The 72,089-nt window shown below is 37.2% G+C and overlaps 1 protein-coding gene and 1 long non-coding RNA gene across 6 annotated transcripts; both read left to right on the top strand.

The window, feature by feature from the left end:
* Window positions 1-17,629: 17,629 nt before the first annotated feature.
* LOC140862578 (tRNA wybutosine-synthesizing protein 2/3/4) lies at window positions 17,630-31,974 on the top strand. Of its 5 annotated transcripts, none has more exons than XR_012143781.1 (13): window positions 17,630-18,445; window positions 18,996-19,380; window positions 19,761-20,906; window positions 21,060-21,189; window positions 21,602-21,837; window positions 22,002-22,137; window positions 22,487-22,563; window positions 22,752-22,858; window positions 22,995-23,183; window positions 30,279-30,512; window positions 31,072-31,131; window positions 31,236-31,268; window positions 31,733-31,974. XR_012143781.1 is itself a non-coding variant. In XM_073265617.1 (9 exons), exons 1-9 carry the CDS (start codon window positions 17,677-17,679, stop codon window positions 23,090-23,092), a joined length of 3,084 nt encoding a protein of 1,027 aa, XP_073121718.1. In that variant the 5' UTR covers window positions 17,630-17,676; the 3' UTR covers window positions 23,093-23,288. The 5 variants fall into 5 exon arrangements, 1 of the variants encoding a protein (XP_073121718.1); XR_012143782.1 differs by having other exon boundaries at window positions 30,273-30,512; XR_012143783.1 differs by lacking the exons at window positions 30,279-30,512; window positions 31,733-31,974 and having other exon boundaries at window positions 31,236-31,711.
* A 38,201-nt stretch (window positions 31,975-70,175) lies between these two features.
* Window positions 70,176-71,106, top strand: LOC140876091 (uncharacterized). Its single transcript, XR_012148678.1, has 3 exons — window positions 70,176-70,354; window positions 70,459-70,491; window positions 70,936-71,106. It is a non-coding gene; the product is annotated as an uncharacterized lncRNA (long non-coding RNA).
* Window positions 71,107-72,089: the final 983 nt, after the last annotated feature.

The raw sequence follows: 72,089 nt of genomic DNA, 5'->3' as shown, positions 1-72,089 counted from the left end.
TCGCTATCTATCTTAGTCCAGAATTTTCTCGCTTTGATACCACCTGTTGTGACGACCCGAGTTCTAATCTCTCATTAATCAAAACATTACAAAGACTAGACAAAGAATCAATGTCTAAACAAAGTAAAAAAAAAAAAAAAAATTTAAGAATTGAGCACCTCGCTCGATCGGTGAAAAGCTACCGATCGAGCGAGCCTACACCTCAAACTCTCGGGTTGAACAAAATGTGGCCTCGCTCGATCCGTGATATTTCACCGATCGAGAGAGCCACAATCACCACAACTACTGATTCTGCAAAAGAAGGCCTCGCTCGATCCGTGACATTTCACCGATCGAGCGAGCACATTTCCAGAAAAACCAGCAGAAATCAAATTGCTGTCAACATGAGTTCATCCATGCATTTATCATCTACTATCAACTCATACAAAGCCTATTCCAAATCATAAGCTAACATGTATTCTAACATGATATAAGTTGATAGAATTGAATCATAACAAAGCCTTAAAATCAACTCAAGATAGGCTCACATATCAAACAAGACTCATTGTTTACAAACACCAAGTTAAGTCCTAAGAGGTAGCAACATTATCTCCAGTTTTGTACATAAGAGTAATACATCAAACTCATAACCAACAAGTATTAGTACATGTAACTACAACAAGATCATGATTTGGACTCAACTCTAGCATTGACAGCTCAATAAACCACCTAAACTCGGATCATCACGCTATTCTCTCATCTCTTTCATCCCTTGTTCTTCAAGATCGCTTTTGCCCTGTTCCACTCCCGCCTATTGCCATGACACATACAACACAACAATAGCCGGATAACTCCGGTGAGAAATATATTTCCCAGTAAAAGCAACTGAACATGTATAGCAAGCATATATCAAACTCATGATATAAAATAAAAACAATGCATGTTTTAAAACAAGGTTTTCTAACAAGTCTCTCATTTCTTCGGTTGGGATCCCGAGAAGAAGATATCATAACTAACCACCAACTCTCCCGATCGAGGTGGGGCTACTTATCTTCCTTCTCTAGACTTTGAAGCCACTACATATGCATTTCAGACGCTAGGCTACGTCAACCACCCAGGCCATACATATATAATCCCTCAAATCGTCTATTTGAACGTCTCTGTTCATTTCAAAATCAAAGAATAAGTCTTGCAAGATGAATGCAACATATATCATCATAAAAGCATCCATTAACAACAAAGACTCATTCAACAACTCATAGAAGAGCATATAAAAGCAATTAAGCAAATAAGTATGTGATTTAGGGAACTCGATACAAACCATCTCGAGTTATAATCCCATTCAAATAATAGTCCACTTTTACCTTTCAAATGTGAGGTTTAAGGTGTCTTCTAGCTTGTCAAAATCTGTACAAGTATCAACCATAAACCTATCTCAAAATCTGCTCAATTTTCAACCCAAACTTCAAGGCAAAACGCTACCAACCTTGTGCTTTCTTCTATCGGTTCGAAGTCGACGTTCTCAAGCTCGATGGCCCTTGTTTATAAGCTGAAACCACAACACAATTGCCAAAGAACATCATCTTAAGCTCATCTCAATAGCAGCTCAAGCATAAGATAGTAAAACACTTCAAATCATAAGTTCGACGGCATATCGGTATAAACTCGGCAATCCCGAACGCAACTATAACATTCTAACATTCATATCAACTGTATATCAGTCCAAACACAGCATATCAGCAGATATATAGATCGAATCATAGCTGGAAAATCATAAGAACATGATACAACAATCATTCCTCAACCCAACTTCAATAAAACAAGGTATAGAAACTCATCAACACCATTCCATACAAACTTCTGATCTCTGTCAATTTCAAATTCCCAAATCATGATGAACTAAGAGAAAACTTACATCAAATTGAAGGTCTCGTTGCAAGGATTCCATAACATCTTTCGGAATCGAAATCGGATATCCGGAACTCAAGATATGTGAATTGGAAGATGAAGAAAATTGTGAAGTTTTCCCCTGTTCTTTCTCTCGATTCTTTTGCTGAAGACATCTGATGCAATTTCATATATTACACGTGAATACTTATTCTTTCAACAAGTGTCCAACTCAAATTTAAGATTTTGCACTTTAGCCCCTCAAGACTTCAATAATTGCAATTCAGTCCTCAATTTCTCATTCCATTCAATTTCAATCCTAAATAATTTAAGAATATTAGAATTTAAATCAAAACTCCAAATATTCCCAAATTAAATATTCTCGGATCAAAATTAAATAATTTTGGGCGTTACAGTTCTCCCCCACTAAAACACAATTTCGTCCTCGAAATCTCAAGTACAAACAACACATAAGATATATCAGATAACAGAAAACTAAAGGAGACTCACATCATTGAAACATCTCAGGAAATCATTGCATCATATCTGATTCAGTCTCCCAAGTTGCTTCTTCAATACCATGACGACTCCACTGAACTTTCACAAGTGGAATAATCTTCGTTCGTAGTTTCTTCTCTTTTCGATCAAGAATCTGAATTGGTTTTTCGAAATAACTCAAAGTCTCGTCGAGTTCAGCCTCATCAGATTGAAGCACATGAGATTCATCAGCAAGATATTTTCGAAGCATTGATACATGAAAGACATCATGTATTCCAGATAAAGCCGGAGGAAGAGCTAATTGATAGGCAAGATTGCCTATTTTCTCCAGAATTTCATACGGACCAATGTAGCGTGGAGACAACTTCCCTCGCTTGTCAAATCGTACGGTGCCTCTGAACGGAGAAATCTTCAGAAATACACGATCCCCCTGTTCAAAAGACAAAGGTCGACGTCGAATATTGGCATACGTCGCTTGTCTGTCCTGAGTTGTCTTCATTCTTTTCTGAATAAGCTTCACTTGTTCAGTCATATCTCGAATCATATCAGGTCCAACATCAGGTACCTCTGAAATATCATCCCAGTAAAGAGGAGATCGACATTTTCTACCATACAGAGCTTCAAACGGAGCCATTTCAATACTCGATTGATAGCTGTTGTTGTATGAGAATTCACAAAGGGGTAGTGAATCTTGCCAATTAGTGCAAAAATCAAGCACTACAGCTCTCAACATGTCCTCCAAAGTCTGAATGGTACGCTCAGACTGTCCGTCTGTCTGTGGATGATATGCTGTGCTCAAATGTAGCTGAGTACCCAAAGCATTCTGTAAGCTGTACCAAAAGTAAGATGTAAATCGAGGATCATGATCTGATACAATAGACTTTAGCACTCCATGTAATCTGACAACTTCTCGGACATAAATCTCTACCATCTGGTCGTGTCTATACATCATGCGATAAGGAATGAAACACGCTGATTTAGTCAATCTATCGATAATCACCCAGATAGCATCGCAACCTCTAGAAGATCGAGGTAATCTCGTCACGAAGTCCATGGAAATATGATCCCATTTCCATTCAGGCACGGACAAACTCTATAACAAACCAGGCGGTTTCTTCCTCTCAGCTTTCACCTGTTGGAAATTCAGACATTGAGCTACAAAATTAGTGATATCTGTCTTTATTTGCTTCCACCAATAATGAGCTTTCAGATCATTGTACATCTTCCTACCACCAGGATGAATGTTATAACGGCTACAATGCGCCTCTTTCAGTAGTTGTTGTCGCACATCAGAAATATCAGGCACTACAAGGCGATTATGAACATAAAGAAGATCATCTCGAATTTGATATTCAGATACATGTCCTGATCGGACTTTCTCAATCGAATTCTGCACATTCTGATCAAGTTTCCGAGCTTCTTTAATTCTCAAAAGTAGCTCTGGTTCAACTTGAATTTGATAAAGTTGCAGAGGCTGATAATTCATATCAAATACTAATCCAGAACAACAACAGTCTTCAATCAAATGGGATACATCAATCGTCGATAGAGATAAAGAACATACCTTTCAACTCAATGCATCAGCTGCTGCATTCGATTTCCCCAAATAGTATCTAATCTCACAATCAAAATCTTTCAGCAAATCAAGCCATCTCCGTTGTCTCATATTCAGTTCTGACTGTGAAAACAAATATTTCAGACTCTTGTGATCAGAATAGATTTCAAACTGTTCCCCGTACAGATAATGTCGCCAAATCTTCAAAGCAAATACAATGGCGGCCAATTCAAGATCATGAATCGGATATCTAGTCTCGTGAGGCTTCAACTGTCATGAGGCATAAGCAATCACATGCCCTCGCTGCATCAATACACATCCCAAACCTCGATGAAATGCATCACAATAAACAGTGAAACCACCAGTACCTGAAGGAATCGTCAAGACTGGTGCACTGGTCAGTCGTTTCTTCAACTCAAGAAAACTGGATTCACAAGCTTCAGACCAGATAAATGGAGCATTTTTCTGAGTCAACTGAGTAATCGGCTTCGCAATACTGGAAAAATCTTTAATGAACCGACGATAATACCCAGCCAAACCCATGAAACTACGTATCTCAGGAACAGATGTTGGTCTCGACCAATTGATCACTGCCTCGACTTTACTTGGATCAACAACTATACCATTTCTGGATATGATATGTCCAATAAAAACAACCTGTTTCAGCCAAAACTCACATTTCGACAGTTTAGCATACAGTTTCTCAGCTCTTAAAGTCTTCAACACGGTTCTCAAATGCTCAGAATGATCAATCAAATTCTTCGAATATATCAGAATATCATCAATAAAAATGATAACGAAGTCATCCAGATATTTCTGAAACACACGGTTCATCAAAGCCATAAATACAGCTGGAGCATTTGTAAGACCAAACGGCATAACTATAAACTCATAGTGGCCATACCTGGTTTTGAAAGCAGTTTTCGGAATATCAGAATCTCTAACTCTCAGCTGATGGTACCCAGATCTCAGATCGATCTTGGAATACACAGAAGAACCCTGCAACTGATCAAATAAATCATCAATACGAGGCAAAGGGTATTTGTTCTTTACCGTTGCCTTGTTCAGTTGCCTGTAGTCGATACACAATCTCATTGAACCGTCTTTCTTTCTGACAAGCAGTACTGGAGCTCCCCAAGGAGAAACACTGGGTTGAATGTATCCCTTGGCCAGTAAATCTTCCAACTGATCTTTCAACTCCTTCAATTCAACTGGTGCCATTCGATAAGGTGCTTTAGAAATCGGTGCAGTACCTGGCATCAGTTCTATGTTGAAATCAATCTCACGGTACGGAGGTAGTCCTGGAATCTCATCAGGGAAAACGTCCGCAAATTCACTAACCACTGGCAAATCAGCCAGGTTCGGGCTAGTTTTTAAAATATCAACTGCATATACAAGAAATCCCTCCGCTCCTTTCTGCAAAAGTCGGGTCATAGATAATACAGAAATCAGAGGAATCTTAGCACGAGAACCCTTACCATAAAACTTCCATTCTCCAGCCATCTCAGGTCTGAACCTCACCACTTTCTGAAAACAGTCTACGGTAGCTCTGTACTTGGTTAGCATATCAATTCCGATAATGCAGTCAAAATCAGACAAACTAAGCACAATACAATCTATCTCTATTTCACTATCGTCATACTGTAATAAACAATTCTTAACTATCTGAATTGATATAAGACCTCTCCCCAAAGGAGAAGAGACAGATACAACAACAGGTAAAGATTCAGCAGGCAAAGCATGTAATGACACAAACCGTTCAGAGATAAATGTATGGGATGCACCTGTATCTATCAATACATAGGCAGGATAACCATAAAGAGAATAGTTACCTACAATAACATCATTCGGTGCTCCCTGTGCCTGTTCCTCTGTCAGTGAAAATACATGAGCCTGTTGTCTCGAAGGCTGGCTACCTGTCTGACTCCCTCCTGGCCTTGGTTGTTGCTGTGGGTGTGGTGGTTGGAAAGAATGGACAGATGAGGCTTGCCTCACAGGTTAAGCCACTGATCGCGATGACTCTGTACCTCGTGACTCTCCGGAACCCCTTTGAGGGCACACTCTCGCAAAATGTCCCAGCTGATGGCATATATGGCAACTCCCAAATACGCCTCGGCACTGATTAGTCGGATGACTTCCACCACAACTGTTACAAACCATGCCAGACTTCGGTTTTGATCCACTCGAACTCGAAGAACTGCTCCCAGACCTCTTAAACTGCTTTCCTCGAGCTTGCCAAAATTTCTTCTTGCCACTGCTACTGCCACCGCTTTCAAACCGAGGAGGTTGTTGTGAAATTGGAGCTGAAGATTGTGGCTGTCTCGGAAGTTGAACAGAATACAAAGCTTCTCGCTGTTGTATCAAACCAGCTTCTGCTCTTTTGGCACTGTTCAAGGCATCAGCAAATGTATTTGGTCGCCTTGTGTTCACCAAAGTAAATACCTCTGGATTCAGTCCATTAATGAACTGATCAGCCATAGCCTCATCACTGTCGGCAACGTGTGGAGCAAAACGTAGCAATGTAGAGAATTTTGCAACATAGTCTTCAATATTCAAATTTCCCTGCTTCAGATTAGCAAACTCTGCACCCTTATCTTTGCGGTAAGACACCGGAAAGAATCGTTAATAGAATTCAGTTTTGAAGACTGTCCAGGTGAGTACTGTTCCTCTACGCTCCAGAGCCTTTTTAGTCGTAAACCACCAGCTCTTCGCAACCTCATGCAGTTGGTGCCCAATCAGTCTGACTCTCCGCTCATCACCATAGTCAAGTAAATCAAACAATATCTCCATATCATCAAGCCATCCTTCACATTCGACTGCATTCTCAGTACCTTTTAAGGTTGGCGGCTTGTAAGATTGAAATCTTTTCAACAACATTTCCATTGGTGTAGCAGACATATCCGTCATATCTCGAGAGGTACTTCCCTATTCATTACTCGGAATTGCAGTAACTTGAGGCACTGTTAGAGGTACCACTGTTTGTTCAGGCAGAGGATGCACTGTCTGCTCTGGCCTAGGAGTAGGAACCTGTGGTCTGAGAGGAGGTCGGCCTGGTCGTCGAGACATATCTGATTATCAAAAGGGTTAGGATACCAGAATCATCAAATCTATTTCAGTCCTCCTCTGATCATCTTACCTCTGATCAAGACTCGGTTCTGATTCACTCGTAAATAAATAATCGAGATATTCAGATAGCACATGCTTCCAATCAACTCAGATAATCAGGTAGCATGTCGTAAACAACAGATCACATGCTTTTATCATGTCAGATAGTGCAATAAGCATGCGTCTTTAATCATCATAAATCATACTTTCAAATAAATAAATACAACATCCTGTAATAAAATACTTGAAAGTAAAACATGCTAGCATTTATAACATGTAAGTCAAGCATGTAATAAATCATAGCATAATAAATAAGTAAGCAAGGAAGAAGACTCGATCTACCCCACTCGCTATCTATCTTAGTCCAGAATTTTCTCGCTCTGATACCACCTGTTGTGACGACCTGAGTTCTAATCTCTCATTAATCAAAACATTACAAAGACTAGACAAAGAATCAATGTCTAAACAAAGTAAAAAAAAAAAAAAAAATTTAAGAATTGAGCACCTCGCTCGATCGGTGAAAAGCTACCGATCGAGCGAGCCTACAGCTCAAACTCTCGGGTTGAACAAAATGTGGCCTCGCTCGATCCGTGATATTTCACCGATCGAGCAAGCCACAATCACCACAACTACTGATTCTGCAAAAAAAAAAGGCATCGCTCGATCCGTGACATTTCACCGATCGAGCGAGCACATTTCCAAAAAAACCAGCAGAAATCAAATTGCTGTCAACATGAGTTCATCCATGCATTTATCATCTACTATCAACTCATACAAAGCCTATTCCAAATCATAAGCTAACATGCTTTCTAACATGATATAAGTTGATAGAATTGAATCATAACAAAGCCTTAAAATCAACTCAAGATAGGCTCACATATCAAACAAGACTCATTGTTTACAAACACCAAGTTAAGTCCTAAGAGGTAGCAACATTATCTCCAGTTTTGTACATAAGAGTAATACATCAAACTCATAACCAACAAGTCTTAGTACATGTAAGTACAACAAGATCATGATTTGGACTCAACTCTAGCATTGACAGCTCAATAAACCACCTAAACTCGGATCATCACGCTATTCTCTCATCTCTTTCATCCCTTGTTCTTCAAGATCGCTTTTGCCCTGTTCCACTCCCGCCTATTGCCATGACACATACAACACAACAATAGCCGGATAACTCCGGTGAGAAATATATTTCCCAGTAAAAGCAACTAAACATGCATAGCAAGCATATATCAAACTCATGATATAAAATAAAAACAATGCATGTTTTAAAACAAGGTTTTCTAACAAGTCTCTCATTTCTTCGGTTGGGATCCCAAGAAGAAGATATCATAACTAACCACCGACTCTCCCGATCGAGGTGGGGCTACTTATCTTCCTTCTCTAGACTTTGAAGCCACTACATATGCATTTCAGACGCTAGGCTACGTCAACCACCCAGGCCATACATATATAATCCCTCAAATCGTCTATTTGAACGTCTCTGTTCATTTCAAAATCAAGGAATAAGTCTTGCAAGATGAATGCAACATATATCATCATAAAAGCATCCATTAACAACAAAAACTCATTCAACAACTCATAGAAGAGCATATAAAAGCAATTAAGCAAATAAGTATATGATTTAGGGAACTCGATACAAACCATCTCGAGTTATAATCCCATTCAAATAATAGTCCACTTTTACCTTTCAAATGTGAGGTTTAAGGTGTCTTCTAGCTTGTCAAAATCTGTACAAGTATCAACCATAAACCTATCTCAAAATCTGCTCAATTTTCAACCCAAAATTCAAGGCAAAACGCTACCAACCTTGTGCTTTCTTCTATCGGTTCGAAGTCGACGTTCTCAAGCTCGATGGCCCTTGTTTATAAGCTGAAACCACAACACAATTGCCAAAGAACATCAGCTTAAGCTCATCTCAATAGCAGCTCAAGCATAAGATAGTAAAAGACTTCAAATTATAAGTTCGACGACATATCGGTATAAACTCGGCAATCCCGAACACAACTATAACATTCTAACATTCATATCAACTGTATATCAGTCCAAACTCAGCATATGAGCAGATATATAGATCGAATCATAGCTGGGAAATCATAAGAACATGATACAACAATCATTCCTCAACCCAACTTCAATAAAACAAGGTATAGAAACTCATCAACATCATTCCATACAAACTTCTGATCTCTGTCAATTTCAAATTACCAAATCATGATGAACTAAGAGAAAACTTACATCAAATCGAAGGTCTCATTGCAAGGATTCCAGAACATATTTCGGAATCGAAATCGGATATCCGGAACTCAAGATATGTGAATTGGAAGATGAAGAAAATTGTGAAGTTTTCCCCTGTTCTTTCTCTCGATTTTTTTGCTAAAGACATCTGATGCAATTTCATATATTACACGTGAATACTTATTCTTTCAACAAGTGTCCAGCTCAAATTTAAGATTTTGCACTTTAGCCCCTCAAGACTTCAATAATTGCAATTCAGTCCTCAATTTCTCATTCCATTCAATTTCAATCCTAAATAATTTAAGAATATTAGAATTTAAATCAAAACTCCAAATATTCCCAAATTAAATATTCTCGGATCAAAATTAAATAATTTCGGGCGTTACATGCATACTCCTAAATATTTATAGGAAGCAAAAGCTATACCTTCGTCCGTCGTTAGCCCTTTGATGTCGAGTGCCTCAAAACTAGGCCACAGCTCCGCTACGACGCCTGGATCGCTATGACACTTCCGGATTCCCTACGGAACGCCTAGAATTCCCTAGATCTGAGTTAGAAGGCTAAGGAATCGAGAAAGAAGAGGTGATTGGTGAACTTCAAAAATGAGCTCGGCACCCCCTATTTATAAACGGAGTTCGGGCCCTCCAAACTGACTTCGGAGCCTCCGAACACGTTCGGATCGTCCGAACTGGACTTCGGATCATCCGAACTCAATATTACGTCATTGCTTACGTCAGCATGATGACGTCATCCATGACGACTGTCGGCAGCACGTTCGGAGCGTCCGAACCACTCTTCGGATCGTCCGAACCCTGACTTCGGACCGTCCGAACTCACCAACGGAGCCTCCGAACCCGACGACCCTCGTAACATTTTCAAGTGTTCTGAATCCAATTCCGGACTCCATTAACCCATTAAGAGTTTCCCTTAATCAAGTTTTCTCTTAACTAGTAGGATTAATGAATTGATTAACACTTAATCACTGATTTCGGGTACGGGCTACTACATTTATAGTTTTCAAAATTATTGAGATTCAAGCTAAGTATGAATTAATATAAAAAAACACTTCTTGTTAGATTTCAAAATTCAACAAGGCCAGGAAAGTTTTATGGCTACTAATTCAGCAAAAAAAAGAACAAAGGCCTTCTGCTATAAATTTGTTGCACGAGTGCTCGATGGCTAGCTCGATCGGACTCGATAAAAAAAACCATATAATAGTAATGCAACTAATTAAAATAGATATCTTTATAAATATAACTCACAAGTATTTAGAAATTAGATACTAGATGTACAAAATTAAATCTAATGAAAAAAATGAAAGGAAAAAAACAAGGAAATTTGCTTTTTCAGATGATACGAATTGCTTAGGTTTGGCAACTTGTTAATCTAATTGGATTCTTGCTAAAAAAATAAATTGTTTTTTTAACAAGAGGACTCTATACACACAGAAGCCGCACGTTGAATCTATGTATGCTTTTGATCTACCATCATCAGAATTCATTTTTTGGAGGAAAAGTTCAATTAAGAATCAATCCAAAATTTTGATTTTTGACACGTTCTCCTCGAATTTTTCAGGCTTGTGCTAGAGTCATTCCGTGATAATTCATGTTCAAACATGAGATTTCAAAATATAAAATCAATATACGGGCTAATTACATTCACACCCCCTGTGAAAAGTCTAAAAGGCATAAAACCCCCTAAAAAATATTAATAGGCTAATGCATCCCTCAGTTTTTAAAATGTAGCACATTTCACCCCTATGTTATACAAACTCGGGCATATTTATACCCTCTCATAGGTATTTTTATGCTAATTTTTTTAAAACATAGGGTCTAACATACTATTAATTTTAAATGCAATTAGCCCTCAATATACAGCAATAATAATAACTGAAATTCTAAAATAATAATAATTGTTGAAAATTATTATTATTATTAATATTTTGTTGAATATTGAATGTTGAATGTTGAATATTGAGTTGTAAAATGTGGAAAATTAGTGTGTGATGATGTAGATGATGATGTATTTATTTTTGGACTAATCTCAAATATGGATCTATAAATAGGTCTTCATTTGTGATGAAAAATACAATTGAGTTGAGAGAAAAATATTATAAAGTGTAGAGTTTGATAAATTTTGAGTTTTGGAGCATTTAATTTTTACCGTAAATTTTTACTTTTTCACAACACGTTATCAGCACGATCACTCGAAGGCTCTCTATATTTTTCGACGCTCCAAAATACAAGAAGAAGTCAAAAATATTCAACAAGTAAGAATTTTTATTTTACTGTTTATATATTTTTATTGTGTATATATTAATATATAATATCATGTTATGAAAAAAAATAAGTTTTTTTTCAAAACTTGTTATAAATCCTGGAAGGATGTTAAGACGATATCCCACACTCCCGGTAAGGGATACGACAAGTATAAAACATCCCACACTCTCGGTAAGGGATACGACAAGTATAAAAGCTTCTAAGGTTTTTAAACAATAACATGATATATATTTATTATGTATATATATTAACTATATTAATATATAATTTCATGTTATTATATAAAAGGTTGTCTATGACACTGACCTTATAATAACGTGATATGATATATATTATTATGTATTTATATACTAACCATATTTGTATAATCTCATGTTATTATATAAAAGGTTGTCTACGACACTGGCCTTATAATAATGTGATATGATATACATAATTATTTAATTATGATTATCATTATATGCATTGCATCATTATCACGAATTTTTATTCAACACATAATCATTTTTTCTTACCCTCAACGGTCACAAACGGTAACAAACGGCTAAATTTTTTCCCTATAAATATGTTCACTCAAACTCATTTTCAATCACACCAAATTCACTCTTTCTCTCAAAATATTTTTTCCTCGGTTTTTTTTTTCGAAAAAGAAGAAGATGGAGTTTTTGACCTTTCTAAGGCTATTTTTCATAACGACTATGATCATCATGCTCACGAGTTTTGTACTCACCGGCGATTTTTCACCACAGATTTTTTATCTATTTATATACGCACTTGTAATTTTCGTCCTTCCATTATTTTGTATTATCATACTAATAGAAATTAACTAATAAAATGCATTGTTATTTTTCTAGTACCACCATGTCAAATTTGGCAAAGCTTGAATTCGTTGCACTCGATATTACTGGAAAAAATTATATGTCATGGACTCTTGATGTTGAGATGCATCTTGATTCATTGGGTCTAAGTGAAAGCATCAAAGAAAATAATATATCAACCTCATAAGATAAAGCAAAAACTATGATTTTCTTGCGCCGACATCTTGATGAAGGGTTGAAATGTGAATATCTCACAGAAAAAGACCCAATGACTTTATGGAAAGGGCTGAAAGAAAGATTTGAGCATATAAGGGAAGCGATACTTCCGACCGCCCGTGATGAATGGAATACGTTGAGATTCCAAGACTTTAAAAAAGTCAGTGATTATAATTCTGCGATGTATCAAATAGTCTCGCAATTAAAATTTTGTGGACTTGAAGTTACAGAGATGGAAATGCTTGAGAAAACATTTCCACTTTTCACACATCGAATATAACTCTACAACAACAGTATAGAGTGCGTAGATTTTCGAGATATTCCGAACTAATCGCATGTCTTCTTGTGGCAGAAAAGAACAACGAATTGTTAGTAAGAAATCATCAATCCCGACCCACTGGATCAACGGCATTTCCTGAAGCAAATGTCGTAATGAAAAATGAAAACCAAAATCAAAGGCAAAGACCAGATTTTGGTCGTGGACGAGGTCGAGGAAATGGGCGTGGACGTGGACGTGGACGTGGACGTGGACGTAAAAATTATCGCGGTCGTGGTCATGGTCGTAGCCGTGGATATGAAAATAATCGAGGTAGTTATTTCAATAACTCATCTCAAAAAAACGTCACGAATCACCCACCAAAAAGGCAGCATGAAAATACGAGTGAAAATGAAAATCACTCAAAAAGATCTGAGAGTGTTTGTTATAGATGTGGCACTCCAGAACATTGGTCACATATTTGTCGAACCCCTGAGCACCTATGTAAGCTCTATAAAGAATCAACAAAGGGGAAAGGAAAAGAGACAAATTTTGTTGAAGATAGTGACCGTTTAATTGGTTCAACTAGTTTCAATGCTGCAGATTTTTTGAATGATTTCGAAGACATTGATTAAAATATTGGTGGGACTACATTGTAACAAATTTGTATTTTTCATGCATTCTTGTATTATAAAGCATGTTATATTTTGCATTTGTATTGTACTTAATTTTTCTTTATTGCATTTTTTTGTAAAGTTTGATATGGAAAATGCTATGAGCAAACATGAAAATAATATCATGGAAATTTGCATACCAGATAGTGGTACAACACACACTATTCTGCGAGATGAAAGATATTTCTTGGAAATAAAACCAACAAAAACAATGGTGAATACCATATCAGGTCCTGTAGACTTGATTGAAGGTTGTGGAAAAGCACATTTTTTGTTACCTAATGGTACAAAATTTCTGATAAATGATGCTTTATATTCACCACAATCGAAAAGAAATTTGTTGAGTTTTAATGACATATACTCTCATGGGTATGATACTGAGACGATAACTGATGGAAATCAGAAATATATGTGTCTTACCACATATAAATCAGGAAAGAAATATGTGGTTGAAAAATTATCAATGTTCCCCACTGGATTGCATTATACACATATAAGGTCAATCGAATCAAATATGGTGGTTAATAGTTCTTCAATATTAACAAATTGGCATGATCGATTGGGACATCCTGGTTCAATAATGATGCGAAGAATTATTGAAAATACGCATGGTCATCCATTGAAAGACCAGAAGATCTTTCAGAATAATAAGTTTCAATGTAAAGCATGTTCTCTTGGAAAATTTATTATAAGACCATCGCCAGCTAAAATCCAAACTGAATCACCCATATTTCTTGAACGTATTCAGGGTGATATTTGTGGGCCAATTCATCCACCATGTGGACCATTTCGATACTTTATGGTATTGATCGATGCCTCTAGCAGATGGTCACATGTATGCTTATTGTCAACTCGGAATGTGGCATTTGCAAGATTGATGGCTCAAATAATAAAATTGCGAAATCAATTTCCCGATTATACAATCAAGAAAATAAGACTTGATAATGCTGGAGAATTTAATCCCAGACTTTCAATGATTATTGTATGTCAATGGGAATCACTGTTGAACATCCTGTAGCTCATGTTCATACGCAAAATGGATTAGTTGAATCATTGATTAAACGTCTACAACTGATTGCTAGACCATTGATTATGAAAACAAAACTCCCTATTTCTATATGGGGACATGCAATTTTACATGCTGCGGCATTAATTCGCATCAGACCAAGTGCATATCATAAATTCTCTCCATTGCAACTTGCATTTGGTAAAGAACCAAATATCTCTCATCTGAGAATTTTTGGATGTATGGTGTATGTGCCTATTGCACCATCTCAACGATCAAAAATGGGTCCACAAAGAAAAATCGGTATTTATATCGGTTATGATAGTCCATCAATCATTCGATATCTTGAGCCTCAGACAGGCGATGTGTTTACAGCACGCTTTGCTGATTGTCATTTTAATGAAGAAATCTTCCCAGTGTTAAGGGGAGAAAAGAAACACATCGAAAAAGAAATCACATGGTATGTATCATCATTGTTACATTTGGATCCAAAGACCAAACAATGTGAGAAAGATGTACAGCAAATTGTGCACATGCAAAGAATTGCAAATCAAATGCCAGATGCATTTGCAGACACAAAAGGGGTAACAAAATCATATATACATGTTGTAAATGCCCCTACTCGAATTGAAATTCCAAAGAAACAAATTGAAGACACTCATGATGTCATAAAACGCTTGAAGCGTGGAAGACCAATCGGTTCCAAGGATAAAAATCCTCGAAAAAAAAGGCATAGAGAAACACGACGATCATAAAATAGAAAATGGTGTTCCAGAAGAAACACCTGATGATGAAAATATTCTGTCAGAACCACAAACTGACGAGAATCGTGAAATCTCTATCAATTATATTAATACTGAAAAAATATGGAACCGAAAAGACATAGAAGATATTGATGAGATATTTTCTTATAATGTGGCTTGTGACATCGTAAATGAAAATGAGGATCATGAACCAAAATCTTTTGGTGAATGTAAAACTCGTCATGATTGGGTCAAATGGAAAGATGCCATCCAGGTTGAATTGGATTCGCTGAATAAACGCAATGTTTTTGGACCTATAGTCCTCACACCTGAAGGTGTAAAACCTGTTGGATACAAATAGGTTTTTATTCGAAAGCGAAATGAGAAAAATGAAATAGTCAGATATAAAGCTAGACTTGTTGCACAAGGTTTTTCTCAAAGGCCTGGAATTGATTATGAAGAAACGTATTCTCTTGTTATGGATGCAATTACGTTTCGATATTTGATTAGTTTGGCAGTGTCTGAAAATTTGGAAATGTGTCTTATGGATGTTGTTACAGCTTACTTATACGGATCACTTGATAGTGATATATACATGAAAATCCCTGAAGGATTTAAGATGCCTGAAGCACAAAGTTCAAAACCCAGAGAATTTTATTCTGTAAAATTGCAAAGATCATTATATAGGTTAAAGCAATCTGGCCGAATGTGGTATAATCGGCTAAGTGAGCACTTGATGAAAAAGAGATATGTAAATGATCTAATATGCCCTTGTGTTTTCATCAAGAAAACAACATCCGGATGTGTAATTATTGCTGTATATGTTGATGATTTAAACATCATTGGAACGAATAAAGAAATTCAAGAAGTTATGATGTACTTGAAGGAAGAATTCGAAATGAAGGATCTTGGAAAAACCAAGTATTGTCTGGGTTTGAAAATCGAACAAAAAGAATGTGGAATTTTTGTTCACCAGGCAAATTATACAGAAAAGATCCTTAAACGTTTTAATATGGATAAATCAAATCCATTAAGTACTCCAATGGTTGTAAGATCATTAAACATAGAAAAGGATCCATTCCGTCCATGTGGAGATGATGAAGTTATTCTTGGTCCAGAAGTACCATATCTAAGTGCCATTGGTGCCCTTATGTATCTTGAAAATTGCACTAGACCTGATATATCTTTTGCTGTAAATTTATTGGCAAGATTCAGTTCATATCCAACAAAGAGGCACTGGAACAGAATTAAACATATATTTCGTTATCTACGAGAAACAACAGATTTGGGACTTTTGTACTCAAAAGACACCAATCAAAGTATCATTGGTTATGCTGATGCTGGATATTTATCTGATCCACATAAGGCACGTTCTCAAACCGGATATGTATTTACTCGTGGAGGCACCGCAATTTATTGGCGTTCACAGAAACAAACACTCGTAACAACTTCATCAAATCACGCTGAGATTATTGCGCTACATGAAGCAAACCGTGAATGTGTTTGGCTAAAATCAATGACACAACATATCCAAACTTCTTGTGGATTATCAGTAGACAAGAAGCCTGTGACGTTGTATGAAGACAATGCTGCATGTATTGCTCAAATGAAAGAAGGATACATCAAAAGTGACAGAACAAAACATATACCCCCAAAGTTCTTTGCCTACACTCAAGAGCTTGAGAAGAATAAAGATATTGATATCTGTTATATTCAATCAAGTGAGAACTCATCAGATCTCTTCACAAAGGCACTTCCCACGACGATATTCAGAAAGCATATATACAACATTGGGATGCGCAATCTGCGGAATATGTGAAGAATCACTCATGTTAACATGAGGGGGAGTTTACGTGGCTGCACTCTTTTTCCCTTACTATGGTTTTTATCCCACTGGGTTTTTTCTAGTAAGATTTTTAACGAGGCAGTATAAAACACATAATGAAGACAGTCATCATATCACGATCATCATCACAAGGGGGAGTGTTGAAAAATATTATTATTATTAATATTATGTTGAATATTGAATGTTGAATGTTGAATATTGAGTTGTAAAATGTGAAAAATTAGTGTGTGATGATGTAGATGATGTTGTATTTATTTTTGGACTAATATCAAATGTGGATCTATAAATAAGTCTTCATTTGTGATGAAAAATACAATTGAGTTGAGAGAAAAATATTATAAAGTGTAGAGTTTGATAAATTTTGAGTTTTGAAGCATTTATTTTTTACCGTAAATTTTTACTTTTTCACAACAACAACAACAATAATAATAATAATAATAATAATAAAAGACAAATCTTAATACGAATTTGGAGGAGCTGGCTCACAAGTCACAAGTCAGATGGACGGATACATATTCTAAAACCCCGCGAACAGCTGACAGCACACATCGAATAGGGTTTACGCCAAGAATGGAGTTTGACAAGAGGAAAGCCGCTGCCATGGTGGCTATGAACTCTCCGGAGCCCGATAACTCCCCCAAAGGGACACTAGACTTTCCCATCATTCCTCTCCTCGACGCCATCAACTCACATCCCTCTTTCTTCACCACCAGCTCTTGCTCCGGCCGCATTTCCGTCTTCTCCCATCCCACCAACCACCCCTCCCTCAAGAAAAAGGCAAAGGGAGGCACCTGGATCTTCATCTCCCACGACCCAGTTCACCCCTCTTCCCTCCTTCCCCTCCTTTACCCTGCTTCATCGGCCGAGTCTGATCACCTGGAGTCTGCGAGCATAGTGTTCAGGTTTGAGCCTTTGATCATTGCGGTCGAGTGCAGAGACTTGGACGCGGCTCAGTGTTTGGTTTCTCTCGCTATTTCTTGTGGGTTCAGAGAGAGTGGCATTACCAGTGTTAGTAAGAGAGTTATCATCGCTATACGCTGCTCCATCCGGTTGGAGGTGCCGCTGGGGGATTCCGTCAAGCTTATTGTTTCCAAGGAGTATGTTGAGTACCTTGTTGGTGTTGCTAATGAAAAAATGGAAACTAACAGAAAAAGAACCGATTTTTTTTTGAGTACATTGATAAAGAATGGATTTTCCAGTAGTCCAATTCCAGTGAAAGGCGAAGTGAATGACTGTGGTTTTGAGAAATATAACGAGGTCAAAAAGATTGAAACTTTGGGGAATTCTGTAGGAAATGTTGCTGCTGGACATGAGGGGATGTTGAGTTCTGAAACCAATGGTAGTTATCACGCTGATTGGTAGTTATTGTCTGTTAATTGCCTTTTTAAATGATTGTCTGAACTTTGAACCTCTTTTTGTAAGAATACAATGGCATTTAATTCCAGTTTTGAAGCACGGGCTTCTACTTTCTAGATGTTAAGTGTTGTACCGTTTGCTGTTTCTCATGATTGTTTTATCATCTGCTTTACTCATAAGTCATAACACTGAATAAAGGTAAGCCATTAAGTGTTATTTGATGACATTCCATAATATGTTGGTCATTTTATTACTTGGTATCCATGGGCATCACTTAGTCACACCATATTCACTTGCAGTTGATAGAATAAACCTTATGTGTGGATTTTTCCATGCGCTTAAATGCCATCTGAAATAGATGCAATTTCAATAGATGTGCACTGTCTGTTGTTTTGCGCTTTTACTAACCTTTTTGATGAATTGTCACAACTGCCTGAAAAATTGTGTACTTGCACATACTAATATATATTTGATTGCAGGGCTTCTTTCAATTAATGTGCCCGGAAGTTTAAATATTTAAAAATCATTGACAGGATCATGTAAAGTTATTTCCTTCAATCTATCCACGGTTGAGATAGACGGTGAACCTGTTGAAAGACTTTTTTTGTGGGGTCATTCTGCATGTTCAGTTGACCAAAAGAAAATTCTCATTTTTGGTGGTTTTGGTGGGATTGGACGACATGAACGTAGAAATGACCTTGTGCTTCTGGATGTACAATCTGGAATGGTAGAGATAGTTGCTGCAATGGGAGCACCTTCTGCTCGATTAGGTCACACTTGTTCTGTTGTTGGGGATTTCATATATGTAATTGGAGGTAGGGCTGATCCTCTGAATATTCTGAATGATGTTTGGGTCTTTGACAAGGCAAAGAACGAATGGAAGTTTTTACAATGTTCTGGCAGTTTGTTTCCCCCAAGGTGTGTTTTTAATGTTTGCAACCTTCTATTTATTTTCAGTTTCTAAGAACCGTTGTACAACCATGTGAAACCCTTGCTTAAATATATAATCAAGTACTAAGCACATGTTTTTATCTAAGCTGCTTTTGCATATTCAAGTATGACAAGGATTAAATCCATGTCTTATGACAGCTCTCACGAGAAAGCATAATCGGTGTATTTTTTTATTGGTATTCTTTTTCATTTAGATAGTAACATTCCTTTATCCATGCAAGGGGTATAATTTCATCAATTCTCCTTAAAGAAAGACTCTTTGCTTGTCGTGCTTTCTGAATCTTGAACTAATTTAAACTCCTAAAGTTTGTCTTTTTGTCATGTTCTTTTGTATACTTTTTCTGCAGGCATCGACATGCAGCAGCCGTGGTTGGTTCTAAGATATATGTATTTGGTGGAATTTGTAATGATAAAATATTATCGTCGCTTTATATCCTCGACACACTGACTTCTGAATGGACAGAGATAGAATCTCGGGGAAATTCTCCTGGCCCCCTTCATTCACATTCCATGGAATCAAATGGTTCTAAGTTGTATATGTTTGGTGGATACAACGGGGAGAAAGCACTTGGGGATCTTTACAGTTTTGATGTTGAAACAAGCCTGTGGAATAAGATGAAGACATATGGGATTGCACCGAATGCTAGGTTTTCACACTCGATGTTCATTTATTCAAACTATATTGGTGTGTTGGGTGGATGTCCCGTCAGTGGACATCAAGATTTATCTTTACTGAATCTTCTGTCCTGCTCTTGGAAGACTACCAGGATGAAGTCCACTGAAGAAAGCCTTTTTGTTCGTAGCACAGTAAGTGTTATTGGGGATAATGTAGTGATAGTTGGTGGTGGGGCATCTTGTTATGCATTTGGGACTAAGTTCAGCCAGCCTATGAAGGTTGATTTACGTCATTTGATGTCGATATGTGACGTGTCAGAATTTATGGGTCAGACAGAGGGAAAGAATGATTCTTTCCTGTATTTACATAAAACTGAACGCAAGATGAATCAATCTACTCTCCAAGACTCTACAGTTGAAGAACTAAGGGGAAACAACGGAGGCTTGGTCACAACCAACCCTTGGGTTCTTCTGCTTGATAAACGGTGTGCAAAATTGGGAAAAGACATATTGAAAAAATTTGGTTGGTTGGATCTTGGAAGAAAGGTTTACACCCTGAAGGGTAAATTGCATATCTGTTTCCCTGTGACTGAAACATTTTGTGCTGTGTTTGATGATAAGTCAAAGGTTGAAAACAATGTTGAAGTTAATGATCACCATTCCTGGATGACACATTCTTTTGATGTGTTGTTGAAAGGTATCTCGTCTCCAGCGGCGTTGAGTCTTCTAAAAGCTTGTGGTGCAACTAAGATTGTTGATGAAGTTGTGAACATTAAAAAGACTCCTACTTCTCCTTTCAAAGTGATGAAGGAGGCTGTAGCACCTTTACTGAATCGTCACAGACTTCCATCAGAGCTTATAGAACAGCTGCCTTTGAGGTCCACATTTTCTAAACTACGTATGAATATAGTAATATTTTCTTTCCATCATTTAGACCTTTTTTAACTGATGTATGCATTTTTCAGCTTTTTGCTTCTTTTTTTTTTTTAATGATCATTATTCAGCTTGTTATGAATTATTATTTGCTGCAGATGGGAGCGGATAGGAGATATGATTGTTCTGCCCGTAACATCCTTCAAGGATCCAATGTGGGACTCGATTGAAAAGGAGCTTTGGCCGATAGTCGCAAAATCACTTGGAACTGGACGTCTCGCACGACAAGTATTTTAGAGCCATTGCCCTTCATCTAATAGGCCACTTCTCTATTATGCCTTTTTTTATATACATATTCTAGTTTATGGTTAAAATATTAGATTAACGGATTGTAGAATCTTTGCTCTGCATGTTCAGTGCTGAAGAGAACATGTGTACGTGTTAATTCAGTCACCTGATTTTAATGACTTGAGTTTCTCTAATTTGCAAAGTGTTTGCTTGGTTCATACTTGTATGATATTAAACTTTGGCCATATTAGCGTACATTTTTCCTGTCGACCATTTCTGCCCATAAACTATTCCTTGTTAGATAATAGATACATAAAAATCATGATATTTAATGTTATGATAAACGCATGGTTAAGTTTTTATTTGTAATATGAACGTTTCTTTGCTGATGGATTGTGTTGGTATTTTGTAGAATCGAATTGCACAAACTGGAACGAGGGACAGTAAGTTGGAGATTCTTGTTGGAGATGACGGTTGGGTTAATCACCGTGAAAATGGCATACTCTACTCTTTTGATACCACTAAGTGCATGTTCTCTTGGGGTAATCTTTCGGAGAAGCTTCGGATGGCCCAACTAGAATGCAAAGATCAAGTTGTTGTAGATTTATTCGCAGGCATCGGATACTTTACTCTTCCGTTTCTTCTGAGGTATATTCCTATTTATCTCTAGAAAATTTCAAATTATCTGAATTTTGGATGCTAACAAGTATGTGGAATGATGCTTGATAGTCCTACTTGTCATCCACACCTCTACATGAGTATATTTACCATTAACATTTTTATTTTACTTTTTATATGCGATGGTAAATCAGGGCCAATGCAAAAATGGTGTATGCTTGTGACTGGAATCCCCATGCCATTGAAGCACTCCATCGTAATCTCCATGCCAATTCTGTGGCTGACCGTTGTGTTGTTCTGGAAGGAGATAATAGAGTTACAGCTCCTAAAGTATGACATTGCCTCGCTGAATTTGCATGTTCACTTGTCTTTTATACGAAAGTCAAAAAATTAAATACTCTGGTGTGTCTACCACTTTACCCTGGTAAATAGTGGTTTCAAGTAAGTGATATCGTTTAGATAATAAAATGGTAATTTCAAAAGGAAATTTTATTTTAGGGAACAAGGTGTTATTTAGGTGCATCTGAAAAAAAAATGGAAAACAATTATAAACGACAGAGAACAATTTAATGAATCGAATTGCACATAAACATACATAGTAATGAGAATTGCAATATTGAGATATTCACACTTGTTCTGATTATTATTGAAAGTTTACATGGATTATCTTTTTATGCAGGGAGTTGCTGATCGAGTCTGCCTTGGCCTCCTTCCATCCAGCGAATGTAGTTGGGTTACCGCTGTTGAAGCACTAAGGTACATAACATCATTCCACGTATTTTAGCATGTCCGGAATTTAAAATATTTGTGCTTTATTCATAATCTTGTTGATTCTTGCTGGTCCATTCTTGGTTTTCTACTTTTCTAGGAGTTCTACTCTTACAAGTTACATGTAATGTTTACCGTTTCTTTTTCCAAGTTTCACGTGACTTGAAAATCTGCAGAGACGATGGTGGGATTATACATATCCACGGGAACGTGAAGGACACGGAGGAGAGTTCTTGGACAAACCATGTTGTGGACTCCATTTTTGACATAGCCAAATCCCAAGGCATGTCTATCTTTATCTTCGACTGATTACCAAATAGTGCTTCGATCAAGAGAAAACGATCTTGCAAAAGAAAACGTGATAATTGTCAGAAGTTAAATTTAGTGATAATCTGTGAGATAAAAATCTTTGCTTGCAGGCCGTTGCTGGGAGGTTTCGGTTGATCACGTGGAGAAAGTGAAGTGGTATGCTCCACATATCAGACATCTTGTTGTCGATGTGAGTTGCAGACTATGACAGAATTGAAAATCGACGCACACTCTTGAAGAATGGTGTCCCTTCGGAGTTCTTGAACTTTCAACATTTGGAGGCCCTCTACTGATTCAAGGTTTATGAAACGCCTACTACTAATAAATGCGAAATTGTTTTTTTTTTTTTTTAAATAATACTACTATACATACATGCCCATATATATATGTATATAAAAATAACATACTTTTTTTTAAATAACCTGAAAAATATTAAATAAATAAATCCTTAAAAATGTTTCATGCATCAATTTAAAATAATAAACAATGCTGCTGAAAAATCTCATATGCGAAAACAATAATAAAATAAAACATGTTTCAAAATTCAACATAATAAACTAAATAGCTGCGACGGTCACGGGGTTCACTGCTACGTGAGCTCATAAGTCTTTACCATCGGTAGAAGCTACATAAACGTCATCATGCTCACCTGCACCATATAAGCGTAGTCAGTCTAGGGGCTCAACATGTCTAATCCTTTATAACAAGGTTAAAAATAATGCATCACATAATTACTAATACATATACATGTACATGAGCATGCATGGAAATATTTTCATCACATAATAAAACTGCTGAATCATAAACTGAATCATAACCATAGTAATAAACATATTATTTTTTCATCATATATAACAATTGAGCAATGCTTTTGAAACCTGAAGATGATCTTATCTATAAGTGTGACGCTCATGTGTCGACTGATCAGTCTCCTGAACCAGCGTACGATGGCGGTGATAAATCACCTCCTATGGTAGTAAACTACCGAATCATATGGTGGATAGCAACCCCTATGGTAGTAAAACTACCGAATCATATGGTGGAAAACCACCCCTATGTCACACATACTTCAATTTCCACCAAAATATTTTATTGCTCATCATTTACATAATTATTTACATAAGAAATTTCATGAATGCATGCACTGAAAATATGTCCGTAATATATATTTAATTAATTTTTCATAATATACTTAAAATAGACTTCATGCATAAAAATAATTAAATATATATTCCGGACTTATTTATTTTTCATGGGTTGGTCCAGGCTGCTGGTCACTCATCTAGGCCCATTAAACTTAAATAAAACCCAATAATCATATTTTTAGCCCAAATAACTTAATTAAACTATTTAAGCCCTTTAACTTAATTAAATCCAATAAAACTCTAGACTGACCCAAAAATGCACTGACTGGCCCAAAAATTCTCATGGGCTCCCAAGCCCATAAAAATCATTGAGCTAACTTAAATAGATTATTTAAGGTCCAAATAAAATTATTTGGAGGCCCAGATAATTTTCTAACTAATTATTAAAGCCCAAAAACCAATTAAACTCTTAATTAATTAAAAATTAAAATACCTGAGCCCGGCCCACCTAACCCGAACCCGGACCCTACTGACCTGACCCATGACACCCCAGGCCCGACCCGGACCCCAAGACCCCGGCCCAAACCCAGCCCAGCCCAGCCCAAAAACCCGATCCCCCTTGCCCAGCTCACTTCGGCCGAGAGTAGCAGACCTTCTTGGCCTGCTGCCGGCCAGCTCCGGCCACCCCTGGCCGGAGCGCCGCCGCCCAGATGTAGCCCACATCTGGGCGGTCCTAACCCACCATGGCTCAGCCCGAGCCATGGCTCCTAGCCCTGGACCGATCCCCTCTTCCAAAAACCCTAGTCTGCGCGCCTCTAAGACCCCCAACTGAACCAGCTTCGAACTTAGCCCAAACCAGCCTGAACCAATTGACCTTGCTCGATCCTAAGACACCCTAGGACACCCCTTGACCGAGCCCTAGCCTCTGGACCGAGCCATGCAACAAGAAAACGTGAATCATGATTGAAACCATCAACAAACATGCATCAAATCATACATTCTTGCATAAAACGAAAAGTTCCTGATAAATTCTGAAATAAAAACCATCATGCATGATTAATAGCTTATATGGTGGCCAAGAGAAGGATTTAGACATGCCTTAGACGAAGATAAACGAAGAAACGAGAAAATAATCGCGTGTATGGCGCTCCGGGACGAACGGATCTTCTTGATTTCTTGAAAACCTAGAAGGCTTTGGCTATGGTGTGAAACTTTCTGATGAAACGCGAGGAAGATGATGAAAAAATATGGGGGAGGCGGCTAAAGATTTTTTAATCGGTATAGGGATTGATTTTTAGGTTCAATTTGAGTAGATATTGGTTTAAATAAATAATAATAATCAACATAAAGATAATATACCAACAAAACTTTATTTAAAACTCCTAATAATAATAATAATCTGTTACTAAAACTCAAATCCCGAAATTAAGACTTAAGGGATTTTTAAAAATTAATAAAAGTCAATAAAATGGCTTATTTTGGCTAAAAATCAACCCTTAAATAAGTATATAATTAAATACTAAAATTTTCTTGACAAAAATATCTTAAAATAATATTTTAAGGCTCATAAAACTGAAAATTTTGGTATCTCGTCTGTCCACGGTCCCGTCTACGCGATCAAAACCAATAATTCCTTAAAAATCTAAAAATTCTAAAATAGCGGGTTAAATGCTAAAATAAATTAAATCATGCATATAATTCACATAATAACACATAAATGTCATTTAACCCAAATATTAATTTTAAATAATTATTTTCCTTAATTATGCATGCAAATTTACGTATTAAAATTTTCGGGTGTTACAATTCTCCCCCCCTTAAATTAAATTTCGTCCTCGAAATTAAAGTCCTTACTCGAATAACTCCGGGTAGCGAGTCCTCATGTCTGCCTCGGTCTCCCAAGTGGCTTCCTTCTCGGAATGATTCTGCCACTGGACTTTGACCATCGGTATGACCCGCGTCCTCAATCTCCGCTCATCTCTGGCTAAGATACGAACAGGCCTCTCCTCAAATGCTAGATCTGGTGCTAACTGCAAAGGCTCGTAATCCAACACATGCGTCGGATTAGAGATGTATCTCCGAAGCATGGATACATGGAAAACGTTGTGCACTGCTGCAAGCCCTGACGGTAGTGCTAAACGGTATGCCAAAGTGCCAACTCTCTCCAAGATCTCAAATGACCCAATATATCTCGGATTCAATTTGCCTCTGCGACCAAATCTCATCACCCCTTTCATAGGTGATACTTTCAAAAACACATGATCACCTACTACAAATCCAAGATCTCGTCGTCGAGTATCAGCATAACTCTTCTGACGACTTTGAGCTGTCCTCATACGATCTCGTATCTGTGTCACAATATCGGCAGTCTGCTGTACAATCTCGGGACCAAGTAAAATCCTCTCGCCAACCTCATCCCAATGCACTGACGATCTACATCTCCTCCCGTAGAGAGCTGCATAAGGAGCCATACCTATAGACGACTGAAAACTGTTTTAATAGGTAAACTCCACTAATGGCAGTCTAGTCTCCCAAGAGCCCTGAAAATCAATGACACAAGCTCTCAGTAGATCCTCAAGAATCTGGATCACCCTCTCCGACTGACCATCTGTCTGGGGATGGAACGCTGTACTGAATAATAGCCGAGTCCCCAAAGCTGTGTGCAAACTCTTTCAGAATGCAGACGTAAATCTCGGATCTCTGTCCGATACTATCGACACTGGTATGCCATGCAGTCTAACAATCTCCTTGATGTAAAGCTCTGCATACTGCGTCAATGAGTAAGTAGTCCTCACGGGCAAGAAATGAGCTGACTTGGTGAGTTTATCCACGATCACCCAAATAGCTGTACATCCTCTAGTACTCCTCGGAAGGCCAACTACAAAGTCCATCGTGATGTTCTCCCACTTCCACTCCGGAATGGGTAGAGGCTTAAGTAACCCTGCAGGACGCTGATGCTCTGCCTTGACCTGCTGACAAGTCAAGCACTCTGATACAAATCAGCCAATATCTCTCTTCATGCCGGGCCACCAATACAATGACTGCAAATCTCTATACATCTTCGTACTTTCGAGGTGAATGAAATACGGAGATGTATGAGCCTCTGTCAAGATCTCAATCCTCAACTGATCAACGTTCGGTACCCATATACGACCACGGTACTGAATGATACCATCAACAACTGTATAGAGACGCCCGCCCTTGGCTTCATCTCTTTGCCTCAATCGTTGCAACTCCTCATCTGCAGGCTGTCCAACTCTGATACGATTCCGAAGATTCGGCTGTACCACTAACACTGCCAAACTCGGTGTCTGCCCGCTCGGTACAACTCCAGCTCGAATCTCTGAATCTCCTCGTAAAGTGGCAACTGAACTGTCACACAAGATACCACTGAAGTCTTCCGACTCAACGCATCAGCCACTACATTAGCCTTACCCGGATGGTAGCTAATGTCACAGTCATAATCCTTAACTAATTCCAACCATCGGCGCTGTCTCATGTTCAACTCCTTCTGTGTGAAGTACTTGAGACTCTTGTGGTTTGTGGAAATCTTGCACTTCTCACCATACAGATAGTGCCTCCAGATTTTCAAAGCAAAAACCACTGCTGCTAGCTCCAAGTCATGCGTCGGATAGTTCTGCTCATGAATCTTCAACTGTCTCGACGCATAGGCAATGACTCGGTCACTCTGCATCAATACGTCGCCCAACCCAAGCTTAGACGCGTCCGTGTAAACCACTAACTCCTCGTGTGGAACAGGCATCGCCAACACTGGCGCAGATGTGACTGCTTCTTTAAGTCGATTAAAGCTCCTCTGACAGTCTGAACTCCATATAAACTTCGCATTTTTCTTGGTCAAGGAAGTCAAGGGTACTGCAATAGAAGAAAAACCCTTGATGAACTTCCGGTAGTAGCCTGCTAAACCCAAGAAACTGCGAATCTCTGAAGCATTCTTCGGAATTCCCCAATCCTGCACTGCCTGCACTTTCGACTGATCCACCGCTATCCCATCTTTCGAAATTATATGGCCAAGAAATGCCACCTGCTCAAGCCAAAACTCGCACTTACTGAATTTCGCATACAGTCGATGCTCCCTCAAAGTCTGCAATGCTGTCTGCAAGTGCTGTCTATGCTCCTCAATGCTCCTCGAGTAGATCAAGATATCATCAATGAAGACTATGATAAACTGATCTAAGTACGGCTGAAATACGCGGTTCATGAGATCCATGAAGACCGCTGGAGCATTGGTCAATCCAAACGGCATTACTAAGAACTCGTAATGCCCATAGCGTGTCTGAAAAGCAGTCTTGGTCACATCTGCATCTCTGATCCTCAACTGATGATAGCCAGATCGCAGATCGATCTTAGAGAACACCGAAGTTCCCTGTAACTGATCAAACAAATCTTCAATCCTCGGCAGTGGATACTTGTTCTTCACAGTGACCCTGTTGAGCTCTCGGTAATCGATGCAAAGTCTCATGCCACCATCCCTTTTCTTCACAAACAACACTGGAGCTCCCCAAGGAGAAAAGCTAGGACGAATAAAGCCCTTCTCCAACAACTCTTGAATCTGCTCCTTCAACTCTTTCATCTCAGTAGGAGCAAGTCGATACGGTGCCTTAGAGATAGGCACAATACCTGGTATCAGATCAATACTGAACTCCACCTCTCTAGCTGGTGGGACTCCCGAAACGTCCTCCGGAAAGATATCTGAAAAGTCACAAACCACCTCTATATCTGACAATGATCTGCTAGGTGGTTCTGATGAAGTGACTACACTGGCGAGAAACCCCTGGCAACCACGTCTCAATAACTTCCTCGCACGTGTATAAAAGATAACAGGCGAGATCTCACTGCTCGGAGATGCATAGAAAACAAACTGGTCGCCTACCACTGGTTTCACTGCCACTGTCCTCTGCCGAAAATCAATCACTGCTCCGTTGACTGACAACCAATCCATACCCAAAATCAGATCGAATCCAGTCAACGGTAAAACCACAAAATCTGCGCTGATAGTATGTCCCTGTAACTCCATCTCCAAATCTCTGCAGACGCTAGTGGTAGTAAGAATCTGACCAGACGGCATAGTGACATCGTAACCTGTAACAGCAACCTCAGGCTTGATGCCTACCCGCCTGATAAACTCTAGGGAGATGAACGAATGTGTGGCTCCTGAATCTAGCAACGCAAACGTGGAATTTCCTCCCACTAAAATTCTCCCTGCACGCAGAAAATCCCAACAATCGCATACTAAACTTACTTTTCTCCCAATACAAGTTACAAAATATTTCTCTTAATTAAACACGAATAAAATGAGCATCCTACTCTAACCAAACAAACAGATAATTCATGCCATTTAAAATCATGAAGTAAATTCCCAAAAATTTCTTAAAAGAAGAAGTTTAGGAAATACCGGTGATTAAGGAGGTATCTAGGTCTGCCTCCTCAGCCTGCATGACGAACACCCGCCCAGTGGTGTTCTTCCTCTTCGGACAGTTATATGAAACATGCCCTGGCTCCTTGCAAACATAGCATACATTGGACCCCACTAGACACTTCCCGGTGTGCGGCTTCTGACACTGCGGGCAGATCGGAACTCCTCCAGTATTATGGGCCCCGCCCCTCTGCTGCTGCTGTGGCTGACGCCCCTGAGGCCTCTGCTGCTGTCCCTGCTGATTCGGGCCCTTAGACGGCCCAGTATACGGCTTCTTTGCAGGAGGCTGCGAAGTCGCCCTATGATACCCTGGCTGAAACTGCCTCTTACTCTGCTGCTCTCGCTGCATCTCTCGCCTCCCTTCCTCAGAACGTAATGCTCTGCTAACTTGTAAGGCTCGAAAATATTAAATTATTAATTATGGGATTTGAGAATTAAATTTCATATTATGGGCTAATATTGATTTGAGAAGCTAAGAAAATTATAGAATTAATTTCCGAGTCGAGAATATTTAATTTGAGAATTTATGGATTTTGAGAATTAAATTCCGAGAATCCTTAAATTAAAAGAATAAATATTCGAATTGAATATTTATGGAATTTGAAATTAAATTCCACGTTTCGAAAATTAATATGATTTATTTTGACGATGCAAATCGATCAGAGACTGAATTGGAATTATCGACGTTTTGAGGACTAAAGTGCAAACGGCCAGGATTATTGAATTTAATCCGAATTTATTTAATTTTAATATGAGTATATTTAATTTGAGAATATTTAGAGTTTCGATTTAAATTCTAATATTCTTAAATTATTTTGGATTGAAATTGAATTAAAAAGAGAACGAGGACTGAATTGCAATTTATGAAGTTTCAGGGACTAATTTGCAATTTTGGCTAAAGCTATCCAATTTTAATCGATTATCAGCAAAGCTACGTGGATTAACATGATCAAATTCAGAATTGAGAGCAGAGGTTCGAACAGGGAGCCGAGCTTCTTCCCTTTCCTTTTGATTTTGCGGTTTCAAATCACCGTAACTTTTGATCCGCTCGTCCGATTTCAATTCCGAAAGATGTTCTGGAATCCTTGCAACGAGGCCTTCGATTTGATGTAAGGTTTATGATGTCTTGAATAGGTTTTGAAATTCGAATATGGACAGAGATCAAAACGTGATTTTAGTTTTGATGTTCATACATGTTTATTCATCCGATATTGAAACCGACTTGATGATTTGATGTTGAATGAACTTAAGCATGAATTCCAGCATGTATATTACGAATTCTAGCTGCTGGTGTAATGAGTTGAGTGTTGTTTTTGAATTGAATAGCCGAATGCTTTGGATTAAAGTTATATTCGAATTAGATATTTTGTCGGTTACCGATTTTTAGTCGTTATGCCGTCGATTGATGTTTTGAAACCGTTTTTGATAGTCTACGAGTGAGCCAATGATCTGAAGATCATATACTGATTTTGTTAGATGATAATCTGTACATTTCAAACATGTTACGAGCTCAATCAACTCAAGAGGTCGGATTGTGAACCGAGGAAGTTTGCTTGCGGTTTGAATGAGTTGTTTGATAATATATTGATGTTTTGATAGCCGATAATTGAATCGAGATGTTCATTGAGATGTTGTTGATGTTGTAGCATCTTTATTCTTCAATTTCAGATTATTTTGAAGTCTATTGACTCGAGAACCTGGACTTCGTTGAAAGAAGAAAAGAAGAAGGTTTGAAATGATGTTTCTTGACGATTGATTGATGATTCTGAATCGAGTTTGAAAGGAATGAATAGAACGAAGTTTGATATGATTGTTTTGATGCTATGTTTCAGATTTGAAGCGTTCAAAACAGACGAAATACGAAGGTATAATGACGACATCGAGAGTCAGGAATTTTGAAACTCAAGAACGATTCTTCTTGAGTTGTTCCGCCAAAATCACATACGTATTTATTGCTTTGATTTGATTTTGATGTTGTCGATCCATCACAGGTAGTGGATCTTTGATTTTGAGTCGATATGAGTTTGATACGACGATGATATGAATTGATTCTATGCCAAGGTCGGAGGGTGACCTTATTTTTTAGCCCAGAATGGCTACGATAGATGGATATCCATGTCAAAATCGGATACGAATCTTGATGGCAACGATGTTTTTATGAATCAATTCTTAATTGACAGAAGTGTTAGTTACTCTATTTGTTGAGTCGAGTTGAAATAGAATCGATATGATTTATTTAACGCTTTATATATGTTGCTTATACTGAGATTGTTTTCTCACCGGAGTTTATCCGGCTGTTGTTTTGTTTTGTATGTGTGCATCACAACAGGTGGGGCAGGAGCTAGTCTGAGATGATATGGACAGCTCGGGAGTGAGACTTAGCAAGTGTGGACTCGGGTTTTAAGAGAAAGAATGGTAGTTTGATAGCCTTGATTTTGATATGAAACTTGAGATTTAGAAGCTCACATGTGAAGATTTAGTGTAGCTTATTGTTTCATGCCTCTATGCTATCTATTTGATGTAATAATCTTAAGATTTGATGCTGGAGCATGGCTATATGTATATATGCATGTTCTGAGATATTATAACATGCTTATGATCGATTTGTATTGAAGATTCTTGCCATTGTTTTAAGTTTTGACAGCAAAGTGTGTTCTGAACTTTTTTTGGAAATCATGCTCGCTCGATCGGCGATTTTTGTCGGATCGAGCGAGGCCTGTTGTTATGGGAAGAAACGAGAAAAATTCATGCTCGCTCGATCGGCGATTTTTGCCGGATCGAGCGAGGCTTTGGTGTGCAGACCCGAGAGTATTAATTCATAGCTCGCTCGATCGGCTAACTTTGCCGGATCGAGCGAGGCTCTGGAAAGTTTTTAAAAATTTTTTTTTTTTTTAGCTCTTGGTTTGTATTATTTTCTATTGTTGATTAATTGTTTTATTAATCATTAATTGCCCTAAGATGAGATTAGTAACCTGAGGTCCTCACAACAGGTGGTATCAGAGCGTAAGTTTCTAGGACTGAGATAGAAGCTGAGCGGGGTAGATTGAGTCACATGCATTTATTGTATTGCATGATTATGCATTACTGATTCGATGAAATTGCATGTGCGCATGATCTATTTTTTTGAAATGAAATTGCCTGATTTACTGATTCGTAAATTATTGAATTTCTTATTACTTGGTAAGTACAGTTTGGGAAGTCTTATCGAAGTTATTATAAGATTCTCCCTGGTGATGTAAGCACCCCGAATCGAAGAAAACAGTGTTCTTTGGGTGATGTAAGCACCCCAGACTGAATCAGAAGTGTCTTGCCGGACTGAACAGAATTGTTTGATCAAATAGAACAGCACTGTATTGCTCAGCTCAATGAAGTATTTTGATTGAACAGAACAGAATATCAGCAAATGATTCGATGTTATTGTAGGTAGAAGTTGGTCTGAAGAACTTGATCAGTTGTTCAGATACCTGACAGATATAGATGAATATCATATCAGATTGATTGTCTATCAATTTCAAGACTTAGCACCTAGCTGATAGATTTTGATGAATAAATTCTGACCGAATAGAGGTATATTTATTTGTTGGTAAGTGCTTGCCACAACAAATAAAGATGATGAGAAAAGAAGAATATACCAACTAGAGTATGCTTTGTTAGGTTCAAGCCTATTACAATTCTTTGAATTGTTGATGATGATGAAGCAGCTCAAGATTGAGTTGTTTAATTATAGCTTGAATTCGAAGATTATGTCTGAATAAATGTTGACGACTAAAACATTTTGTAAAAGACATAGACAGAGCAAAGAGAATCGAAACTGAATGAGAATTAGAAGGAAGGGAAATTGTATTAGACCATAGTGTGTGAGATATGCACAACTTTAATTACAATTTCTATTCAAAGACAGATATGAAGTGAACATTATGAAACTAGTCTCTATCTCTAGCGAACCAAGACCGATTGGTCTAGGTCTGAATGAAGAATATGTCCGAGATGACTACATTTATTGTTGAGAAAGATATCTGAACAATCAGTGCAAAGACATTTCAAGCCGAGGTGCTTATTTATGTTAGAAGCAAATCCGATTTAGAGATGATTTGAATGACGAATAGTTTCAGATGTATACAGAGAATCAGAATGAAATTGCACCTGAGAATGAAATTGCAAGTAACAGATTTATTTTGTTTTAATCTATTTAAGATTGGTGCAACAGATATATGATAGCTGAAAGCATATTATATTTTCATCTCTGTATCAGAAAAGAGAAATTGTGAATTGAACTGACGAATGGAACTACTGAATTGATGAAATGAGATTGCACATGATTTTGCTTCAAAGAAATGGAACTGAATATGATTGTGTTAGTTTTGAGATATCTATTTAGGTTGCATGATAGACGATGATACAATAACCTAATACAGATTATCAGAAGACTGATGAAAAGAAGCGGTTAAATTAGATCGGCAAGAACATAATGTGCATCTGAATATGATGTTAGGATAAGGGATCCACAATTTCAGATTCTTTGATTTTGGATTGATATATGATGTTGATTACAGAAATATTCCGAAATAAATATATTCGATGCACTAGATATGTTCAAGATCTAAATTAGCATTGATAGATATGCCGATGAATTAGATAGATCGAGGAATAGAGATAACAGGTATATTCCAGTAAGATTTCGACTTTAGTCTAAGTTGTGAACTGGAATTCTATAGTGAATGTAAGAATGGATGAATTTGTGAATTCCCGACTTGATGAGATTATGACATGGATGCTGAAGAGATGATGAATTGAATACTGCTTTTGAGGTTTATAAAATCGATGATGATAAAAAAATCATTTACAGTAGAGTTTTTTCTTTGATTATGCTGAATCGATTACATCAAATGGAAATATGATTCTTGAAATATTTGATATTGAGGATTCATGGCGCCTGAATTATTTTAATCATTCGGAGTTATGAGATGCAAGTCAGTTGTTTTCACTGTGCAGAGTTTGTTATCCAGAAGTTTTGATTTTTGGATGACCTTGATTGACGGATTTTCTCAATCTTGATTTATTTTTTTTTATTTTGAGAATTATTGATTCTTTGATGGTTATTTCAGCGTATTTCGAGATTTTTGACTCGTAACTGATAGACGAATTAGATTTTGATCCATGATTTTTGGATTAGATGATATGAATTATTGGTTTTTGGAGATAGAAATAAGGAATGAAATAGGCATTCGATGAATTGATTTCAGAATTCTGTGTGTTCTGATGTGAATATTCAGATAAATATGTCACCAATCAGAATGATTTTTCGATTGGATGTAAGTTAGAGATGTTCAGAAGATGAAGGAACCATAGAAAGAAAACCGAAGCGATGAAAATTCGGTGAAGAATGCCAGATTGAAGTATGAATTGAATCCTCAGATCAGAATATATGAATGCTTTTGTGACTAATATTATGATTGTGATTGATATTTTCGAAAAGAGATATCAGAATTTGAAGAATGGCGCAACGATGAATTTCATATTCGTCAATAATTGTTTCAGCAGAAGATAAAGCAAATAGATGTCACAAAAGTAGTATGTTTTCGAAGCTAAACGTAAGGAGAGTTTCTGATGAAATTGTAAATCATTGTCCAGATGAGTTCATTGATAGTTTAAAACTCAAGAATCTGAACGAGATTATGATTTGAAAGAATAGATTTCGAAACTACCAAGATGAAGCAGTGTAGATGATGTGAACATATGGTAGTTATGAGCTGATTGCTTGAAGTTCTTGAATAAGATGATCTGTCTGTACGAAGAAATCACTGAATTGTGATCAGAATTGTTGAGAGATGTTATAGTAAGCCAAGAAGTATGGTTTCAAATTGAGACATTAGGCTTACTAGTGTATGATAATACAGACAATCAGAAGGATCTGAGTACTTTTTGATGTGAAAGTACATAGGTTATCTTTGAATTGAAGAATGATCAGAGCAGATGAACGAATTTTGAGAATGAAGTATATCTGACATGATATCGATTATCAACAACTCTGAACAATTTGATGTCTGTGAATACAGCATATTATTTCTTGATGAAGAAATAGTCCATATAGATTAATCAGATTTCAGAATACGCTGCTTAAGTTATGATATAGAGAGCTGTTAGCTATTCTGACGATAATGATATGATGAAATAACAGAAATGAGTACAATCTCGTGTCATGAGAAAGACGTTAGATTAGTTGATCGAATTGTGGCATTGATTGATCGATGTTCTGAGTGTTTGGTTATATATGATTACATTATACCATTCTTTAATCGATAGATTATCCGAGTCGATTTTCTAGATTTTGAGAATATTCTCAGAACGTTAATACCTGATTCGGTATTAATTGAGTTGAAGTATTGCCACTGAATAACTATGATTCCTGTAACAGCTATCGAATCAATATTGAGATTAGATGATTTGATGATATGAGGAGAAAGAAATCAGATTTCTTTGTGTTGATATGACCTTACAGAAGTAATCGATATCAAATCAGATCAGATGTGTTTTGAAATACACAAAAAATATGAGTATGAATCTGTATGAAATGAGAACAGAGATGAAGAAACAGAGTTAATACTTGAATGATAGATATAACGTTGAACGTTGACACTGATGAGTTAAACGGAAAAGTTATTCTTGATATATGTTTTATGCAGAGCATGGATGCTATAGAAAAGAAACAAGTCGTCACTAATGCTGAATTTCACTGACTGAGATGTCAGACCGAATTGATGATTTGATTGACAGATTTATTCTTTTCAGATTATTATGATGGATATGATGTATTCCACATATTTAAGGAAAGGAAATATCAGTTAGATGTTTTTCTATGTACTGTAAGTAGATGAATTAGATATTGAAGAGATTCTGAGTTCAGTCGAATATTCGACATATCCTCGAGTTAGGATAAAACAACTCAGAGAGTATTCGTTTCAGTGCATTAAAGTACAAGAGAATAGAAGCAGATTCGAAGAACCAATCTGATTCAAGATGATAAGATGAGTTACGAAGATTAGAGTTGAATGATTGAAGTATAAATTACTTCAGATAATCATTCAGTCTATCAGATTGAATAGTTCGAATGACTACGATTTCGAGGACGAAATCATTCCTTAGAGGGGAGGAATTGTAAGGCCCGAAAATATTAAATTATTAATTATGAGATTTGAGAATTAAATTCCATATTATGGGCTAATATTGATTTGAGAAGCTAAGGAAATTATAGAATTAATTTTCGAGTCGAGAATATTTAATTTGAGAATTTATGGATTTTGAGAATTAAATTCCGAGAATTCTTAAATTAAAAGAATAAATATTCGAATTGAATATTTATGGAATTTGAAATTAAATTCCACGTTTCGGAAATTAATATGATTTATTTTGACGATGCAAATCGATCAGAGACTGAATTGGAATTATCGACGTTTTGAGGACTAAAGTGCAAACGGCCAGGATTATTGAATTTAATCCGAATTTATTTAATTTTAATACGAGTATATTTAATTTGGAAATATTTAGAGTTTCGATTTAAATTCTAATATTCTTAAATTATTTTGGATTGAAATTGAATTAAAAAGAGGACGAGGACTGAATTGCAATTTATGAAGTTTCAGGGACTAATTTGCAATTTTGGCTAAAGCTATCCAATTTTAATCGATTATCAGCAAAGCTACGTGGATTAACATGATCAAATTCAGAATTGAGAGCAGAGGTTCGAACAGGGAGCCGAGCTTCTTCCCTTTCCTTTTGATTTTGCGGTTTCAAATCGCCGTAACTTTTGATCCGCTCGTCCGATTTCAATTCCGAAAGATGTTCTGGAATCCTTGCAACGAGGCCTTCGATTTGATGTAAGGTTTATGATGTCTTGAATAGGTTTTGAAATTCGAATATGGACAGAGATCAAAACGTGATTTTAGTTTTGATGTTCATACATGTTTATTCATCCGATATTGAAACCGACTTGATGATTTGATGTTGAATGAACTTAAGCATGAATTTCAGCATGTATATTACGAATTCTAGCTGCTGGTGTAATGAGTTGAGTGTTGTTTTTGAATTGAATAGCCGAATGCTTTGGATTAAAGTTATATTCGAAGTCGATATTTTGTCGGTTACCGATTTTTAGTCGTTATGCCGTCGATTGATGTTTTGAAACCGTTTTTGATAGTCTACGAGTGAGCCAATGATCTGAAGATCATATACTGATTTTGTTAGATGATAATCTGTACATTTCAAACATGTTACGAGCTCAATCAACTCAAGAGGTCGGATTGTGAACCGAGGAAGTTTGCTTGCGGTTTGAATGAGTTGTTTGATAATAGATTGATGTTTTGATAGCCGATAATTGAACCAAGATGTTCATTGAGATGTTGTTGATGTTGTAGCATCTTTATTCTTCAATTTCAGATTATTTTGAAGTCTATTGACTCGAGAACCTGGACTTCGTTGAAAGAAGAAAAAAAGAAGGTTTGAAATGATGTTTCTTGACGATTGATTGATGATTCTGAATCGAGTTTGAAAGGAATGAATAGAACGAAGTTTGATATGATTGTTTTGATGCTATGTTTCAGATTTGAAGCGTTCAAAATAGACGAAATACGAAGGTATAATGACGACATCGAGAGTCAGGAATTTTGAAACTCAAGAACGATTCTTCTTGAGTTGTTCCGCCAAAATCACATACGTATTTATTGCTTTGATTTGATTTTGATGTTGTCGATCCATCACAGGTAGTGGATCTTTGATTTTGAGTCGATATGAGTTTGATACGACGATGAAATGAATTGATTCTATGCCAAGGTCGGAGGGTGACCTTATTTTCTAGCCCAGAATGGCTACGATAGATGGATATGCATGTCAAAATCGGATACGAATCTTGATGGCAACGATGTTTTTATGAATCAATTCTTAATTGACAGAAGTGTTAGTTACTCTATTTGTTGAGTCGAGTTGAAATAGAATCGATATGATTTATTTAACGCTTTATATATGTTGCTTATACTGAGATTGTTTTCTCACCGGAGTTTATCCGGCTGTTGTTTTGTTTTGTATGTGTGCATCACAACAGGTGGGGCAGGAGCTAGTCTGAGATGATATGGACAGCTCGGGAGTGAGACTTAGCAAGTGTGGACTCGGGTTTTAAGAGAAAGAATGGTAGTTTGATAGCCTTGATTTTGATATGAAACTTGAGATTTAGAAGCTCACATGTGAAGATTTAGTGTAGCTTATTGTTTCATGCCTCTATGCTATTTATTTGATGTAATAATCTTAAGATTTGATGCTGGAGCATGGCTATATGTATATATGCATGTTCTGAGATATTATAACATGCTTATGATCGATTTGTATTGAAGATTCTTGCCATTGTTTTAAGTTTTGACAGCAAAGTGTGTTCTGAACTTTTTCTGGAAATCATGCTCGCTCGATCGACGATTTTTGTCGGATCGAGCGAGGCCTGTTGTTATGGGCAGAAACGAGAAAAATTCATGCTCGCTCGATCGGCGATTTTTGCCGGATCGAGTGAGGCTTTGGTGTGCAGACCCGAGAGTATTAATTCATAGCTCGCTCGATCGGCTAACTTTGCCGGATCGAGCGAGGCTCTGGAAAGTTTTAAAAAAAAAAAAAATTTTTAGCTCTTGGTTTGTATTATTTTCTATTGTTGATTAATTATTTTATTAATCATTAATTGCCCTAAGAAGAGATTAGTAACCCGAGGTCCTCACATAACTGCCGCCTCATAAGTAGTGACATCCAACATGCGAACGTCATGCTTGATGTCAGCCCGCAAACCATCCACAAATTGCCTCAACTTATCCGGCGCAGCAATAAGAGACACGAAACGACACTCTCTCTCGAATTGGGTGATGTAATCCACCACAGACTTGTCTCCCTTGCGGAGACTCATAAACTCCCGGATCATGCGACTGCGCACATCATCAGTGAAATACTTGGCATAGAACATGCGTCTGAACTCTATCCAAGTCAATGTAGGTAGATTCACACCTCGAACCGCACTTTCCCACCAAGAGGCTGCATCACCTCTCATCATATACACTGCACACTTCACCCTGTCAGCATCAGTGATCCCCATGTAGTCAAATATGGACTCCAGTGATCGAATCCACCCCTCAGCAATGAGTGGATCAGTGGTGCCGACAAACTCCTTAGGTCCCTTCTTCTGGAACCGCTCGACAACATCCTCATCATGTGTGAGCCTAGGGCGTGCCGCTTGCTGCTCCAACAGAGCAGTAATCCCAGCCATCATGTTAGCATTGGCCTGCTCCAATGCTGAAAGCGGATTCTGCGGAGGTGGAGGTGGAGGTGGAGGTCCCCCGCGCCTGTTAACCTGTCTCGGAGGAATTCTGCACCACCACATATTTCTTTACGTAAATCGCAATGCATAACTTAAGGGTTCTAAAACTTTTTTAACATGAAAATCTTAAATCATTACATGTGCTCCTTATAATTCATAAGAAAACATTTAAAACTTACAGACCGGTAGTAGGATTTCTGAGCTTCACGTGGCAGTAGGACACCCTCCAAGGACCGGGCTCTGATACCAAATAAAACGCCTACTACTAATAAATGCGAATTTTTTTTTAAAATAATACTACTATACATACATGCCCATACATATATGTATATAAAAATAACATACTTTTTCTTAAATAACCTGAAAAATATTAAATAAATAAATCCTTAAAAATGTTTCATGTATCAATTTAAAATAATAAACAATGCTGCTGAAAAATCTCATATGCGGAAACAATAATAAAATAAAACATGTTTCAAAATTCAACATAATAAACTAAATAGCTGCGACGGTCACGGGGTCCACTGCTGCGTGAGCTCATAAGTCCTCACCACCGGTAGGAGCTACATAAACGTCATCATGCTCATCTGCACCATATAAGCGTAGTGAGCCTAGGGGCTCAATATGTCTAATCCTTTATAACAAGGTTAAAAATAATGCATCACATAATTACTAATACATATACATGTACATGAGCATGCATGAATATATTTTCATCACATAATAAAACTGTTGAATCATAAACTGAATCATAACCATAGTCATAAACATATTATTTCTTCATCATATATAACATAATTGAGCAATGCTTTTGAAACCTGAAGATGGTCATATCCATAAGTGTGACGCTCATGTGTCGACTGATCAGTCTCCTGAACCAACGTACGATGGCAGTGATAAATCACCTCCTATGGTAGTAAACTACCGAATCATATGGTGGATAACCACCCCTATGGTAGTAAAATTATCGAATCATATGGTGGAAAACCACCCCTATGTCACACATACTTCAATTTTCACCAAAATATTTTATTGCTCATCATTTACATAATTATTTACATAAGAAATTTCATGAATGCATGCACTGAAAATATGTCCGTAATATATATTTAATTAATTTTTTATAATATACTTAAAATAGACTTCATGCATAAAAATAATTAGATATATATACCGGACTTATTTATTTTTCATGGGTTGGTCCAGACTGTTGGTCACTCATCTAGGCCCATTAAACTTAAATAAAACCCAATAATCATATTTTTAGCCCAAATAACTCAATTAAACTTAACTGGGCCTAAATAAATTATTTAAGCTCTTTAACTTAATTAAATCCAATAAAACTCTAGACTGGCCCAAAAATGCACTGACTGACCCGAAAATTCTCATGGGCTCCCAAGCCCATAAAAATCATTGGGCTAACTTAAATAAATTATTTAAGGTCCAAATAAAATTATTTGGAGGCTCAGATAATTTTCTAACTAATTATTAAAGCCCAAAAACCAATTAAACTCTTAATTAATTAAAAATTAAAATACCCGAGCCCGGCCCACCTAACCCGGACCCGGACCCTACTGACCTGACCCATGACACCCCAGGCCCGACCCGGACCCCAAGACCCCGGCCCAAACCCAGCCCAGCCCAAAAACCCGATCCCCCTTGCCCAGCTCACTTCGGCCGAGAGTAGCAGGCCTTCTTGGCCTGCTGCCGGCCAGCTCCGGCCACCCCTGCCCGGAGCGCCGCCGTCTAGATGTATCCCACATCTGGGCGGTCTTAACCCACCATGGCTCAGCCTGAGCCATGGCTCCTAGCCCTGGACCGATCCCCTCTTCCAAAAACCCTAGTCTGCGCGCCTCTAAGACCCCCAACTGAACCAGCTTCGAACTTAGCCCGGGGTGGCCGGAGCGCCGCCGCCCTGATGTAGCCCACATCTGGGCGGTCCTAACCCACCATGGCTCAGCCCGAGCCATGGCTCCTAGCCCTAGACCGATCCCCTCTTCCAAAAACCCTAGTCTGCGCGCCTCTAAGACCCCCAACTGAACCAGCTTCGAACTTAGCCCAAACCAGCCTGAACCAATTGACCTTGCTCGATCCTAAGACACCCTAGGACACCCCTTGACCGAGCCCTAGCCTCTGGACCGAGCCATGCAACAAGAAAACGTGAATCATGATTGAAACCATCAACAAACATGCATCAAATCATACATTCTTGCATAAAACGAAAAGTTCCTGATAAATTTTGAAATAAAAACCATCATGCATGATTAATAGCTTATATGGTGGCCAAGAGAAGGATTTAGACATGCCTTAGACGAAGATAAACGAAGAAACGAGACAATAATCGCGTGTACGGCGCTCCGGGACGAACGGATCTTCTTGATTTCTTGAAAACCTAGAAGGCTTTGTCTATGGTGTGAAACTTTCTGATGAAACGTGAGGAAGATGATGAAAAAATATGGGGGAGGCGGCTAAAGATTTTTTAATCGGTATAGGGATTGATTTTTAGGTTTAATTTGAGTAGATATTGGTTTAAATAAATAATAATAATCAACATAAAGATAATATATCAACAAAACTTTATTTAAAACTCCTAATAATAATAATAATCTGATACTAAAACTCAAATCTCGAAATTAAGACTTAAGGGATTTTTAAAAATTAATAAAAGTCAATAAAATGACTTATTTTGGCTAAAAATCAACCCTTAAATAAGTATATAATTAAATACTAAAATTTTCTTGACAAAAATATCTTAAAATAATATTTTAAGGCTCATAAAACTCATAAAATATTTTTGGCTAAGAAAATTTTTGTATCTCGTCCGTCCACGATCCCGTCTACGCGATCAAAACCAATAATTCTTTAAAAATCTAAAAATTCTAAAATAGCGGGTTAAATGCTAAAATAAATTAAATCATGCATATAATTCACATAATAACACATAAATGTCATTTAACCCAAATATAAATTTTAAATAATTATTTTCCTTAATTATGCATGCAAATTTACGTATTAAAATTTTCGGGTGTTACAGTTTACACGTTTTCATAACCGGACCGGTGATCGAACCGGTCTACCTTAAAAAAATGGTTCAACCGGTCCGACCGTTTTAACCGGACGGTCGGACCGAAAAACAGTTTATATAATATAATATAATTAATTGTAACGCCCGGAATTATTTAATTTTAATCCGAGAATAGTTAATTTGGGAATATTTGGAGTTTTGATTTAAATTCTAATATTCTTAAATTGATTAGGATTGAATTTGAATGAATTGAGTAATTGAGGGCTGAATTGCCATTTTTGAACTCTTGAGGGGCTAAAGTGCAAATTGTATTTAACTTATCAGAATAGTGGAGGTTGCTCAGCATGCACGTGTACAATTTATATGACTTATCAGATTTCTCAAAGTTGAAGGAGGAAGAACCGAGAGCAGAATTTCCAAATTTGATCTTCATCTTCATTGTCACATATCTTGAGCTACGGTTGTCCGATTTCGATTCCGAAAGATGTTTTGGAATCCTCTTGACAAGACCTTCGATTTGATGTAAGTTTCTTCTTTGTTAATCAAGGTTTGATGGTTCGAAAATGACAGATATCAGCAGCTGGTATTGAATTGATGTTATGGATCTTCTATCTTTGATAATCTTGAGATTTGATTGAAGATTGAATTGTATATCTTGTTCTTATGATTTCTTAGCTGTGATTCACTCTATGCTGATATGTTGGTTTAGAGGTTGAACAATTGATATGAATGTTAGAAATGATATAGAGATTTGCGGGAATCGCCGAGTTATACCGAAATGCCGTCGAACTTTTGAATTGGAGTGATTTGCTATCATTCTTCAGCTTAGAAGTGGATGAGCTCTTAGCTGATGATTCTTTGCTTGTTATGTTGTTGTTTCAGTGCTTGAACAGGACATTTCAATTGATTAATCTCAACTTCGAAACCGATAGACGTTAGCACAAGGTTGGTAGAGTTTCCTTTGGCATTCTTGTTGAAGTTTGGGGTTGATCTTGAGCAGATTTTGAGTTATGCTTGGTGTGTGATCTTGTACAGATTTTGACAAGTTTGAAGACCTTCTAGACATCACATTTGAAAGGTAAAAGTGGACTACAATTTGATTGGGATTACAACTCGAGATGGTTTGTATCGAGTTCCCTCAATTCACATACTTGTTTGTTTAAGTGATCTTATGTGCTTTCTTTTGATTACTTGAATAAGTTCTTGATATAATGAATGCCCTGATTATGTTATATGTTGCATTCATCTTGAAGACTTATTCTTTGATTTTGAAATGAACGGAAACGTTCGAATAGACGATTTGAGGAATTGTATATGTATGGCCTGGGTGGTTGTTTTAGCCTAGCGTCTGATTTGCATATATGATTGCTTCAAAGTCTAGAGAAGAAAGATAAGTAACCCCACCTCGATCGGGAGAGTCGGTGGATTAGTTATGATATCCACTTCTCGGGATCCCAATTGACGAATAACGAAATGAACCTTGTTTTGAAAACATGGATTGTACTTACTTTTATATCACGATCTTGATATATGTTGTTATGCATGTTTAGTTGCTTTTACTGGGAAATCTATTTCTCACCGGAGTTATCCGGCTATTGTCTTGTTGTATGTGTCATCGCAATAGGAGGGAGTGGAACCGGGCAAAGGCGTACATGAAGAACAAGGAATGAGATGAACATAGCGTGATGATTCGAGTTTAGATGATTATGAGCTGTCTTGTAGTGAAATGGAGTCTTAAACATGATTATGGTTTAGATATTTGTACCAAGACTTGATTATGATGATGTTGTAGTCTTGTTTGTTGTAGTTGGGATTGAATAGATATATAAATCCTTAAATCAATATGATGTATCTTGAACTTGAATTGTATATAGCTTCTTGTGTATCTTGATGCATCTTGGTTATGTTTTAAGGCCTTGGAGTGATCTAATTGTATTCCTTGTATAGCATGATAGATGTTGCTATTGATTATACCATGTCTATACCTTGGTAGGAGATGATCTTGAATCAAAGGGATGCATGAACTCAATTTTTGAACAGCAGCAGAGTGCAGCCAAATTTCTGGCCGATTGGCCTGCGCACGGGCGAGCTACTGCTCGCGCGCGCGCGGGCCAAGCCAGGGGGCCTCGGTCCCATTGGCTTGCGCGCGCGCGAGGGGTGATGCCCGCGCGTGCGCAGGGCAATTTATTCGAATTTTTTTTTTTTTTATTCTTTTATTTAGACTTTGATTATTGTCTAACATGGTTTAATAATGATTAATGAGATTAATGAGAGATTAGAACTCGGGTCATCACAACAGGTGGTATCAGAGCAAGAACATTCTGGACTTAGATAGACAGTGAGTGGGGTAGATCGAGTCTTCTGCCTTACTTATTTATGTTTTTTTTATCATGCTATGATTTAATTACGTGATTGAATTACATGGTTTAAATTCTAGCATGATTTACTTTCAAGTATTTTATTACAAGATGTTGTATTTATTTTATTTGAAAGTATGATTACGATGATTAAAGATGCATGCTTATTGGAATATCTGAACTGATAGAGGCATGTATCCTGATGAATTATGACATGCTACCTGATTATCTGAATTGATTGGAAGCATGTTTTATTTGAAGAGTATGATTATTTATTTAAGATTGAATCAGAACCGAGTCTTGATCAGAGGTAAGATGATCAGAGGATGACTGAGATAATTTGATGATTTGGTATCCTAACCATTTTGATAATCAGATATGTCTCGAAGACCAGGCCGACCTCCTCTGAGACCCCATGTTCCTATTTCTCTACCAGAACAGACAGTTCATACTCCACCGACAGTTGTCACACCGATAGTGCCTCGAGCTACTGCAGTGCCGAGTAATGAACAGGGAAGTACGTCAAGAGATATGACTGATATGACAGCAACTCCTATGGAAACACTTCTGAAACGTTTCCAATCCTACAAGCCGCCTACTTTGAAAGGTACAGAAAATGCTGTTGAATGCGAGGGATGGCTTGATGATATGGAGATGCTATTTGATTCACTTGACTACGGGGATGAACGGAGAGTTAGATTGATTGGGCACCAGTTGCATGAAGTTGCGAAGAGCTGGTGGTTTACTACAAAAAGAGCTTTGGAGCGTAGAGGAACTGTACTGACTTGGAATGTCTTCAAAAATGAGTTCTACCAACGCTTCTTTCCTGTGTCTTACCGCAAGGATAAAGGGGCTGAGTTTGCAAATCTGAAACAGGGGAATTTGAATATCGAAGACTACGTTGCAAAATTCTCTACATTGCTACGTTTTGCTCCACATGTTGCTGATAGTGACGAGGCTATGGCTGATCAGTTTATCAATGGCCTGAGTCCGGATGTTTTTACACTGGTGAATACAAGGCGACCGAATACCTTTGCTGATGCCTTGAACAGTGCCAAGGGAGCGGAAGCTGGTTTGATACAGCAGCGAGGAGCTTCGTATACCGCACAACCTCCGAGACAGTCACAACCTGCAGCTCCAACTCCGCAACAGCAACCTTTTCGATTTGAAGGTGGTAGTAGCAGTGGAAAGAAAGGGTTCTTGCAAGCAAGAGGAAAACAGTTTAAGAAGTCTGGGAGCAGTTCTTCGAGTTCCAGTGGTACGAAGCAGAAGTCAGGAGTATTCTGCAACAGTTGTGGTGGAAATCATCCAACCGATCAGTGCCGAGGTGTATCTGGGAGGTGCCATATATGCCAACAGACGGGTCATTTTGCAAGGGTGTGTCCTCAGAGAAATACTGGACAGGCAAGAGGTGCAGAGTCATCACGATCAGTGGCTCAACCTGGAAGACAGGCCTCTTCTGTTCATTCTTTCCAGCCAGCACATCCACAGCAGCAGACTCGACTAGGTGGAAGTCAGGCAGGCAATCAGCCTCAGAGACAGCAGGCTCATGTCTTTGCTTTGACTGAGGAGCAGGCACAGGGAGCACCTGATGACGTGATTGCAGGTAACTGTTCTATTTCTGGTTATTCTGCTTATGTGTTGTTTGATACCGGTGCATCCCATACGTTTCTATCTGCCAAATTTGTTGCATTGCATTCTTTGCCTGTTGAGTCATTACCAGTTGTAGTATCTGTTTCTTCTCCTTTGGGGAGGGGTCTTATCTCGATTCAGATAGTAAAGAATTGTGTACTACAGTATGAGGGTAATGAGATTGAGATCGATTGTTTTGTACTTGGTATGTCTGATTTTGATTGTATTATTGGGATTGATATGTTGAATAAGTACAGAGCTACCGTCGATTGCTTTCAGAAGGTAGTGAGATTCAGACCTGAGATGGCTGGAGAATGGAAGTTCTATGGTAAGGGTTCACGTGCTAAGATTCCTCTTATTTCTGTATTATCTATGACCCGACTTTTGCAAAAAAGAGCGGAGGGATTTCTTGTTTATGCAGTGGATTTGTTGAAACCTAGCCTGAACCTGGCTGACTTGCCAGTGGTTAGTGAATTTGCGGACGTCTTTCCGGATGAGATTCCAGGATTACCTCCGTATCGTGAGATTGACTTCAACATTGAACTGATGCCTGGAACTGCACCGATTTCGAAAGCACCATATCGAATGGCAACAGTGGAATTAAAAGAGTTGAAAGAACAGTTAGAAGATTTATTGGCCAAGGGATACATTCGACCCAGTGTTTCTCCTTGGGGTGCTCCAGTTCTGTTTGTCAGAAAGAAAGACGGTTCAATGAGATTGTGTATTGATTACCGGCAACTGAACAAGGCTACGGTAAAGAACAAATACCCTTTGCCTCGTATTGATGATTTGTTTGATCAGTTGCAGGGTTCTTCTGTGTATTCCAAGATCGATCTGAGATCTGGATACCATCAGCTGAGAGTTAGGGATTCTGATATTCCTAAGACTGCGTTCAGAACCAGGTATGGCCATTATGAGTTTATAGTTATGCCGTTTGGTTTGACGAATGCTCCAGCTAAATTCATGGCTTTGATGAACCGTGTGTTTCAGAAGTATCTCGATGATTTTGTGATTATCTTTATTGATGATATTCTGATCTATTCCAAGAATCTGATTGATCATGCTGAACATCTGAGAACAGTTTTGAAAACCTTACGAGCCGAGAAATTGTATGCTAAACTTTCGAAATGTGAGTTTTGGCTGAAACAGGTTGTCTTTCTTGGACATATTATATCTGAAAATGGTATTTCTGTGGATCCAAGTAAAGTCGAAGCAGTGATCAATTGGGTTAGACCGACATCTGTTCCTGAGATCCGGAGTTTTATGGGATTGGCTGGGTATTATCGTCGATTTATCAAAGATTTTTCCAGTATTGCGAAGCCAATTACTCAGTTAACTCAGAAAAATGCTCCTTTTATCTGGTCTGAAACTTGTGAATCCAGTTTTCTGGAGTTGAAGAAACGACTGACCAGTGCACCAGTCTTGACGATTCCTTCAGGTACTGGTGGTTTCACTGTTTACTGTGATGCATCTCATCGAGGATTAGGGTGTGTTTTGATGCAGCGAGGACATGTGATTGCTTATGCCTCAAGACAGTTGAAGCCTCACGAAACCAGATATCCGATTCATGATCTTGAATTGGCCGCCATTGTATTTGCTTTGAAGATTTGGCGACATTATCTGTACGGGGAGCAGTTTGAGATTTATTCTGATCACAAGAGTCTGAAGTATCTATTTTCACAGTCAGAATTGAATATGAGACAGCGGAGGTGGCTTGATTTGCTTAAAGACTTTGATTGTGAGATTAAGTACTACCCAGGGAAATCGAATGCGGCAGCAGATGCACTCAGTCGAAAGGTATGTTCTTTGTTCTTATCGACGATTGGTGTATCGAATTTGATTGAAGACTGTTGTCTGTCTGGGTTAGTATTTGATACGAATTATCAACCTCTTCGACTCTATCAAATGCAAGCTGAACCAGCTTTATTGGTAAGAATTCGAGATGCTCAGAAACTTGATCAGAATATACAAAATTCGATTGAGAAAGTCAGATCAGGGCATGTATCTGAATACCGGGTTCGAGATGATCTTCTTTATGTTCACAATCGCCTTGTAGTGCCTGATATTTCTGACGTGCGACAACAACTACTGACAGAGGCGCATTGTAGTCGTTATAGTATTCATCCTGGAGGTAGGAAGATGTATAATGATCTGAAGACTCGATACTGGTGGAAGCCAATGAAGTCTGATATCACTGAGTTTGTGTCTCGATGTTTGAACTGCCAATAGGTGAAGGCTGAAAGGAAGAAACCGCCTGGTTTACTTAAGAGTTTATCCGTGCCAGAATGGAAATGGGATCATATTTCCATGGATTTCGTGACGAGATTACCTCGATCTTCTAGAGGTTATGATGCTATCTGGGTGATTATCGATAGATTGACGAAGTCTGCGTGTTTTATACCTTATCGTATGACGTACAGACATGATCAGATGGCAGAAATTTATGTCCGTGAAGTTGTCAGATTACATGGTGTGCCGAAGTCTATTGTATCAGATCGTGATCCTCGATTTACATCTCACTTCTGGCATAGCTTACAGAGTGCTTTGGGTACTCAGCTTCGTTTGAGCACAGCTTATCATCCACAAACAGACGGGCAGTCTGAGCGTACCATTCAGACATTAGAGGACATGTTGAGAGCTGTAGTGCTTGATTTTGGCACGAGTTGGCAAGATTCATTACCTCTTTGTGAATTCTCGTACAACAACAGCTATCAATCGAGTATTGGAATGGCTCCTTTTGAAGCTTTATACGGAAGAAAATGTCGATCTCCTTTGTACTGGGATGATATTTCAGAAGTACCTGACACTGGCCCTGATATGATACGTGATTTGACTGATCAAGTGAAGCTTATTCAGACAAGAATGAAGACAGCTCAAGATAGACAAGCGAAATATGCTAACATTCGACGTCGACCTTTGTCTTTTGATCAGGGGGATCGAGTATTCCTGAAGATTTCTCCTTTCAGAGGTACAGTCATATTTGGCAAGCGAGGGAAGTTGTCTCCACGCTATATTGGTCCGTATGAAATTCTGGAGAAAATAGGCAATCTTGCCTATCGATTAGCTCTTCCTCCGGCGTTATCTGGAATACATGATGTCTTTCATGTATCGATGCTTCGAAAGTATCTGTCTGATGAATCTCATGTACTTCAATCTGATGAAGCTGAACTTGACGAGACTTTGAGTTATTTTGAAAAGCCGATTCAGATTCTTGATCGTAAAGAGAAGCAACTTCGTACGAAGACTATTCCGCTTGTGAAGGTTCAGTGGAGTCGTCATGGTATTACAGAAGCGACTTGGGAGACTGAATCAGATATGAGACAACGATTTCCAGAGTTATTTTCTTGATGTGAGTCTCCTTTAGTTTTCTGTTATCTGATATTTGTGATATGATTTGTTGATATTGCTAAGATTTCGAGGACGAAATCGAGTCTTAGTGGGGGAGAATTGTAACGCCCGGAATTATTTAATTTTAATCCGAGAATAGTTAATTTGGGAATATTTGGAGTTTTGATTTAAATTCTAATATTCTTAAATTGATTAGGATTGAATTTGAATGAATTGAGTAATTGAGGGCTGAATTGCCATTTTTGAACTCTTGAGGGGCTAAAGTGCAAATTGTATTTAACTTATCAGAATAGTGGAGGTTCCTCAGCATGCACGTGTACAATTTATATGACTTATCAGATTTCTCAAAGTTGAAGGAGGAAGAACCGAGAGCAGAATTTCCAAATTTGATCTTCATCTTCATTGTCACATATCTTGAGCTACGGTTGTCCGATTTCGATTCCGAAAGATGTTTTGGAATCCTCTTGACAAGACCTTCGATTTGATGTAAGTTTCTTCTTTGTTAATCAAGGTTTGATGGTTCGAAAATGACAGATATCAGCAGCTGGTATTGAATTGATGTTATGGATCTTCTATCTTTGATAATCTTGAGATTTGATTGAAGATTGAATTGTATATCTTGTTCTTATGATTTCTTAGCTGTGATTCACTCTATACACCTGCTGATATGTTGGTTTAGAGGTTGAACAATTGATATGAATGTTAGAAATGATATAGAGATTTGCGGGAATCGTCGAGTTATACCGAAATGCCGTCGAACTTTTGAATTGGAGTGATTTGCTATCATTCTTCAGCTTAGAAGTGGATGAGCTCTTAGCTGATGATTCTTTGCTTGTTATGTTGTTGTTTCAGTGCTTGAACAGGACATTTCAATTGATTAATCTCAACTTCGAAACCGATAGACGTTAGCACAAGGTTGGTAGAGTTTCCTTTGGCATTCTTGTTGAAGTTTGAGGTTGATCTTGAGCAGATTTTGAGTTATGCTTGGTGTGTGATCTTGTACAGATTTTGACAAGTTTGAAGACCTTCTAGACATCACATTTGAAAGGTAAAAGTGGACTACAATTTGATTGGGATTACAACTCGAGATGGTTTGTATCGAGTTCCCTCAATTCACATACTTGTTTGTTTAAGTGCTCTTATGTGCTTTCTTTTGATTACTTGAATAAGTTCTTGATATAATGAATGCCCTGATTATGTTATATGTTGCATTCATCTTGAAGACTTATTCTTTGATTTTGAAATGAACGGAAACGTTCGAATAGACGATTTGAGGAATTGTATATGTATGGCCTGGGTGGTTGTTTTAGCCTAGCGTCTGATTTGCATATATGATTGCTTCAAAGTCTAGAGAAGAAAGATAAGTAACCCCACCTCGATCGGGAGAGTCGGTGGATTAGTTATGATATCCACTTCTCGGGATCCCAATTGACGAATAACGAAATGAACCTTGTTTTGAAAACATGCATTGTACTTACTTTTATATCATGATCTTGATATATGTTGTTATGCATGTTTAGTTGCTTTTACTGGGAAATCTATTTCTCACCGGAGTTATCCGGCTATTGTCTTGTTGTATGTGTCATCGCAATAGGAGGGAGTGGAACCGGGCAAAGGCGTACATGAAGAACAAGGAATGAGATGAACATAGCGTGATGATTCGAGTTTAGATGATTATGAGCTGTCTTGTAGTGAAATGGAGTCTTAAACATGATTATGGTTTAGATATTTGTACCAAGACTTGATTATGATGATGTTGTAGTCTTGTTTGTTGTAGTTGGGATTGAATAGATATATAAATCCTTAAATCAATATGATGTATCTTGAACTTGAATTGTATATAGCTTCTTGTGTATCTTGATGCATCTTGGTTATGTTTTAAGGCCTTGGAGTGATCTAATTGTATTCCTTGTATAGCATGATAGATGTTGCTATTGATTATACCATGTCTATACCTTGGTAGGAGATGATCTTGAATCAAAGGGATGCATGAACTCAATTTTTGAACAGCAGCAGAGTGCAGCCAAATTTCTGACCGATTGGCCTGCGCACGGGCGAGCTACTGCTCGCGCGCGCGCGGGCCAAGCCAGGGGGCCTCGGTCCCATTGGCTTGCGCGCGCGCGAGGGGTGATGCCCGCGCGTGCGCAGGGCAATTTATTCGAAATTTTTTTTTTTTATTCTTTTATTTAAACTTTGATTATTGTCTAACATGGTTTAATAATGATTAATGAGATTAATGAGAGATTAGAACTCGGGTCATCACATTAATAATATCTTTTAAATTTTAAAAACCTAAAAGATGTATATAAATAGACAAAAATATATTTATCATAGTTTAAAAAATAAATAACTATATAAATATATTCAAAATAATAATTATAGTTATATATATATTTTTAAAAATAAATAAATTAATAACAAAAACTCTAATAATACTAAAATAATATTTTTAACGAAGTACAAATTCCAAATAATCATGTATATATATAATAAAATATTAAATTAAGATTTTAAAATTTTTTAAAAAACTAATTTTAAAAAAAAAATAAAAAATTCTGAAAATCGGTTCGACCGGTTTTCTGGCCGGTTCTTGGGACCGGTTCTCGGCCTGTTCTTTGCCGGTTCGACCGGTTTTGACCGGTTCTTGACCGGTTGAACCGTTAAAACGGTTTTTGGGGGTATTTTGGACCGGACCAGTGACCGGTTCCCGGTCGAACCGGCCAGTCCGATTCGGTTTTGAAAACAATGGTTTACAGGTTGGGCAGAGGTCTATAGTGGCAAGCTTTTATGTTGGCCTTTGTGTTGGGGTATGAATTCTGACCCGACCATTTAAATCTGATATATACCTGTATCTACTTGTACCCAAAACTAACAGGTTCGGCCCATTGTCGTCCTTATTTTTGTGTATAGTTTATTTATAATTGAAGGAAGTGTTCTTTTCGTCACAGCTCCTATCATTTAAAAAATAAAAGGGGTTTCAGAAAGAATTTACAGGCATCGAAATAAAGCAAACCAGTTTTATTTGTTCGAATGACAATATTGAAGAGATTGAAAGCTGCTAGAAATTTTTAATAAAAACTTTTTTTTGATAGCCTTATTTACGATATTGGTCGCCGGAAGTTGTCCTTCTCACGTACTTGGTTGATTTTTCATAACAAATTACGAGAAATCTTACACGACATGTTTTTTTTAAGATCGTGTTTGCAAACTTTAAAAATAAAAATAAATGATTATGAATTTTTTAAAATAAAATTGTTAAGAAAAAATTAACAATATATTCTAATCACGTTCCAAAATGTGACCAATGACAACAAATTAACAAGTGTTAATTTGCTCGAGCTAATATGATATAATATATGATGGCAGATGGCTAACATTTTTGTAGGCAACAATAAAGTCAATAAAAAAATTTTTATAAGATCGTCTCACGAAATAAATTTATAAAATTTACTATCAAATTTGACTCATAAAAAAATATTATTTTGCTTCAATATGAACTAAATCAACTTATATTATGAATATAAATATATGAAAACGTCACTTTAAAGTCAAATAGCGTAAACTTATTCATTATTTGACCACCTTGGAGATAATAGGAATTTACAATTATATAGCACATGCAATGGTTTACACGCTAAGAAAAGGACATGTATACATGGACGCAAATTCGGGGTGCCCATATGCCGATTAAAATATACATTTCTAGGACACAATAAATTTTTTTAATGCAAAATTAATTAATGGTAATTATGGTACATAAGTTATTTATTAATACAACTCAATGCAATATTTTGTTCTATTCTTATATATGTATATATGGGCCATCATGAAGAGTGCACGGCGATGCCCACTAGCCACTATTTATATATCAGCCTAGAAATAAGATAGTTGAATTCATTAATGCAGTGAAGCCTGAAAAATTGCTGTTATTTAAATTATTTCTAAGATGTCAGACAATTATTACCACTTTACTCCAAAGGGAATTCAAATACTACAAATTATTAATGCACAAAATTCCCCATCTAATTTCCCACATTGAATTTGAAGCTCATTTAAGACCTAAATAATTTGCCTTTAATTTTTTAAACTTTAACAATTTATACATTTCATAATTATTTTAATATAGAATTATATATATATATATATGTGTGTGTGTGTGTGTGCGCACACACACACATAATAATTCTGCAACCAACAACGGGACTCGGAGCTTGCCTCTTCAAGGGCACGTTCTTTTTGGGAGCATGGAAGGAACGCTTCTTTCCCTTCCCATGTGGTCTATTCTTTGAACCAGATGAAGATCCCACATAAAGAACCGGCTTCTCTTTCTTGATTGTGGATTCAAACGTAACAAGCATGTTAACCAACTCCTCAAGGGTTGGATCTAACTTGTTCATGTTGAAATTCACCACAAAAGGATCAAATGAGCTAGGCAGTGACAAGAGCAACACGTCTGTGGTCAACTCAGTTGGTAGCACAAGATCCATGCTAACGAGTTTCTCCACGAGCCCAATCAACTTCAGGCCATGCTCATGGACCGAAGCCCCATCTCGCATGCGCAAAGTGATTAGCTCCTTGACAATCGCATGTCGAAGTGGGCGTGTTTGTTCACCAAAGAGTTCTTTGAGATGCAAATGAATGTCAGCAGCATGCTTTGCACTCTCAAAACGTCGCTGAAGCTCATCATTCATAGAAGCCTGCATATAACACTTGGCTTTCAAGTCATGGTCACATCAATCCTTGTAAGTTTGTAGCTCCTCAGGGCTACAATCAGTCGGAGCCGTATCAGGGGGAAACTCATCAAGTGTGTATGCAATCCTCTCCGAGTTCAAGACGATTTTCAAATTTCTTAGCCAATCGAGGTAATTTGGACCGGTCAGTAAATGTTTGTCGAGTATAGTAGATAGCGGATTGCGAATTGATGACATTGTCAAAACTTGTACTGAAAAATAATAACAGATAAATGTCAATGACTATTTTAAAATATTCAATAAGATATAAATTGTGGACTTTAACTTTATAAATATTTACTCCCACTGTTTTTGGCATTTTTACTACCCTCTAGTAAAAAATGGGAAACTCTTTTCCTCAGTAGATACATAAGGTCCAATTAGCCAATTACGATCCCGAATAATATCAGTCAATCATAATTTCTAAAAGGTAGTTTCCAATTGCATCTCCATGCAACCCTTACGTAAACTTTTGTCTCACGCTTGATTAGGACCCAATAAAATGACGTCGTTCATCTTTACGTGTCAAGCCTTACCCATCGATATCGAACCTTAATGGACGGTCGCCATGAGTTCCCCCAATAATATGAGCCAAAGTCATGGGAGTTCCACGTAGTTCACATCACCATGTCAATGGATGTCACAGCTTTCCGGCATCCAAAATCCCCCCAATAATATGAGCCGAGTATTGAATACGGGTAGCGTTCGTCATGCATCCATTGTCGATGGAAGACATGAAAATTATAAACACATTTATAATTCCCCTTTTCGGGCTTGATATAAATTTTGAATCTAATTCAAAATGAGGGTTTTTAATTTTGAAAAAAAAAAAGGTCTCATCATTAATTTTAAAGATCGCCATGTTTGATCGTATGTTTGCCGGATTCATGCAACTTTATTATTATAAAATAATAACGCACATACTAATTAATAAGGATGATCAATCGCCCCAAAAACTATTTGGCCCGTGTGAGCTAAACACGGGCCTAGTTCCAATTCCTAGGGAATGCATGGGATGCAAATGCAACAATTACATAAGCTTTCAATATTTACATGTCTTGGATCTTCATAATTATTCATGGCCCGCCATCTTCCAATCTTGAACTTCCGCTATCAAATATTTTACATGAAAATATCCATGGCAAATAGGGATATATCTCATGGGGTGGGAACGGGCCATAAACCAAGCCCACTTTGTAATTTGATAATTATTACAACCATTCAACACAAAATATCCTAGCATACACCTAGCAAATTAGTCTTGGGCTTTTAATCATCCTCCATGCACAATATCACATATCATACACCATAAATTAATTATCTCAATAATCAATTGATCAAATATTATATATCTTGGTCCAATCACTAACCACCACAATTATAAAATAAATTAACAAAATAAACAAACACCTTTGTTTACTTTCAAATTAATTTATTTATAATTGAATTTCTTGTAAATCACAATTTACTATAAATAATCAAAGTCACACTTTAACTATTTATTTTATGAGAAAAATCACATATTATAAAGTTTAATTTTTCATAAAAATCAACTATAATATATTTAACAATTTAGGGCCTATGACACATGATATTCCAAAACACCTTTTGAAAAACTCAAGTCGTCATAGTCGTCACCGAAACTCCGTCGCCGGATTCCGGCCAAAATTTTTTTTTTTTATTAAAAATATGGGGCAGCCCACGGCTGCCCCTAGGACACCATAGGCTGCCCGAAACCATAAAAAAAATATTTATAAAAACAGCCCAAAATTGATAAATCTTGATTTTCTCATGCGGTTAGAAATTGACCTCAACATAATATCCAACAAATACTACACAAAAGAGTAACTAGGCTCTGATACCACTGAAGGGGATCGGTTAACTCGTGCCCAGAAACGGAGCAGAAATATAAAATTTTTAAAAAAAGAGATCCGAGCACTTGTGTAGTATTCAAAAACATAAACAACCATGGGTGTTTAGAATTTTACCAATCAATCTCAAAGATTGATTTATGGCTCCAACCAAGTTGATAAACAACTAGGCTCTTGAAAAAGGTAGACTCAATCTACAAGCTTCCAAGAGCACTCCTTGCTCAAAATGGATTCGACACTTCGAGCCTCCGAATTAGGTCCACGAATAGACGATCTAAATCCGCTCTAAATATGCACTAGAATATTTAGAGAATTTAGCATTGAGATATCATTTTCATCTCCCTCAAAAATGAAAGAAAAATTTTGGAGAAAATATAGAGAGGGTGTTCGGCCACTTCTCCAAAGGTAGAATGGAATTGTGTTTGTGTGTATATTATATTAATGGAGAAGAATTGATTAGATACAATTAAAACCATGCATAGAACAATGCAAGACTTGCATGAAAAATTGCATCCAATCTTCCAACCCTTCAAATTCCATCACACACATACATATATATATATATATACACACACCTATATATATATATATATATAAATATATATATTTAAATGGTATTTTGAACTTATTTTAATTAAATATTAAACCTAAACCCATTTAAGTTTAATCAATTAATTAAATTCAACTTGAACTCATTCAAGTACACTAGTAACAATAATTATATAACACTATTTTATTTGAGCTCTACAAGACTCAATAGTGTTTAATTATTTGTACATTAAAATGTCAACTAGTGTTAAATTAATTCAACACTTGAATTAATTAACTAAGTTCAAAATAATAGTTTAGAAAATCACCATTTTCATAAACTAATTATTTTAAGTCAACTTTTAATTTTGGAACACATTCACAAATTAAAAGTTATTTATTCCATTTGTTCTCCAATTTAGAAGTCAAACTTCTAATTTATTTTACTTATAAACTCCTTTATAAGTTGTTCAACACATTGAACTTATTTTAATCTCAACGGGATCTAGAAAGCTAGTACTTGTGTGACCCTCAATGGTTCACTAATACAACTAGCAGTGGGTTCACATCTCCATGTGATTCGGGATCAACAAGTCCCTTATATGAGCATACCCTATATATAGCTCCATTCTTATTGATCAACACATTGATAATAAGAACGTCAGAAAACTCAAGTCTGATAGTACCCAACCAGTCATGTAAACATCTAGCAGCATCGCTTACATGACTCCCTAGGTATCAAATGATAGTGCCTGCAAGAACCAATCAATTATGGTTAGCATACAGTACGGTCCCTTCAACTCATATATCCCGACCGATTCGACAACCATTGGTTTATCGAGAGTTGTCATTGAATCAATAACTATGTGTCATGCCGTAGTTGCATCGAGAATGTAATTCAAGAAACTCCTTTCTTAATTACATTTACTCTGATCAGAGATTTCAAGCTACGTATACATGATATAACATAGGATATCCATACCCGTAGGTAAGCGGTGAATCCCCGACTACAATGCATTGACTCCTATATGTTTCGTCACAAACCCAACATTGCCACCTGATGACCCCAGATGAGTCGGTAAACAAGTCAAAGTGAAGCACTAGCATATAGAGTCTCCATGTTGTCCCGGGTTATAAGGACTAATGGTGTACAACCATAAACAAGGACTTCTCCACTCGATAAGTGAGAACCACTTGGAAAATCCTTTTAGGGAGGGGTTGTTCAGTGCACTCTACAAGGAGCACCTATTTGCATGCTTGGACATCTCCATGTCCCCTACCAATGAAACATGGTACTCACATCGCAAATACTAGTCTCAAGCTCGAGCGACCTTTATCCTTCTTTATGGCGGCTGAATCGACTAGGAACAGTTTAGAATATACAGTATTCCAAATATGAGTTTCATGATAGTCATCACATGACCATCTCATATTCTTTCTACTATTTGTATATTCAAGGGCTTTATCTATGCAGCTTGCATGGGTATAAAGATAAAGATGTGCCAAATTAAATAATGTCAAATATTATTAAAATAAAAATTGTCATACAAGAGTTCTCTCAAGGACCATCGGTCAATACATTGGCTCGACGGGCACCTACTCTAACAATCTCCCACTTGCACTAGAGTCAACTACCCATATTCTTCAAACCCATTGATTCGCGATGCTTTTCAAACAATGGTCCTGGTAAAGGCTTAGTTAGTGGATCAGCAACATTATCTGCGGAGGTGACTCTGTCTAACAAGACATCTCCTCGTTCCACAATTTCCCGGATGATGTGGTATTTTCTCAGTACATGTTTGGATTTCTGATGAGACCTTGGTTCTTTTGCCTGAGCAACGGCACCAGTGTTGTCGCAGTACACCGGGACTGGATCAACTCCATTAGGAATAACGCCCAACTCTTGGACGAAATTCCTAATCCAAACAGCTTCCTTTGCAGCATCGGATGCAGCAATATATTCTGCCTCAGTGGTTGAATCCGCAGTGCTATTTTTCTTGGAACTCTTCCAACAAACAGCAGCACCATTGAGCATGAATATAAAACCGGAAGTTGACTTCGAATCATCAACATCGCTTTGGAAGCTAGAGTCGGTATAGCCTTCCAATTTTAGTTCTCCACCCCCATAAACCAAGAACATATTCTTAGTCTTTCTCAAATACTTGAGAATGTCTTTCACAGCTTTTCAGTGTGGAAGACCAGGGTTTGATTGATATCTACTTGTAACACTAAGTGCAAAGGCCATGTCAAGACGTGTAGATATCATCGCATACATGATACTACCAATTGCAGATGCATATGGAATGCGTGTCATCGTCTCTATTTCTGCATCATTCTTGGGAGACATGGATTTGGATAGAGACACGCCATGACACATTGGTAGATGTCCTCTCTTAGACTCATCCATCGAGAACCTCTTCACGATGGTATCAATGTATGTGGACTGGGTGAGACCAATCAATCTTTTCGATCTATCCCGATAGATTTGTATTCCCAATACAAAAGATGCTTCACCCAAGTCCTTCATCGAGAACTTACTCGATAATCATACTTTAGTTGATTGCAACATTCCTACATCATTCCCAATGAGTAGAATGTCATCAACATAAAGTACCAGGAATGTCACAGCACTTCCACTGACCTTCTTATACACACATGGTTCCTCAGGATTCTTAGTAAATCCAAACTCTTTGATTGTACCATCAAATCTGAGGTTCCAGCTCCTAGATGCCTGTTTGAGACCATAGATAGATCTCTGAAGTTTGCATACTTTATGCTCACTTTCGATAGATGTGAACCCTTCAGATTGAGACATGTAAATTTCTTCCTTAATATCTCCATTAAGAAAAGCTGTCTTCACATCCATCTGCCATATTTCATAGTCATACCATGCGGCAATGGCAAGAAATATCCTTATGGACTTGAACATTGCGACTGGAGAAAAAGTTTCTTCAAAGTCAACTCCTTGCCTTTGAGTATAACCTTTTGCCACCAATCGAGCCTTGAAGGTCAGAACCTTCCCATCCGTCCCAAGCTTCCTCTTGTAAATCCATTTACACCCTATAGGAACAATTCCTTCAGGTGGATCCACAAGATTCCACACTTGGTTCGAATACATGGAATTCATCTCAGATTCCATAGCTTCAAGCCACTTGGATGAATCGGCATCAGACAATGCTTCCTTGAAGGTCCTTGGATCACATCCATGGTCAGGCTCATCATGGCCCTCTTCAAGAAGCAGACCAAACCTCATAGGTGGTCTTGAGATCCTCTCGGATCTTCTAGGAGCTTGTATCTCCTCTCTTGGTTGTTCGGGTGTGGGTTCCACAATCGTGGGTGTTTCTCGAACTTCTTCGAGTTCTATCATCTCCCATTTTCTATCCAATAGAAATTCCTTCTCCAAGAAGGTTGCATTCCTAGAAACAAACACCTTTGTTTCTTTGGGATGATAGAAATAATATCCAACCAAATTTCTTGGATATCCCACGAAGTAGCATAAAATGGATCGAGCATCCAATTTATCTCCCACTATCTGCTTCACATAAGCAGGGCATCCCCATATTCTTAGATAAGAATACTTTGGAGATTTTCCCATCCATATCTCATATGGTGTCTTATCAACTGCCTTTGAATGGACATTGTTCAACAACAGTGCCTCTGTCTCAAGTGCATATCCCCAAAAGGATGGCGGCAACTCCGTGAACCCCATCATAGACCGAACCATGTCCATCAAAGTTCGATTACGACGTTCTGAAACACCATTCAACTGAGGTGTACCAGGAGGAGTCCACTGTGAGAGAATCCCATTCTCCCTAAGATACTCTTGGAATTCAGTACTCAAGTACTCACCACCTCGATCCGATCGAAGTGCCTTGATGCTTCGTCCCAATTGTTTTTCTACTTCATTTCTGAATTCTTTGAACTTTTCAAAAGCTTCAGATTTGTATTTCATCAAATACACATACCCATACCTAGAGATGTCATCGGTAAAGGTAATGAAGTAAGAATGTTCGTGCTTAGTGGTGATGCTAAGTGGACCACACACATCTGTATGGATCAAATCCAATAGTCCCTTGGCTCGCTCCACATGGCCCTTAAAGGGAATTTTGGTCATCTTTTCTTTTAGACAGGGTTCACAAGTAGTAAGAGAATTAATATCAGACATATCAAACATGTCTTCTCCCACTAGCTTGTTCATCCTTTTAAAAGATATATGACCTAATCGACCATGCCATAAGTGTGCTGGATTTAGAGTATCTTGTTTTCTTTTGGATGTTGTTGATATCTCTTGGACATTATACATAGGAATATCTTTTAATTTTAAATTATAGAGATCATTTTCCAATTGTCCTGTACCAATTAAACATTCATTCTTGTAAATATTGCAAGCACCTTTGCCAAATAAACAAGAATATCCATCTTTATTAAGCATAGAAATGGAAACAATGTTTTTCACCAAATCTGGTACAAACAAAACATCTCTCAAACATAATTTAAAATCATTGTCCAACAATAAGTAAACATCTCCAATAGCTTTGGCTGCAACTCTTGCCCCATTGCCCATCCTCAAGAAGGTCTCACCATCTCTGAGTCTCCTACTTCTTGCCATCACCTGCAAATCATTACAGAGATGTGAGCCACAACCGGTATCCAATACCCAAGAAGAAGAGTTAAGTGAAATGTTTACTTCAATGTAGAACATACCTTTTCCAGAACCATTCTGGTCAAGATATTCCTTGCAATTACGTTTTCAATGTCCAGGTTTCTTACAGTGATGACAGACGTCATTAGTCTTGTTAGCCTTAACTGGTGTGGCTACCACAACGGGACTCGGAGCTTGCCTCTTCAAGGGCACGTTCTTTTTGGGAGCATGGAAGGAACGCTTCTTTCTTTTCCCATGTGGTCTATTCTTTGAACCAGATGAAGATCCCACATAAAGAACCGGCTTCTCTTTCTTGATTGTGGATTCAAACGTAACAAGCATGTTAACCAACTCCTCAAGGGTTGGATCTAACTTGTTCATGTTGAAATTCACCACAAAAGGATCAAATGAGCTAGGCAGTGACAAGAGCAACACGTCTGTGGTCAACTCAGTTGGTAGCACAAGATCCATGCTAACGAGTTTCTCCACGAGCCCAATCAACTTCAGGCCATGCTCATGGACCGAAGCCCCATCTCGCATGCGCAAAGTGATTAGCTCCTTGACAATCGCATGTCGAAGTGGGCGTGTTTGTTCACCAAAGAGTTCTTTGAGATGCAAATGAATGTCAGCAGCATGCTTTGCACTCTCAAAACGTCGCTGAAGCTCATCATTCATAGAAGCCTGCATATAACACTTGGCTTTCAAGTCATGGTCACATCAATCCTTGTAAGTTTGTAGCTCCTCAGGGCTACAATCAGTCGGAGCCGTATCAGGGGGCGACTCATCAAGTGTGTATGCAATCCTCTCCGAGTTCAAGACGATTTTCAAATTTCTTAGCCAATCGAGGTAATTTGGACCAGTCAGTAAATGTTTGTCGAGTATAGTAGATAGCGGATTGCGAATTGATGACATTGTCAAAACTTGTACTGAAAAATAATAACAGATAAATGTCAATGACTATTTTAAAATATTCAATAAGATATAAAGTGTGGACTTTAACTTTATAAATATTTACTCCCACTGTTTTTGACATTTTTACTACCCTCTAGTAAAAAATGGAAAACTCCTTTCCTCAGTAGGTACATAAGGTCCAATTAGCCAATTACGATCCCGAATAATATCAGCCAATCATAATTTCTAAAAGGTAGTTTTCAATTGCATCTACATGCAACCCTTACGTAAACTTTTGTCTCACGCTTGATTAGGACCCAATAAAATGACGTCGTTTATCTTTACGTGTCAAGCCTTACCCATCGATATCGAACCTTAATGGACGGTCGCCATGAGTTCCCCCAATAATATGAGCCGAAGTCATGGGAATTCCACGTAGTTCACATCACCATGTCAATGGATGTCACAGCTTTTCGGCATCCAAACCCCCCCCCCCCCCAATAATATGAGCCGAGTATTGAATACGGGTAGCGTTCGTCATGCATCCATTGTCGATGGAAGACATGAAAATTATAAACACATTTATAATTCCCCTTTTCGGGCTTGATATAAATTTTGAATCTAATTCAAAATGAGGGTTTTTAATTTTGAAAAAAAAAAGGTCTCATCATTAATTTTAAAGATCGCCATGTTTGATCGTATGTTTGCCGGATTCATGCAACTTTGTTATTATAAAATAATAACGCACATACTAATTAATAAGGATGATTAATCGTCCCAAAAACTATTTGGCCCGTGTGAGCCAAACACGGGCCTAGGTCCAATTCCTAGGGAATGCATGGGATGCAAATGCAACAATTACATAAGCTTTCAATATTTACATGTCTTGGATCTTCATAATTCATCATGGCCCACCATCTTCCAATCTTGAACTTCCGCTATCAAATATTTTACATGAAAATATCCATGGCAAATAGGGATACATCTCATGGGGTGGGAACGGGCCATAAACCAAGCCCACTTTGTAATTTGATAATTATTACAACCATTCAACACAAAATATCCTAGCATACACCTAGCAAATTGGTCTTGGGCTTTTAATCATCCTTCATGCACAATATCACATATCATACACCATCAATTAATTATCTCAATAATCAATTGATCAAATATTATATATCTTGGTCCAATCACTAACCACCACAATTATAAAATAAATTAACAAAATAAACAAACACCTTTGTTTACTTTCAAATTAATTTATTTATAATTGAATTTCTTGTAAATCACAATTTACTATAAATAATCAAAGTCACACTTTAACTATTTATTTTATGAGAAAAATCACATATTATAAAGTTTAATTTTTCATAAAAATCAACTATAATATATTTAACAATTTAGGGCCTATGACACATGATATTCCAAAACATCTTTTGAAAAACTCAAGTCGTCATAGTCGTCACCGAAACTCCGTCGCCGGATTCCGGCCAATTTTTTTTTTTTTTATTAAAAATATGGGGCAGCCCACGGCTGCCCCTGGGACACCTTCGGGCAGCCTATAGGCTGCCCGAAACCATAAAAAAAAATATTTATAAAAACAGCCCAAAATTGATAAATCTTGATTTTCTCATGCGGTTAGAAATTGACCTCAACATAATATCCAACAAATACTACACAAAAGAGAAACCTAGGCTCTGATATCACTGAAGGGGATCGGTTAACTCGTGCTCGGAAAGGCAGCGGAAATATAAAATTTTTAACAAAAGAGATCCGAGCACTTGTGTAGTATTCAAAAACATAAACAACCATAGGGTGTTTAGAATTGTACCAATCAATCTCAAAGATTGATTTATGGCTCCAACCAAGTTGATAAACAACTAGGCTCTTGAAAAAGGTAGACTCAATCTACAAGCTTCCAAGAGCACTCCTTGCTCAAAATGGATTCGACACTTCGAGCCTCCGAATTAGGTCCACGAATAGACGATCTAAATCCGCTCTAAATATGCACTAGAATATTTAGAGAATTTAGCATTGAGATATCATTTCATCTCCCTCAAAAATGAAAGAAAAATTTTGGAGAAAATATAGAGAGGGTGTTCGGCCACTTCTCCAAAGGTAGAATGGAATTGTGTTTGTGTGTATATTATATTAATGGAGAAGAATTGATTAGATACAATTAAAACCATGCATAGAACAATGCATGACTTGCATGGAAAATTGCATCCAATCTTCCAACCCTTCAAATTCCATCACACACATACATATATATATTATATATATATATATATATAAATATATATATATATTTAAATGGTATTTTGAACTTATTTTAATTAAATATTAAACCTAAACCCATTTAAGTTTAATCAATTAATTAAATTCAACTTGAACTCATTCAAGTATACTAGTAACAATAATTATATAACACTATTTTATTTGAGCTCTACAAGACTCAATAATGTTTAATTATTTGTACATTAAAATGTCAACTAGTGTTAAATTAATTCAACACTTGAATTAATTAACTAAGTTCAAAATAATAGTTTAGAAAATCACCATTTTCATAAACTAATTATTTTAAGTCAACTTTTAATTTTAGAACACATTCACAAATTAAAAGTTATTTATTCCATTCGTTCTCCAATTTAGAAGTCAAACTTCTAATTTATTTTACTTATAAACTCCTTTATAAGTTGTTCAACACATTGAACTTATTTTAATCTCAACGGGATCTAGAAAGCTAGTACTTGTGTGACCCTCAATGGTTCACTGATACAACTAGCAGTGGGTTCACATCTCCATGTGATTCGGGATCAACAAGTCCCTTATATGAGCATACCCTATATATAGCTCCATTCTTATTGATCAACACATTGATAATAAGAACGTCAGAAAACTCAAGTCTGATAGTACCCAACCAGTCATGTAAACGTCTAGCAGCATCGCTTACATGACTCCCTAGGTATCAAATGATAGTGCCTGCAAGAACCAATCAATTATGGTTAGCGTACAGTACGGTCCCTTCAACTCATATATCCCGACCGATTCGACAACCATTGGTTTATCGAGAGTTGTCATTGAATCAATAACTATGTGTCATGCCGTAGTTGCATCGAAAATGTAATTCAAAAAACTCCTTTCTTAATTACACTTACTCTGATCAGAGATTTCAAGTTAGTATGCATGATATAACATAGGATATCCATACCCGTAGGTAAGCGGTGAATCCCCGACTACAATGCATTGACTCTTATATGTTTCGTCACAACACCCAACATTGCCACCTGATGACCCCAGATGAGTCGGTAAACAAGTCAAAGTGAAGCACTAGCATATAGAGTCTCCATGTTGTCCCGGGTTATAAGGACTAATGGTGTACAACCATAAACAAGGACTTCTCCACTCGATAAGTGAGAACCACTTGGAAAATCCTTTTAGGGAGGGTTGTTCAGTGCACTCTACAAGGAGCACCTATTTGCATGCTTGGACATCTCCATGTCCCCTACCAATGAAACATGGTACTCACATCGCAAATACTAGTCTCAAGCTCGAGCGACCTTTATCCTTCTTTATGGCGGCTGAATCGACTAGGAACAGTTTAGAATATACAGTATTCCAAATATGAGTTTCATGATAGTCATCACATGACCATCTCATATTCTTTCTACTATTTGTATATTCAAGGGCTTTATCTATGCAGCTTGCATGGGTATAAAGATAAAGATGTGCCAAATTAAATAATGTCAAATATTATTAAAATAAAGATTGTCATACAAGAGTTCTCTCAAGGACCATCGGTCAACACATTGGCTCGACGGGAACCTACTCTAACATTTGTGAATTCCCGACTTGATGAGATTATGACATGGATGCTGAAGAGATGATGAATTGAATACTGCTTTTGAGGTTTATAAAATCGATGATGATAAAAAAAATCAGTTACAGTAGAGTTTTTTCTTTGATTATGCTGAATCGATTACATCAAATGGAAATATGATTCTTGAAATATTTGATATTGAGGATTCATGGCGCCTGAGTTATTTCACTCATTCGGAGTTATGAGATGCAAGTCAGTTGTTTTCACTGTGCAGAGTTTGTTATCCAGAAGTTTTGATTTTTGGATGACCTTGATTGAGGGATTTTCTCAATCTTGATTTATTTTTTTTTATTTTGAGAATTATTGATTCTTTGATGGTTATTTCAGCGTATTTCGAGATTTTTGACTCGTAACTGATAGGCGAATTAGATTTTGATCCATGATTTTTGGGTTAGATGATATGAATTGTTGGTTTTTGGAGATAGAAATAAGGAATGAAATAGGCATTCGATGAATTGATTTCAGAATTCTATGTGTTCTTATGTGAATATTCAGATAAATATGTCACCAATCAGAATGATTTTCGATTGGATGTAAGTTAGAGATGTTCAGAAGATGAAGGAACCCTATAAAGTAAACCGAAGCGATGAAAATTCGGTGAAGAATGCCAGATTGAAGTATGAATTGAATCCTCAGATCAGAATATATGAATGCTTTTGTGACTAATATTATGATTGTGATTGATATTTTTGAAAAGAGATATCAGAATTTGAAGAATGGCGCAACGATGAATTTCATATTCGTCAATAATTGTTTCAGCAGAAGATAAAGCAAATAGATGTCACAAAAGTAGTATGTTTTCGAAGCTAAACGTAAGGAGAGTTTCTGATGAAATTGTAAATCATTGACCAGATGAGTTCATTGATAGTTTAGAAACTCAAGAATCTGAACGAGATTAGGATTTGAAAGAATAGATTTCGAAACTACCAAGATGAAGCAGTGTAGTTGATGTGAACAGATGGTAGTTATGAGCTGATTGCTTGAAGTTCTTGAATAAGATGATCTGTCTGTACGAAGAAATCACTGAATTGTGATCAGAATTGTTGAGAGATGTTATAGTAAGCCAAGAAGTATGGTTTCATATTGAGACATTAGGTTTACTAGTGTATGATAATACAGACAATCAGAAGGATCTGAGTACTTTTTGATGTGAAAGTACATAGGTTATCTTTGAATTGAAGAATGATCAGAGCAGATGAACGAATTTTGAGAATGAAGTATATCTGACATGATATCGATTATCAACAACTCTGAACAATTTGATGTCTGTGAATACAGCATATTATTTCTTGATGAAGAAATAGTCCATATAGATTAATCAGATTTCAGAATACGCTGCTTAAGCTATGATATAGAGAGCTGTTAGCTATTCTGACGATAATGATATGATGAAATAACAGAAATGAGTACAATCTCGTGTCATGAGAAAGACGTTAGATTAGTTGATCGAATTGTGGCATTGATTGATCGTTGTTCTGAGTGTTTGGTTATATATGATTACATTATATCATTCTTTAATCGATATATTATCCGAGTCGATTTTCTAGATTTTGAGAATATTCTCAGAACGTTAATACCTGATTCGGTATTAATTGAGTTGAAGTATTGCCACTGAATAACTATGATTCCTGTAACAGCTATCGAATCGATATTGAGATTAGATGATTTGATGATATGAGGAGAAAGAAATCAGATTTCTTTGTGTTGATATGACCTTACAGAAGTAATCGATATCAAATCAGATCAGATGTGTTTTGAAATACACAAAGATTATGAGTATGAATCTGTATGAAATGAGAACAGAGATGAAGAAACAGAGTTAATACTTGAATGATAGATATAACGTTGAACGTTGACACTGATGAGTTAAACGGAAAAGTTATTCTTGATATATGTTTTATGCAGAGCATGGATGCTATAGAAAAGAAACAAGTCGTCACTAATGCTGAATTTCACTGACTGAGATGTCAGACCGAATTGATGATTTGATTGACAGATTTATTCTTTTCAGATTATTATGATGGATATGATGTATTCCACATATTTAAGGAAAGGAAATATCAGTTAGATGTTTTTCTATGTACTGTAAGTAGATGAATTAGATATTGAAGAGATTTTGAGTTCAGTCGAATATTCGACATATCCTCGAGTTAGGATAAAACAACTCAGAGAGTATTCGTTTCAGTGCATTAAAGTACAAGAGAATAGAAGCAGATTCGAAGAACCAATCTGATTCAAGATGATAAGATGAGTTACGAAGATTAGAGTTGAATGATTAAAGTATAAATTACTTCAGATAATCATTCAGTCTATCAGATTGAATAGTTCGAATGACTACGATTTCGAGGAAGAAATCATTCCTTAGAGGGGAGGAATTGTAAGGCCCGAAAATATTAAATTATTAATTATGGAATTTGAGAATTAAATTCCATATTATGGGCTAATATTGATTTAAGAAGCTAAGGAAATTATAGAATTAATTTTTGAGTCGAGAATATTTAATTTGAGAATTTATGAATTTTGAGAATTAAATTCCGAGAATTCTTAAATTAAAATAATAAATATTCAAATTGAATATTTATGGAATTTGAAATTAAATTCCACGTTTCGAAAATTAATATGATTTATTTTGACGATGCAAATCGATCAGAGACTGAATTGGAATTATCGACGTTTTGAGGACTAAAGTGCAAACGGCCAGGATTATTGCATTTAATCCGAATTTATTTAATTTTAATATGAGTATATTTAATTTGGGAATATTTAGAGTTTCAATTTAAATTATAATACTCTTAAATTATTTTGGATTGAAATTGAATTAAAAAGAGGACGAGGACTGAATTGCAATTTATGAAGTTTCAGGGACTAATTTGCAATTTTGGCTAAAGCTATCCAATTTTAATCGATTATCAGCAAAGCTACGTGGATTAACATGATCAAATTCAGAATTGAGAGCAGAGGTTCGAACAGGGAGCCGAGCTTCTTCCCTTTCCTTTTGATTTTGCGGTTTCAAATCGCCGTAACTTTTGATCCGCTCGTCCGATTTCAATTCCGAAAGATCTGGAATCCTTGAAACGAGGCCTTCTATTTGATGTAAGGTTTATGATGTTTTGAATAGGTTTTTAAATTCGAATATGGACAGAGATCAAAACGTGATTTTAGTTTTGATGTTCATACATGTTTATTCATCCGATATTGAAACCGACTTGATGAATGTTGAATGAACTTAAGCATGAATTCCAGCATGTATATTACGAATTCTAGCTGCTGGTGTAATGAGTTGAGTGCTGTTCTTGAATTGAATAGCCGAATGCTTTGGATTAAAGTTATATTCGAAGTCGATATTTTGTCGGTTACCGATTTTTAGTCGTTATGCCGTCGATTGATGTTTTGAAACCGTTTTAGATAGTCTACGAGTGAGCCAATGATCTGAAGATCATATATTGATTTTGTTAGATGATAATCTGTACATTTCAAACATGTTACGAGCTCAATCAACTCAAGAGGTCGGATTGTGAACCGAGGAAGTTTGCTTGCGGTTTGAATGAGTTGTTTGATAATAGATTGATGTTTTGATAGCCGATAATTGAACCGAGATGTTCATTGAGATGTTGTTGATGTTGTAGCATCTTTATTCTTCAATTTCAGATTATTTTGAAGTCTATTGACTCGAGAACCTGGACTTCGTTGAAAGAAGAAAAGAAGAAGGTTTGAAATGATGTTTCTTGACGATTGATTGATGATTCTGAATCGAGTTTGAAAGGAATGAATAGAACGAAGTTTGATATGATTGTTTTGATGCTATGTTTCAGATTTGAAGCGTTCAAAACAGACGAAATACGAAGGTATAATGACGACATCGAGAGTCAGGAATTTTGAAACTCAAGAACGATTCTTCTTGAGTTGTTCCGCCAAAATCACATACGTATTTATTGCTTTGATTTGATTTTGATGTTGTCGATCCATCACAGGTAGTGGATCTTTGATTTTGAGTCGATATGAGTTTGATACGACGATGATATGAATTGATTGACCTTATTTTCTGGCCCATAATGGCTACGATAAATGGATATCCATGTCAAAATCGGATACGAATCTTGATGGCAACGATGTTTTTATGAATCAATTCTTAATCGACAGAAGTGTTAGTTACTCTATTTGTTGAGTCGAGTTGAAATAGAATCGATATGATTTATTTAACGCTTTATATATGTTGCTTATACTGAGATTGTTTTCTCACCGGAGTTTATCCGGCTGTTGTTTTGTTTTGTATGTGTGCATCACAACAGGTGGGGCAGGAGCTAGTCTGAGATGATATGGACAGCTCGGGAGTGAGACTTAGCAAGTGTGGACTCGGGTTTTAAGAGAAAGAATGGTAGTTTGATAGCCTTGATTTTGATATGAAACTTGAGATTTAGAAGCTCACATGTGAAGATTTAGTGTAGCTTATTGTTTCATGCCTCTATGCTATCTATTTGATGTAATAATCTTAAGATTTGATATTTGAGCATGGCTATATGTATATATGCATGTTCTGAGATATTATAACATGCTTATGATCGATTTGTATTGAAGATTCTTGCCATTGTTTTAAGTTTTGACAGCAAAGTGTGTTCTGAAATTTTTCTGGAAATCATGCTCGCTCGATCGGCGATTTTTGTCGGATCGAGCGAGGCCTGTTGTTATGGGCAGAAACGAGAAAAATTCATGCTCGCTCGATCGGCGATTTTTGCCGGATCGAGTGAGGCTTTGGTGTGCAGACCCGAGAGTATTAATTCATAGCTCGCTCGATCGGCTAACTTTGCCGGATCGAGCGAGGCTCTGGAAAGTTTAAAAAAAAAAAAAAATTTAGCTCTTGGTTTGTATTATTTTCTATTGTTGATTAATTGTTTTATTAATCATTAATTGCCCTAAGACGAGATTAGTAACCCGAGGTCCTCACATAACTGCCGCCTCATAAGTAGTGACATCCAACATGCGAACGTCATGCTTGATGTCAGCCCGCAAACCATCCACAAATTACCTCAACTTATCCGGCGCACTGTCAGCAATAAGATGCACGAAACGACACTCTCTCTCGAATTGGGTGATGTAATCCACCACAGACTTGTCTCCCTGGCAGAGACTCATAAACTCCCGGATCATGCGACTGCGCACATCATCAGTGAAATACTTGGCATAGAACATGCGTCTGAACTCTATCCAAGTCAATGTAGGTAGATTCACACCTCGAACCGCACCTTCCCACCAAGAGGCTGCATCACCTCTCATCATATACACTGCACACTTCACCCTGTTAGCATCAGTGATCCCCATGTAGTCAAATATGGACTCCAGTGATCGAATCCACCCCTCAGCAATGAGTGGATCAGTGGTGCCGACAAACTCCTTAGGTCCCTTCTTCTGGAACCGCTCGACAACATCCTCATCATGTGTGAGCCTA

The sequence above is a fragment of the Henckelia pumila genome, chromosome 1 (genome assembly GCF_033568475.1).
Source record: "Henckelia pumila isolate YLH828 chromosome 1, ASM3356847v2, whole genome shotgun sequence".
Classification (NCBI taxonomy): Eukaryota; Viridiplantae; Streptophyta; class Magnoliopsida; order Lamiales; family Gesneriaceae; genus Henckelia; species Henckelia pumila.
This window is presented reverse-complemented; position numbering and strand designations above follow the sequence as displayed.

Bases quoted from the DNA above. Each gene is read 5' to 3' on its own strand.
- LOC140862578 (XM_073265617.1), top strand. From the start codon at position 17,677: ATGGAGTTTGACAAGAGGAAAGCCGCTGCCATGGTGGCTATGAACTCT. The intron at 19,381-19,760 runs GTGTGTTTTTAA...CTTTTTCTGCAG, and splicing joins GGCAGTTTGTTTCCCCCAAG to GCATCGACATGCAGCAGCCG. The intron at 21,190-21,601 runs GTATTTTAGAGC...GGTATTTTGTAG, and splicing joins CTGGACGTCTCGCACGACAA to AATCGAATTGCACAAACTGG.